The following is a 56,095-nucleotide window of genomic DNA, read 5'->3' on the forward strand; positions in this document are numbered from 1 at the left end:
TCCATTCTCATGTCGATGTTTACAATTTCACTTCTAACACATGGCACATTCTCATTTAGGAATGGCCTCATATGGTAGGTACATTTATGCAGTTTCAGGACAGTATGGACTATAGTGCCGTGCCTCAATCAATCGCAACTTCGTTTTCGACAGAGACTAGAGAGTGGCAGGAGTTGCCTCCTTTACCACTTCCTAGGTATTTATGGTACAGTGCACTTAGTTTATTAGCCATAAACCTGTTCATGGAGTGATGCTTATGTCTTTTCTATGTTTTTTTCTTCTATATATCATTTATTATCATGTACGCGCTTTTTCAAATTTGGTTCTAGTCCATTGGCTTTACCAATTCATTCTCCTATTCAACAAACATGTTAAACACATAATGCCAGCCATCTGCTTGTTATAATTTTGCTTCTAATTTTCATTTTTAATGTCTGAGCAGTTAACTAAGAATCAAATTGTAGTATTTTGTATGGAGAATAATCTTTTAGTATTCAACTTGATCGGCCTAATCCTACAAAATGAGATTAACCTTTTAGGAATACATGGAATTATTGTAATGTAAGGCCCTCTATATACTGCCAATGTTTATTTTCAAAATCTGCTGAAATGGTTCATTGCTTGCATTCTGTATTGCTCTAGTTGTTGCTGGCACATAGCACCCCAAAAAAAAAAAACTTATTTTGTGAAAAAAATTCAGGTATGCACTAGCTACTCAGCTTTGGCGTGGGCGGCTCCATGTGATGGGTGGAGGCAAAGAGGACCGTCATGAACCCGGATTGGAGCATTGGGGCCTTGCTGTCAAGGATGGCAAGGCACTGGAGAACGAGTGGCAAACTGAAGTACCCATACCACGTGGTGGACCTCATAGGTATTCAGAGTGAACTTGTGTCATTTGCATGCAGTCACCATGAGGTCATGCCTGTTTTGAGGGATGAGTTGGTATCTAGTGGTTAGACACTCATACCGTTTATCCTTTGTAGTGGTACAGATGTTCTGTCGGTTGTATACATTTCTAAATGAATAATACTTTGCAATTTCTGACTATCAACTTTTGCAGGGAGAAAATAAACCACGGGTGCACGAATAAGTGTCACCAGGAACCACATACACACCTCATGTCTCCGTATACATTTATTTGGGGAATTCCTTGTGTGCCATTAAAAAAGATCGTAATTTCTCGTGAGCCCCTGAAAAAGTTCAGCGGTCTTCAGCGTCACTGCTCCAACTTTTTTGTGTCCTCCATGCCACTGCCGTCAGTTTGGGCTCTAACGCCATCAAACTGCAGATGTGAAAAGTCGAAAACACTCTTAAGTCTAAATATGTCATTAATTTTTTTTGAGCATCATAATGACTTCAAATGAAAAAAACTCAAAATTAGAAAGTTGTAGATTTCATCAAGATCTATAATTTTCATATAAAAAATATCTTCATTTAATTCCGCAAAAAAATGGTTTGATATGATTAATATATCTTAGAAAAATCATATCTTTTTTTGCGGAATTAAATAAATATAATTTTTATATGAAAATCTCCCCCCTATGATGTTAGCTGTTGGGGAGAGAGGTCACACACTCCGGATGATGGCGACTCATATAGCTCGTAAAATCTCCCCCCTATTTCTCACATGTAAACATTGCCGGCGTTCACATGGGGCTGTCACGTTTAACACCGACTAATCACGTGTGCCTAGCCTCAGCTCATCGTCTTCTTTAATTAAGTAGTGAATCTGAACGAGCTTTCGGCACCAGCGTTTAGTTGTTGAACAGGCGGTGGCGGACGGACGACCAGCCGGCTGGCCGGCGATGAGCCGTCGCTGTTGCGGTCAGGCAAGCTGCACGGTCACCAACTCCCACCGCAAATGCAGTGCACGCCTTTTAGAAAGGTCGCTGTTCTCTGGTGCGACAGCGCCATATAGCTCATTTTCCTTTTAGAAACTACTTTTTCGTGTACATGCGTACGTACGTGCATTTCTTTTTTGTTTGAATACTCTCCGTATCCAGGCTTGATGCCTGGCAAAATTAAACCATAAGCAACATCAATCATGTGTGGTATCGTGCATGCATTGCACACCGGCAAGAGCCTAATAATTAATGAATGTTTCCCTCAACTGCAGGCTACTACATTTAATTTGGTCGCCGTCGATCGGCGGCGACGAGCATGCAACACCGCCCGGCCACACCGTTTGCCGCCCGTGTGCGGTGAGCCGTTTTGGATGAGTAAACGGGTGCATGCTGCCCCATTTTTGTGTTGACAGCATTATTATATTTATCAGAAATGTTGGGTTAGGGCATCTGATCATCCGGCCGCTCCACCCACCCTCTACGCCACCATTGCCGCGCCCGCCCGCCCGGCCTCTGCGCCACTGCTGCCCATGACGCCCCCACCCCGCTCTCTGTGTGCCGCCGCCTAGCTCCGCATTGCCGGCGAACTCCGCCCGTCGCCGAGCTAGCACACCGATGACCTTCACATGCCACCCACCCGCCCTCTGCGCCACCGTCGTCCGTGCCGCCCCTACCCCGCCCTCTGTGCGTCGCCACCCAGCTCCGCGTTGCCGGCGAGCTCCACGCCACCGACGAGCGCACCGGTGATCTCCACGCGCCGACGAGCCTCCATTCGCCGAAGCAGCAAGGAGATGTTTGTATTGAAAGAGCATGTTGCAAACATATGTTTCAAGTGTTTTATATCGATGTTGCAAAAGTAGATCGGGATGTTGCACATGTTGCAATGGCTATACACGTATGTTGCAAGTGTCTTTTCAAAATGTTTCATCTATTTTAGACATACGTTTCAAGTATATGTTCCAAATGTTTCATCTGTCTCAGATGTATGTTGCAAGTGTTTCATATGGATGTTGCAAAAGTAGACCTGGATGTTACATATACATGCGTGTTGCAAGTGTATGCTTCAAGTGTTTCATATCTATGTTGCAAGTGTTTCATCTGGATGTTGAATATGTTTGCAATGGCTTTCAAGTGTTTTCTAGGTGTTTTGCAAGTGTTTCAGGTGTATGTTGCAAGTGTTTATCTAGGTGTTGCAAAAATAGATCTGGTGTTGCACATGTTGCAATGGGACCCACCCGCTGCAGCTGTTGGGTGACGTCCGGGCGACGTGGACCTGTTGCTATACGAGCGGGCATAGACCGGCGCGTGAGAAGTCGAGCGTAGGTGTGAGGGCACATGTGGTGGGGCTCGCGAAAAGACTTCTATTAATTCATCTCTAGCCTATCAGTCCAAATTTTCATAGGCACCTAATTTGTAGGGAGGGTTAGGGTTTAGGAGACTAGGAGAGGGTGCATGTTTCGAATAGTGATAACGAGGGTTCGAGCCCACCTTGCCCGGTGCTCTAGATCCACCTCTGCTTTAAATTTTTCGACAATATATGTATCCCTGTTTATATGTGCAGCGACGATCGATTGAATAATGTTTAGGGAGGGGCCTGAGACATGACAAACAGAATCAAACGTGTGTTGGATGTTCACGTGCTAATTCTGTTCCGTTGTGTGTTTCATCAGCCTTGACTGGGGGGCACCTACACACACACGCAAGAATGAACGATGACTACTCTCCAGACTCCAGCAGAGCACTCCGGGGCTTCTTCGTAATGCTATAGCAGGCACAAAGATTGCGCTTAGGTCTTGTTTACACTGGGGTTAGGAATCAGTATTTGACACTGTAGCACTTTCATTTGTAGTTGACAATTATTGTTTAATCATAGTCTAACTAGGCTCAAAAGATTCGTCTCGTAATTTATAATCAAACTGTGTAATTAATTATTTTTTATCTACATTTAATACTCCATGCATGTGTCCAAAGATTTGATGTGATGGAGAGAGAGTAAAAAAACTTGCAATCTAAACGAGGCCCTATTGTAAGCCACGGTGACAATGACACACGTCCTTGCAAATAACACATAACAAATACCAATAGTACCATTTATAACGCATAACAAATAGCAATAATACCAACTTGTGGCACAACATGTGTTAAAGCCCGTTTGATCTAGCTCTGCTTCAATGGTGAATTAGTTTTACTTTAGCTCCACGAGCAAGCTCCACTCGTGGAGATAAATTAGCCCTGTTCGCTTGAACTTATCAGCCGTACATTTTCAGCAAAATAACAGTGTTTTTCTCTCACAACAAATCAGCATCTGCATCAGCATCAGACGTTTTTCTAGCCAGCCGAATATGGTTTCACTTTCTAGTAAACCGTTTGATAAAATAGCTTTTCACGGTAGATAAAAACTATGAAAGATCTATATAATGTCTTTATCAATCAATGTACGTACATACTAGTTATTGCTATAGAGGTCCCGTTCTGAATTTTGGCTGAAACTGACTGAAAACATTATTCTGGCTGAATTATTATGAGAGAAAAATATTACTTTCTGATTAAAAAAATAACCCGAATAAATCGGTTTCTGGGTAAGCCGAACAGGACAGAGTGTGCATCAATGTAACCATCACTGGATATCCTTTCCCTGGCTTTGTTTTCAAGTGGACCAAACATTGCTTTCACGGCTTTGCACCTGCCCTCGGGCAGCTGCGCACACCTCAGCCAGCCACGCGGGATCCTTCTGGCATCATCCCTCTCCCTCACGCCACGTGTCCTTCCCTCCCCACGCCGTCTCGGGAGAGCCCCCGGAGCCCAAGCAAAGCACAAATCCCTCCCTCGACTCGAACCCACCGGGCACTCCACCGCGGGGCCCACTGGCTCGTGGGACAAGGTCTCCGTGGGCCCCCCGAGCGCGAGCCTTAAAAGGCCGGTCCACTTCCTCCTCGTTCCGACTGGACCAGTCGACCCCTCAACCGCCGGCCTTTTACAGCTCTGACCTGACCCTCCGGCGAGGCCAGTTCCTTTTCCTTCCTTCCCGCCCGCGGTCCGCATGGCCTCCACCGGCGACGGCCTCGCCGGTCCGCCTCGTCCGCCGCCGTCGCCGTCGCGGCCACCGGCCGAGACCCCGACCCCGAACCACGCGGCGATCTCGTCGCCGCTGCTGGAGCCCGCCGCGCCGGGCGCGGACGCGCCGCTCTCGCGGTGGCTGCGCCGCCTTGGGGCGTTCCTGTCGGCGGCGGGGCTGGCGGCGTCGACGCCGCTGGGCGTGGCCGCGGCGGCCTCCGCGCTCGCCGTCGTGGGCCTGGCGCTTCCCGCCGCGGTCGTCACGCTCTCCCCGTGCCGCGGCCGCCGCGGTGGATGCGACGACTTCGAGGTCGAGGTGTTCGAGGTCTGCGTCCTGCTCTCGCAGGCGGCCGCGGCCGCCGTCGCGCTCGCCTGCGTCTCCCGGAAGATGGCCATGTACGGCCTCCGCAAGTTCCTCTTCGTCGACCCGGACCTCGGCATGAGGATCCGATTCCAGAAGGAGTACGTCGCCAAGATCCAGGTGAGCAGATGTCGTGTTGCCCGCGCGATCTCGCCGGGATTATTCCTCGCTATCCATTCCCTGCTTCGGATTTATTTGAATTTGTATTAATACGGGAAGCAGTTAAAATCGAATGCTACAAGTAGTGTCCAAATCCGATAGTGAGAGCAGTTGCTATAAATGGCCACTACTCGTGTCACGTCTGATACTTCTACTTACTGCTGCCTCCACTAGTGGATAATTAGGTGTAAATTTGTCCCATTTTTTTTGCCAAATTTGGTCCAACTTTATGCACCTCAAGGAGGAATTGTTGAATTCAGGTGCCATTTGGGTGTTACTAGGAGACTTGGAGAATATTAAGGCTCTGATTGTCATTTTGTGCTTATAATATTTATTTGGATGCTTGCGTGTTGCATTGCAGTCTCTAGCGGCTTCTACTGAAACCTCATGTCTAGATCGTTGTTTGGCACTTCTGAATTTTCTGTTCCATGGTACATTGACATGTGGAGCCAGGGGGGCACACATGTCTGTTAGATGATAGATGTCTAGTCATGTTACCATAACGAATGGAGCTACAAATCCTAAAATTCCTTGTTTGATCTCTGCCGACTTGGATGCTTCGCTTTGTCCTTACTGAAGGACGAATCGATGTGGCTTATTCTTTCAGTTACGTATGTGATCTACATGTGCCTCCTTTATCTTACCATGTGAGTGGAGCTCTTGTGCGTGTGATACTCAGTTTGTGTCTGCCGACATATCTATTTGTCTTTCTTTACTGTTTAGACACGGAAATGCATGTTAGGGGCGGGTCAAGGATTTGGGATATGGAACAGGAAGTGTAGTATTTCCTTTGCTTTGTTATTACCATTATGATTTTTTTTGTTAAATGAAGTACACATTTCCATTTCCTATTGAAGTGGTCTGACTGAAGAACGGCTCTTGCCCTCCCTAGATTTACCTTGAGAATTCTAGTGGAAATTAATCTAAAATTTTAAATTGGAAAACTTCATGTTTAATATAGCATCTATCATATCATCCATTAATCTTGCATCATGCTAAGACCTTTTGGTGTATCTAATTTTATGTTAACAAGTGTTGCAACCCCTTGACACAGGACTTCTTCCGCACTCTTACATGGTGGATAGTGCCATGCTTTGTTGTGAAGGTCACCCGGGAATTCTTCCGCTTCTCCCACATCTTCCAGGAGTCAATTTGGAGAGCCTGCGTTGTATTTTTCGCTTCCATCATGTCATGGATGTATTTGACAACAATCATATTGTCGTCCTGCATGCTCTTCAACTTGGTCTGCAATCTGCAAGTTATCCACTTCGATGACTATGGCAAGCTTCTGGAGCAAGACGCGGATCCTCTGGTCTATTTGAAAGAGCACCTGCAGCTCCGCCACAATCTCTCCAAAATTAGTCACAGGTTCCGCATGTTCCTCTTGCTGCTCTTCCTTTCTGTTACAGCAAGCCAGTTTGCCATTCTTTTGAAGACGACAGCTTACAGCGGGCCAATCAATTTCACCAATGGAGGTGACATTGCTGTGAGTACCTCATGCTTTTACATTATCTTATCCTTCTGCATAATGTGGTGCGAAATCGAGTCACGAGCACATTTCCTTTTCCTCTTATACTGCAGGTGTCTTCAGTTGTTCAAGTTGTCGGTCTTGTCCTCTGTTTGCACGCTGCTGCTAAGATCTCCCACAGAGCTCAAAACATTGCTTCATTGGCTAGTCGATGGCACGCGTTAGCAACATGCTCTACTGATTCCACTTACGTGAACACCCCAAACAGTTCTGGGAACCTTGTGCCCTTTCCTGCGCATCTGTTTCTGAGAGATTTCTCGGAAAGTGATCTGGAGTCCCTGGACAGTGGGTCGCTTCATGGCAGTTCTCATGGCACAGCTCAGTTGGCTTCGTACATGTCTTCGTACCACAAGAGGGAATCACTTGGTAAGTAATACACAAAACTGGCGTTGATTGTCCAGTGCTTAATCTTCAACCATCCAATGTGATAGTTTGAAGATCATGCTTCACAAGACCACAATATTCACATCGTTTCAGTGCTTATGCTCTGCTTCTCCTCTGCATGATTTTCAGTGTTGTACCTGCTGTCCAACCCAGGCGGCATCACGATATTTGGCTGGATCGTCGACCGAGCATTCCTAAACACCATCCTGATGCTCGAGTTAACTCTTGTGCTCTTCGTGCTTAGCAAGACCGTTGTGATCCCGGCCAAGACACTGGTACACAGCTACATCGGGTTCCCGTGATTACAACAATGTTGCGAATCTGCGTTGTACAGATTGAAGCATTCAGGTTCAGGTTCAGGATCGGTTAGGAGATGGGATTTGATGACAGGTTGCCGGGGTTTGCACGCCAGAGTGAGAGAAACCGGTAGGAATGGTGGCAGATTTGGTCTTGGTCCAGAAAGCGCACAAATCATATGCGCTGCCAATCCAGTCATTCAGACTTTCAAAGAAAATCCAGGCATTCAGCGTGCTGCAGGCTGAAGCCTGGTTGAGGGTTAGGGTCGTGACGTGTACAGTTTTGGGCGGGTAAGTGATCCGGGGCTTCCATTCTTTATGCCGTGTATATAATAATAATATAATACGCAATGTATATGTACTAATATACTATAAACGAATATGATATAAAAAGTATATTTTTCTACCTTCTTTAAGTCATGGAACGGTCATTTAATAAATGTATATATACAACCCTGACGAAATGTGCCATGCGATCATTTGGCACTCTTTACGACACCCTCTCTCTGCACTCACTAAAAAAATGATTGACGAGATGAATTGTTGAAAGTAGGGATACCATATTATTTAATTGAAATAAGGTGCTCTGCTTCTGTTCAAGATCATCCACGACAAATTTCTTTAGTCCACACACAGTATTGTCGAACAGAGTCCTAAATTTAGCCTGACTTCTTATTAATAAGAGTACCCTCTTATGTAAATCTGTCTGAAGAAGCTAATGTAAAAGAATAACCAATATTTTTCCTCTAAACTGTCCAAGGTTATGGCTACAATCAAGCACCTCGAACAGGAACCAAGCTGATGGCTATACACAACAATCGACGCAGAACACAGAACAAACAACTAGTACAGACAGAGCTACAAATCTTGTCATGGTGGCCCGACAATGGTTGGGACGGACCAAAAAAGAATCAAAATTGACTATATTCCATCGAAGAAACCTAAATGAGCTCACCTACTAGAGGATGGGTTGTGAGGAAAATTCAGTACATTCCTTTGAAAACTGGGCTTGTTCTGCAGATGCTGGCTCCATGTTCCTCGTATTCCTCCTTTGTGTGGCAAAACTGCATGAGAAAAGGGAAATCACTTAGATTTCATTTGCACAAAATGAATTCACGAGGAATAATTGTATTCATAACCATGTTCATAACTCAGTTATAACACTGCTTTATAGCGTTATGAACTCACGCATTGCAATTCACCACATTTTAGTGGCATTATAAGTTTATATCAGATAGCAGAAATACAGGCATGATTACTGAAGATTGCCAGTTTATTGTGGCCCCTAGAATGTCAAGTGGCAGGTACCTCAAAGAATTCAGGGTTAGATGCAGCTACTGACCCCCCGAACCAAACTGCGTAACTCTGTATTGGATGAGCAACCACGTTGACTTCAATAGGCTGACAACAGGGAGAAGGTAAAATTAAATGGCAGTACAAAGCACATAACATTATTCACATGTAGCCTATCGACTACAACAGTATATTAAATGGCGACTGCGAATCAATCATCTGTACTTACTTTCACTTCCACACGATGACGGGCATTAGTCGCAGCAACACGCTCATCCACTATCTTCTTTATATCATTTTGGAGTCTCTTGTGGAAGTCTTTAAACATGGTAGATCCACCAGATAATACTATATTCTACAAAAAAAAAAAATTCTGATAAATGTCACAGCATTCACATATATCACTTCCCATCTTAGATATCCATGCAGGGTTTGGAGAAAGCACCTTGTACAGAGCTCTCCTTGTGTCAATTGGTGCAGACTGAACACAGTTATCAATCAACTCAGGTAAAGGAGTGGAGAAATCGGCAGAGTAAATCTCAGGATTGAAGAAGATCTGCATTTGTTGGTAGATGGTTAGAGATGCACACTTAATTCCAACTTTAAAAAATCATGACCAACTGTACAAAGTTAAAAGTTTATTCTAACAAAAAGGTTAAATACCAACAAAATTAAGCTCAAGGCAAAACGCGCTTATAATTTCTAGCACCTAATAACCTTTTCAAGATATATTTGATAACACCCATTTTTAGTGCCAATTTCATACCCATGATGTACGGGAACAATTCTGAACTACTACAAAAGCTTATCGATATCACTTGACAGTGTAAAAATTATGCACATGGTAGTATTCCATTGGAGGTAGAGACCGATGTTTATAGAGTAACTACAAGGAGGTAATGAACCAAGATAGTGCCAAAGGTTAAGACAGTTCCAGAGAATAATAGCAATTGGCAAGTATTTCATTTTGTGGATGAACCAAGGAAACCATGATCTCAGTTCCTAAATAGTAGCAAATCTATATGCCAAAAGATGCTTCTATAAGTATGCAAGACTGTCATCCGCAACTCTACATCTACAAATCCATTCATTGATGTGACCTCATTCTTCAAGTTGGTCATAAATGTTACATTCTAATATGAAGCTTTAGTTCAGTATGACAATGTAAATGACTACAGTTCATAGAAACAAATAGTGCTGCAATCATATGAACGGCAGATTGGCAATCCTTGATCCGTGTTCCCATGAACTCCATTGATATAGCCACAGGACAAGAATAAGTACAGTGTGAAATGGCCATGCAGTGAAGTCTGTACATTCACATTGCTAACCAGTTCCTTTACTACACAATTAACAGAAAGAAATGCTCACAAGAATCCCGGATATCTTGTATGAATCTTATCTCTTAATTTACAGCTACAATGAGTTAAATTTCTTAGCTTTCAATGTATTTACTATATATGAATTATCAGAGTAATGTAAGATCAAAAGCCATAATAAATTCATCACTGCAACACTGTGTAATTGACACTCAAAAGATGATTGTTAGCCATAATATTATACCATTTTGGATGAATAGTTTGGGAACAACAAGACTATTGCAGTTTTGATGACAGACTATTGCAGTTTTGATGACAGAATAGGGAATAAACCTCTGGCCCAAGAAAGCGTTCATATCCAATGTCAATTGTATATGGGACCCCAGTCTTTGGTTTAACAGCTGTCCAATGTTTGATGTACTTATCAGGCTTCTTGTCATGCTTCTTGAACTCCTGAAATTGTAATGGAGATGCATAAGAATCTAAATCTTTCTGTTTGTTTAACATAGATGCCAACTGTATGGCCTCTTGCTAGAAGTACTAGTTATATCAAACTTGCCACATATATATTTGTAAAAGAAAACAATGCATAAAACTAGTCTACATGTTGAGAAGCTGAAGACCAAAAGGTATCTACAGTCATTGTTAAGCAACACAAGCAAATATAAAATAACATTAAACAGATTCTCCAACCAGGTCAAAAGTAGTATTTACACAGGGAACAAGTTTTACAAGCATGTTTAACTTCATTAGGGGGACTTCAACTCCCATTAAACAATTTTACTAGTTCTGAAGAGTTGAAGACCAATGGATAATAAAAAGTCAATACCTTGACAATGTCTGAACAAGTATAGCAATACATTTCTTTCACTTTACGAGATATATCTAAAGAATCCTCAGGTGGCAAAAGCTCACCTCTTTCCTGCAAAACCGCCAGATGACACTAGTCAATAACAGAACTTATAATGTAATACATCATCAGCAGGACAGCATCCATGCACCTGAGAAAATCCATCCAGCTTTTACAGAGGACCACAAGAGAATACCTCAAAAGTAGAAGTAAATATTGAGAGCATAAAGGACTAATACCAATCAGTACAACTCTAATTGCGAATATGGTTCTGCAGTCAGATGCAATTTCTCACCAGGTGGCTAATCATGGTAATATGAGAATTCCCCATTTTCAAGTAAATATTTTTCCCAGTCACACAATAATAGTCAAGGATAGGATAGCATTCAAATACTATATACTCTCTCCGTTCAAATTATAAGTCATTTTGTTTTTTCTAGGTACATAGCCTTTGCTATTATCTAGACATAGCGTTCTAGGTGCATAGCAAAAACTAAATATTTAGAAAAGCCAAAACAACTTATAATTTGGAACAGAGGGAATAGGAATTAATGAATAACGTACCATTCAATTTATTCTAGAAGAATGGCCAAAATAACAAGTATCCGGATTTTATGTGTTACTGATTGAATTTCTAGTGATAATGTATGATCTGCACGCTAACACTTTGGAGGGTCAAAACTTGATTTCCTGAGACAAGGCTGGCCAACATTTTAAGGTATTGTCATTAACAATGTGAATGGATTAATATAACATAACTGAGTACGAGCTATGCTAATTCATCCACACATCATCTCTGTACATAAAACAAGAGTAACACTAGCATTAAGAATAACAAGCAATCCAGCAAAAAAATATCTAGGGCCGACCCAATCTACGTTTCACTTGCAGACTTGCCACATGAGCGGATCCAGGATAGAGAATCATAGATGTCACTACTGTTCAAAAGCATCATTATTGGTCTTGTTTTTTTGGATCAACAACATTTTAGCCTGGGATATCAAAATATCCATTGCTGTCCCCAGTCACAGCACTAAAATAGCCTGGTTTTGCCCCTGTTTCCATGCAGCAGGCAGCATTCCCACTGACATTGACCAACCTGCAGTCTTATCTAATAATCAATCTTGTTGAGCAATCCAGATCAATATTCTCGCATTTTACAATACTTGTTGTTGGCATCCATAAAACTCAAATCATTACATTTTTCCTATGCAAAACATATTGAAACAATATGTAAACATGTCTGCTTGGTGTAAAAAAAACACCAAGTTTATTATAATGCTAAAATAAACCTTTGATTTAAGAGCACAGAACCGGAGATCGATACAGCCCTAATTAGGAACAATACGAGAAATTTTGCATCTGAAAGTAATTACAACAAAAGAAGGGCGGGCCTGGTATAGTGGTGAGAGCTGTCTCACCGAGTCACCAGGTCGCGGGTTCGAAGCAGCCTCTCCGCAGATTTTGCGGGGGGAAGGCTTGCCTCGGGTTTTCCCTTCCCCAGACCCCACTCATGTGGGAGCCTCCGGCACTGGGTCTGCCCTTTTTTTTAAAGTAATTACAACAAAATTTGGAGTGCATGATGTACCTGTAAAAGCTGCGAAACAAACTGGGTTACATCACTTCCGGAAAAAGGAAAAGACTTTATGCTACTCCCAATTACATAGCCATTTACAACTGGCACGACTTGTGGAGCTCCATCCCCAATATCAACTACTACTCCTGTCATATCAGACTGACAAAGTATATTGGCCAAAGTCAATGAGAAGCAATGTGCTCTACCACAGAATTTATAGGTATTAAATGAAAAAGGGTTAAGAGATTGGAACAATAAACAGTGATTGCTAGGAACTAAAAATGCCTGCCCTCAATCATGAGTTCCAGAATTTGACAAGAAACAGATTATATATAAATAGTATGCTGCTGACGTTATTAAGACACATCATGATTCAAAGAAACATATATAATATAAAGGGGTGGCCGATCTTTGTGAGGGCATGAGATCACTACAATAACTTTATTTTTTCCATTTAAAAAAAAGATTCAATAAAAGCAATGAATGCCAATCAAGAAGATGCGGTTTACGCAGTAATAAATACTAGATAAACAAAGCATGAAAGGGGGTATTTTCATAACCTACCACGGTATCTGAATCGTCATCAGAAATACTTTTCAGATAGGCATATCCAGCAGAAAGGCTGAGGACAGACTGAACAGAAATATATAGTCCAGGGACATTGAAGGTCTCGAACATTATTTCTCCTGTACATTCACGACTTTCAGGTGTACTGACAGGACTATCTGTAAGAAGGAAATAGTGCTCTTCAGGATTGCAACGTAGATAATTGAAAATACATTGCTGCCAAAATCTCTCCATTGTATCCCAGTCATGAACCTACAGAACAGGAAAGAGGATAAGGCATATGGGGGTAGAACGCAAACGAAAGGACAACATCACTAAAAGGAAATGTATATACATACCTGACCATGACGGATTGGACTTCTTAGTGTGTACAGCCCACTAGATCTAAACCGTGACAGAGCCTCATCTCCAATAAAAAAATCAAGATCAGCCATGATGCCTGCATTATACTGCGCTATCCAGTTTGCACTACTCAACAGCTCTGTCTGGTCTAGAAAAGATTCGTTCGCAGCTACGACAGTAGGGAGAGTGAAAGACGGCTCTGAGTTCCCAGAAAATCCAAGTTTGCTATACCTGAACATAAGAGTATAAAAATCTTGTAAGAATAAGAAATGATGATAGTCATAAACTCATAGTAGAAAATAGGCGGTAAGTGTTAGTATGTCAAAAGAAGAAGAAGCAAAAGTGACATAGTTTAGCAATTGCGGAGAAATCAAAGCAATACAGAATCAATTATTACTGTTTATATCCTAAGAAGATTCATTTGTGGCTGTTATTACTTTAGGATCTGTTCTCGTGACTTTGTTAGTTGCTCATAAAAAGATATGGAATCTTAATGTGAGAACGATGCATGGGATCATAAACCCAGCATTGAAGACATATCCCTTAGAGCAACTCCAGCAGTAGCCCCCAAATTAGAGCCCCCATTTTATATTTGGATGCCTATCCCTATTTTTATTGGTCCAAATTTGTGCTTCCACTCCAGCAGTAGCCCCAAAACGAAGGCCCCCAAATCCATATTAGTAGACAATGACATAAGGGGCCCACTTGTCATTGGGTCAAATCTATCTTCTTCCCCTGACATCCACCCCACATACCATGACGCGTGCAGAACGAGCGCTCGCCTGTGCCGGCAGGGCTGCGAGGGCCGAGCTCGCGCGGCCAAGCAGAGGGTACCGAGCCCGCACGGCGGAGTAGAGGGAGGCCCGCACGGCGGAGCAGAGGGGAGCAGCGGGCCCGCGCGCACACGGCGGCGGCGGAGGAGAAGGGGCCGACGCCGGGGAGGAAAGGTCGCGGACGCCATGGCAGGGGGCGCGCGCTCGAGCTTGTGCATGCCCGGGTGGAGGAGAAGGGGCGCGGCGCGAAGGGGAGGAGCCGAGCCCTCTGTCCCTGCCTTCCGTGGATCTGGTCGCGCGGAGCTCGTCGGAGGAAGCCACCAGAGGGAGAGGAGCCGCGCCGCCGGTGCTCGATCTCGCTTCCGCGCGAGGGAGGAGAGGGAGCCGCGCCGCCGGTGCTCGCTGCCGCACTGGGACACCGCGACGCTCGTCGGAGGAAGCCACCGGAGGGAGAGTTGCAGCGCCCGCACGGATGGGGGCCGGGTTGTTGGCCCAACCAAAATGGGGTCTGGTGAGAGGATTTGGGTGCCCACACAAATTTAGGGTCCGTAGTAGGAGCCCTGCTGGAGTTGGATTTTTTACCTGAGCCCCCATATTTAGCTATGGGGGCTCAAGTAGGGGCCCTGCTGGAGATGCTCTTATATACAACCTAACTTGCTGGGAGCTGAGAGTACGGAAAAGTCACCGTGGAATATGCACCATAAAGTACCATAAAGTAAAGGCTACCACTCTAAAAGTTCTCTGTCCTGCTTGTGCATACTTGGAGAGAAACTGAGGAGCAGTCCCAACTAAACTAAAGGCTACCACTCTAAAAATTCTCTCCATATTACAAAGCAATCCCCAACTCTTCCCCTCACAACTGCACGGATTTATCCTGACTGCACAACAGCACAACCAACAAGAGCAGAACAGGCAGCTTGGCTTGGGTACTGTCTCCCAATCCCAGCCGACCATCTAGAATTCTAGACGGACTTGTCCTAACCTAACCAGTGCCTCCAAACTGTACAACGAGAATGTCCCACGACAAACCAAAGCCACGGGCCCCATCCCCTGGCACGGGCACCCATTTCAGGAGCCAACCGCGGGATCATGGCTGAAAAAGCTCGGCGAGAACCCCCCGAGCGCACAGGGGAATCGCGCGGCGATAGAGCAGTACTGGCACCAGCGACTACGAGGCCGGGTCGGAGACAGCGAGCTGGTGAGGAAGAGAGGGGTGGAGGGATCGGGGGTTACCCTGTGCCGTTGTCGATGACGATGGCCGGGCGCGCGGTGGCGTCCATGGCTGGCAGCTCCGTCGAGTCCCCGCCGGCTCATGCCTCCGCCGCCTCCGCCGGAGGGGCCGGGAGGCGGGGCATCGGGGTCCGCCGCGAACGAGGCCTCGCTCCCCCGGGGGCGCCCGATCGAGCCGAGCCGAGAAGGGTGGGCGTTGGCCGGCGGCGGGCTAGGGTCGGGCCGATCGATTAGGGATCGGATGGCGCGCGGGCTCGAGAGAGATTCGGGGCGGCGGGCGGGCGGTGCACCGCGCGTGGCGATGGGGAGGAGACCTCACGAGTTGGTTTGGTTGACGAGGGAAGCGGGAAGGAAGGAACCGGCCAGACCAGGCGAAGTCGAAGAGGTGGGTGGCTTTTTTTTTTTTTATGATCGAAGAGGTGGGTGGCTTGTCAGTTGTACTTGTGACTTGTGCCTGCCTGCCTGCCTGCGCGCCGCGTCTGTGGGTGGCCTCTGTCTGGCCCTGTCCGTGTCTGCGAAGTGGGTTGGGGTGGGGGCGCACTCACACTCGCTCCTATCCCGGGCCCACCTGGCAGCAACGGACTTCTGGCCATGTGTCCCCCGTCTTCTCTCTGATGATGCGGAATTGCGGACACTGCCAGTTTGGACTTCTCGGCTCGGATGAAAAAATTGTCGGACAGTACGTCGAATATGTATTGAACTTTTTTTTTTCTATAGTGCTATCTAAAGGATGAATGAGTCTTGTATTTTAGGTGTTATTGTTGGATTGTATCATCACATTAGCAAGTGTTTACAATAGGCATAGCATGAGCATTAGTCCAATAAGAAAAGACACACGCGTCAAATTTCTATATTTTCTTTTAATCAGATGGGTTGCTCCGCCAAATAACACTTTTTTTTTATCAGTGTAAAAACTTCTAATCAGAGTTCTCCTTTTGTTATTTGCTTATTATTCTTCTAATTTTCTATGGATGCCTTTTGGGCCCGTTCGAAGCTGCAGCATAATGTAGCTGAAGCTGCCAGAAGCAGAAGCGAACACAGCCTCATGGACACAGTTTGATTTACCGTTATCGATTCATATTCAATGAGTATATAAATTCAACACTTTGCATGGCTGTGTATCTTTCTTTTAATTAGGCAGCCATAATAGGCTTTGTCATGTATTTATCTCAATCCACGTGTGTTGAAGTGAATTGTAGTAGAATTGAACTAAATTTCATGCCATTCCACTTGCGGATTAAGATGGATACACATACATCCAAACAAAACCTTAGGATGCATGGAACTATTTTTTGGTCAGCAGCAACGCCATGCATTTAGCCGTCTCCAAGCAAATGTAAATTTCCTTTCGCAATCCCAAACAGAAAAACCATGCCACAAGTTTTCTTCTCCCAATATAAAACAGCTACCAAGCCGGCTCATGTCAGCTTCGCCATCTCAAATGAACTTACCATCAGGTGTAGCAACAACAAAAGGCGAGGCTACCACAAACCAAACAACCAGAAAGGATACAGATAAGTCATATAAGTCGTACTATTAAATAACTTGATCCATCATAAAGGTTCTACTTTCTAGCCCGCATAGGGTGCCGTTACAGAACAGCCAACGCCCAACGAGCAGCCATGTGCCACTACCAAGTTCATTCGGCTACTATACAAAGCCATCCAGACAGCCAGGTTGTACTCCCAGACTTATTTGCAGTTCAATGATGTGGCTAAACCATTTCATCCTAACAATTCCTCACATCTCACAAAACTAGGTTCACTGCTCAACTATACAGCATGAGATCAGAAAACGACCATGTGCTCTCGCTCCTCACTTAAAAAAAAGAAAGAAAGAAAAAAAAACTGGCAACAACTCCATGCCCTGTACACCCCTTGTTAATCATCCTGGATAAGATGGGTCATAGGAAGCATTAGACAGACAGCATCGGTACCCAAACACAAGTTCACGTGTGAAAGGAACTTCCAACTAACCTCATCAGAAATCGTAGTCTTTAAGGTCCTTCTTGGAGTCGGCCAATTCCATCTCCACCATGCACTCCTCTTGGCTCAGAGGGGGGAGCCCGTTCTTGTGGCGCGCCTAGGTGTGCTTGTGCCACCCACTCTTGCAGTGCTCTCTGTATAGCTTGTCCCCCACGAGCACATCACACTCTCTGCACCTTCTCTGCTGCTTGCCTCGTGCACTGCCCTGGCTTTCACTAGAAATGCTCTGTTTCTGCATTCTCACTTATCTGAGCAACAGCATCGGGCTCCTTTGCAGGAGTTGCTTGTGGCACTTCAACACTGTCATGTTGCTCCACAGATGGACCACCCTCTGCATGCGCTGAGACAGACAGCACTTCCACCCTCCCTTGCACATCCTTCAGCCGCTCCTCACACGAGTGCAGAATAGATGGCTCAATCTCACATACCTGTAAAAAAGTATCCAAATCCACAGTTAAATGTAGTAAACTACTGATAATAAGGTTCAGCATAGAGAGGCATTTTGGTTTCAGCAAATTGATCCCATCAGCAACGCGAAAAAAGGAAAAAAACACTAAAACCAGCACACTTTGTAGGCGCATAATCTCCACCTATTCTTTCTAATTGGGGATCAGGCGCTAGGCACCTCCCATGGGCCAACTGGAGCGTTGCGATTTTTAAAAAATCAACTATAGGTAACAAGGACCAAGCTTCTAGGCGGCTGTTAATCATGTGAGACAAATAACTACTAGCCGATATCAGAATCACGTGACACACGAATGACCAGAAAACAAAAAAAGAATTAAAAGACTTACAATAGAAGGCTGAGTACCAGATTCATCCTTTGAAATCACAGTAGCATTCCATTCAGCAATCTTTTCCATCAGGCCAGTAAAATTGAGCTTTGGTGCAGTGAACCGCACCCTCAGTGGTGCACGCTTATGGGGAAGTGTTCTATGAGCTTCTTGATAACCTTTAGAGCCTGCAAGACCAAAGAGAACACCGATAAAAAAAAGCATGTAAGAGTGGTCGACAAAGGAATTTCACATGGTCAAGTAGCTCTGTGTCTATCATCATGTCCAGCGAGCAGCTAATATTGACAAGCTTCTAAGTACTATGCTATACAAAATATCGCCCATAATCATTCATTGAAGTATACAAATTCAGAATCAAGGTGTATCTGATACACAGTCAATGGCCATGCAAACTTTAGCTATGCTATCTTTGGTTATGCTATATGCGATGAATTCAGTGTTGTAAAACTTAAACCCAAAACTCAATCATTCGCCCATCCTATTAGCAATATTGCAGCGTTAGCAAATCCATCAGAAATAAGAAGGCACCTACCTTTTTGCATACAGCCAATTGTCAGGCACAAACACTGAACAGAAAATTCTCTATAGAATTCTGATACACAAACTGCTACCGCTGTTATCATGAAACAGCAGTATCTCCAGAAAATAGTGTCACCAGAAACCAGGACATATCAAGGTTAGGTTAATGGTGTTAAGTTGCAATTGCAACTCTACAGGAAGAGAAACGAGAAATTAATTCATGAGTCATCACATCATTGTTCTTGTTTCAATCTAGTATAGAAAAGAAAAAATTGGCCAGCTATTGAAACACACATAGATAAAGAGCAACAGGCTAAGGTATATATGATGATGAATTCAGTGTTGTAAAAATAAAAACCACCCCTACATGATGATAAATTCAGTGTTGTATAACAAAACTCAAACCCAATCGGTAGCCCTACCCCTACCTATTAGCAAAATTGCTGAATTAATAATTCCATCCAACCAGATGATGATATCTAGGTACCTGTTCCTTGGAGGTAAGATTTGGGTCGACAGCAAAATGTATCTCGTGCATGAGGCGCTCAATCATGGTGATGGTGTAGGGGCGGCGGGTCTCCGGGTTGATGGTCTTCTCCATGACGATGGTGGCGATATCACGGAACTGGCTAGAAAGCTGCAGCCTCCCTCTCCTTGCCGGAGACCTGGAGTTCCCATTTCTCCAGAATATGAAGAAGCAGCAAGACGTGGTCACAGGGAGGGAGCCTGGGGGACTGCATTGGATTGTAGAGGGGATTCGAAAGGTACCTAGATGCAGATTTGGGTCTGGTCATCGGTGCCGAAGGCCTTAATGAGGTCCTTGGACTTGGCGAGGACGCCCTTGGAGACGTTGGAGTAGACGGTGTGGGACTGGAGCACCTCGTCGATGTCCTTCTCGACGCGGGAGCGCCAAGGAGAGCACCTTGTTAGGGAAGCACGCGATCTCGAAGCGCTGGCCGTGCTTGCGCAGCTGCACCACCGCCCCGTTGGTGAGGCGCTTCTGCCCCACCGGCTGCACCAGGGTCCGCGACATCTTCAGGGCTGGCCACGAACGAGTCAAAACCCTAACTGAAGTTGGGGATGGCGACGGAGGTGTCATCTACCAACAATGGCGGGCCTAGGATTTTGGCCATGGGTATTGAAAATATGAAACGGTGTCAATTTTTTTTTGGCAACCTAATAAAATCCTAAAGCCTGGCATGTATAACACTGCATAGTTCTCTTGTATAACATATAGCAAATATATAAATTGAGCATGATTTCATAAATTCATTGAATAGTAAATCAATTTGCGGACTGACTCATTCTCCCTCATTACAATTTGATTTGCAAGTGATTCACAAAATTGTTGTGACTCATTCTCCCTCGTTACAATTTGATTTGCAAGTGATTCCCAAATTGTTCTGTAATGTATTGAATGGGAAATTGGGAAGCCAATTGACTGGGTTTGAACTTACAAATTTCAATCCAGAAGAAGAGAAAGGCCCCCTGCCGGGCGACCTGCGGATGGGCGGACCTGCGCTGCTCCCTACTCGCCGGCTGGCCGCTCGGAGCCTCAGACCGTCCTGTGCTGGGAGTCTCCACGACTTCGCGTCTGGCGGCTGCCGCTGTAGCCTGCGGCGCTACGCCCTAACTCCCTCGAGGTCGAGGCAGCGAGCGAGAGCGTGCGGGGTGCGGGAGAGCCGGGGAGGTCGAGAGGAGACGCCGATGTCCTGGTGCGGACGTGCCCTGGGGAAGATTTGGGCCGTGAGCCGGGCCTTCGGCTGAGGGGGGACAGTAGAAACATGCTGGAGGATAGGAAAGCAAGGGTCCATCATTCCTAGGAAAAGAGGGAAGGGTGAAAGGATCCAATGATTAGACGTAATCCAAAAGGAAATTAGTACGGACGGATTTTGACACCGGATATCCAATGAAAACCAGATGTCTAATCTAAGCTGAACCCCTACTCAAACTACAAGATCTACAATCTAAATGAGATACAATTCGTTACCACCACTTGTAGAGTGAATATAGAGTTGTGTTCCAATGATTCCTAGCACTCAAATATACCTAGTATTTCACAATAAATAGCACAAAACAACGAGAACAAGTAGATCACAAGAGACACAATTTAATCTGAGAGGTTCGGCCAAACCACAGGAATGCCTATGTACCCGTTGTTGAGGTGACCACAAAATTCAGAAGTCTATTCCACCTCCTTGCCTCTCTCAAAGTGATCACGAAGTTCACTTGAGAAATCCACTAACAAGAAATGGGTAATACAAACTTATTGAGGCGGATCCACAAGTTGGGAGCTCTCGGACAACTCCTTGCCATCTAGGATTTAAGAACCCAAGAGTAATAAACTCAAAGCAGGCCTTGTAGAAGTCTCAAATGTTCGAGAGAATCTATGTGAAGTTTACGGGCTCAAATCTCAACTGTGAAGCAAGTCTCCTCTCAAATCCACACTTAGAACAAGCTCTCAAGTCAAAGCAAGGTGTGTGTGTGTGTGAGAGAGAGAGAGAGAGAGAGGGGGGAATGGAGAGTAATGGCGCACGGGCGTTTTGGCTCAAGGTAGGTGAAGAGGTATGGCCGAAGAGAGAGAGGGAATTTAAATACGACCCCTCTCAGCCGTTGGAGTGTTGAAATGCCAAAAATCGGACCTCCGTTGGGAACTGGAGCTCCAAAAATGAATCTAGAGCAAGTTAGTCTACTCAGAACCAGAGCTCCGGTTTGGAGAACTAGACCTCTAGTGGAGGTGCTCAGGTTCAGAATAAATAATTTTAGAGTAAATCCCGGAGCTCCGGTTTGCAGAACTGGAGCTCTGGTAGGAGCTTTAAGCTAGGGCCAATTAAAAAATAGTTTTTGCTTAAACCTTTTTCGCAGGGATGTTTGGGTAAATAAAGGGGTTAGTTGGCCACTTTTTGAGCTTTGAGACACCTGCAAGATCAATACTTTGAATCTCTCTTTATAGTGCGGCATTTTCCTATACTCAAATGCGAAAGATAAAGAATATAAAACACTTTGATGCTCCATATGCCACAACTCATCTTTGAATAAACTGGAGGGTCGTTATTCCTTAAATGCGCCATTTTGACTTAGATTAAACCTGCTCAAACACTTGATAACAAATTAAATCTTTGATTGCTTGTCATTAATCCACCAAAACCCACAACGAGGGCTAATGCACTTTAAATCTCTCTCTTTTTGGTGACTGATGACAACCAAATCGAAGCTTACAAAAAATATTATAATTGAAACACATTTCAATTCATAATCATAGAATTTGCTCCCCCTAAATCTGTGCATATAGAATTGAATTGTTTCAAGGCCACGAAACACCACATTTGCACAAAATTAGGAAATGTGTGGGCTCCCCCTATGCATATGAATTTGTGGGGGATGCAACAATGTGTGAGGCAATAAAACTATGATGCATATATGACAAATATATATCACCCAATAAACAAAAAGAAACAATACATCATCACAAAGATATAAGCCGACACAAGCTAGCAACAATATGGTCTTGCATAAATGAAGTTCTACAACTAGCTTACTATCATTGTTCATCACAAAGTCTTACATAGCCCATACATAAATGTCTTGCCACGAGATTAAGGTCCAAACGTAGCACCACATAGATAAAGTCCATCACCAACATCACATGAGAGATAAAGAGGTCCACAAATGATACAGCATAATAGATAAAGATAGATAATAAATCGACATGAATGCACTAAGATCTTCTCCCCCTTGTCGTCAAGCACCAAAAAGGGAAGAAACAAGACAAATCTCAATTCATATCGAAGTCACGAAGATCAGTGAAGATGGTGGAGAAACCAACTGAAGAAGACGGGACATTGCCTGAAGGACGAGCGGGCTAGGGAGTCTGAAAGCCTTTGTGCTACCATTGCCACTGTTGCCCACTAGACTACTGCTGTTGCTGTGTGCAGGGCTGCTCTGTGTACTGCTGCTGGTCTCACTGAGTCTAAGAAGCGGACGGAGGAGAGGCAAGTTGTTGTAGTGGCTGACTGTATTGTGGGGCTGGCTCCCACTGATCCCAAGGCTGAGCTCGCTGGTCCGCATTGCTCCCTCATATGCATCCTCCTCAGGAAACTGAGAGTAGTCAAAGTGGCAAGTGGAGGGATCCAGGAGGCACCACAAACGCATCCTCACGAAGTGGAGAAACTGGAATATGTGCTTGGTCACAAAGCTGCCGAGTCCGACTGTCAATCCTCCTTATGTGTTCAGTCATGTGCAACTCAAACTGATATTGTCGTTCTGCGAAGTTTGCACACGCACCAAGCAGTGACTTCAACATCCTCACAATCAAGCTGCGCCGCTCACGGGGCTAAGAAAAGGTAGTCTGGAGATGGAGAAGCAGTAGGAGGAGCATGAGGTGAACCATGGATCCCCTGAGAAGTGCCACGAGAATGACTGCGCTTTGACTTAGCTTCTAAATCAATCTTGACTGGGAAAATACGGACCATGTACCACATCGGTGACATACTCAGTCTTAGTGACATGCTCAATCATCTTCATAATATATGGTGCAAGAGCGATGCTCTTTTGATGATTGCAGCTGCATTGCAATATTCCAATCCAAAATCAAATCAAATACACAAAGTTGCGAACCAAAAGATTGAGATACTGAAAAAATGGCTTCATGTTGTTAGCCTTGCCAATGTTGTCAAGTTCTGCATCAGCGACATACATGTGAGCTGTGTCCTCATTGGTAGGCACTTTGTATGTAGAAAGGACCATTTTCTCATTATTGTCATAGTCAGCACAAGTGAACCCAAGAATTGTGGCAAACGTAGCATATGAGCATGGATAATCCACACCCTCAATAGAAAAGTTAATTGCTTGGCCTAGATGGGTGTTGTTTGCATCACCACAAATCCAAAGGGTGGCATAAAATTGTGCTATAACTTCATCCGACCAATTATATCTAAGGCACATGATGTGCTTATTACAACCCTTGGCAGCTAACAAATTTAAGGCTTGAGACTTGAGAGAGAGGTTCATCATTTATAGACAAGCAACGATCCCAATCAATGAATCTGTGCCTAAAAAGCTTGTTGCTTTTGCCGAATTTTTTACAATTTGGCCCTTTTTTTAAAGTTTCACACAAATAGACCCCTGGCAGAAAGAATTCAGGAAATGGACCCTTAGCTCGGCGCCATTTATGCTGGCGCCGAGCTTGGCGCCACCGTCTCTGGCGCCGAGCTCCTGGGCACGATCGATGCCCTGCCAGGGGGCTCGGCGCCAGAGTGACTGGCGCCGAGCTCGGTGTCGTAGATCTTGGCGCCGAGCTCGGCGCCAGTCACTCTGGCGCCGAGCTCGGAAATATCTACCGAGCCTGCCCCGGTCCTCTCTCTTCTTCCTCTCGTGCCCTAGCCCTGCTGACACCGCCGCCCTTGCCCGCGCCACCGCCGCCTCCGCGCCCGTGCCACCTCGGCCACCACCGCGCCGCGCCCGCGCCGACGCCACTGCTCGGCATCGCGCCCGCGCCGCGCGCCGAGCCCGCGCCCCAGCGCCGACCGCGCGCCGCCGCGCCTGCTTCCGCGCCCGCTCCCACGCCGCGCCGCTCCAAGCCCGCACCACGGGCTGCCTCCGCAGCCCGTGCCGCGCCCCTCGCCGCGCCGACCCCGCCCCGCCCCGCCGCCCCGCACCGCGCCCGTCGCCGCGTCGAGGCCCCCCCACCCCGCGCCGTGCCCCTCGCCGCTCCGAGGCCGCGCCTGCTCCCGCGCCCGCGCCCGAGGCCGTGCCCGCGCCCCCCGCCCCGTGCCGCACCGAGGCTGCCCCGCGCCCCGCGCCGCGCCCCTCGCCGCGCTGTCTCCCGTGGTTGGCCGCCGCACCGCGCCTTGCCCTCCACCGTCGGCCCTAGGCCGCGCCCGTCGAGCCGGACTCGTCGCGCGTAGCCCCGGGCATCCCGCGGTCGCCGCACGCCACCGCTGTCGTCTGTCGCGCCACCGTAGTCGTCTATCTTCGGCCTGACCCACGCCCATCGTCCGCCGGCCCAGACAGGTAAAAATTATGAATATGCAATGTACCTACTTAGTTGGTATTTGTAATTTATTAGTTAATGTGATGACTCAGGTAGTTGACTTAGTTAGTGATCTAGTGAGATATATATGTAGATAGATAGAAACATAGACACATAGGCACATAGATATAGTTAGATAGCTACTTAGATATGTAACATTTTTAGTTATCTACCTATGATCTAGCTATTTAGTGAGTACATTGTAAATATATTCGTAGTTATTATCTTGATTACTTTGTTTGTAGTTAGAAAGTACTTGTTAGGTACTATCTATCGTCTAATTTGGACTAAAGGAAATGTGTTTCGTTACTTGTTTGAAATAGATGGATAACCTAGTGACCATATATCATGGAGGCACCGTTGAAAGTGATCGCTATGGATATGTTGAGTTTCTTGACATGCAAAGCGTGCCTGTGCTATTCAATGATAGACCTTCATTTAGTGACATGGTTGCAAGGGCTCGGGAGGAGCTGCATTGCCTTGGAGATGATGGCATTGTAGTTGATGGTGTACTACACCTAGGTTGTCCTCCGAACATCTTTAGGCGAATGATCTCAATTGGTTGTGCGGATCAGTGGAAGAACTATGTAAGATCGGCTATGAAGAGCCAGCTGCAATGTTTGGATGTGGTTGTGCATCGGGTGTTAGTTGATCCCATCCCTCATGGGTTTACCCCAACAATGGATCATTAGGCATACATTGACCCTCCCGTTCTGGAACCTTACCTGCATGTGCAGATTGCACCTATGGTTCCCGATGCTCAATCTGCCCCTAATATGGTATTTGGAGATGGTTGTTAGACTCATTTTTCTGTGGCAGATCCTCCTTATGAGATCCCTTTGACACAGAATCAACCGAGTAAGTGTCTTAACCGCATGGGCTTACCCCATTCCTTACATCTATTTCTTTCATTCTTTCCTCATTTCTGTAATGATGTTGCAGGAGACATTCCTGAGAATGTGGATGTGCCTCCTGTTGCTGCGCAAGTGCAGTTTGGAGATGGATTCCGTGGGTCAAATAGTGTTGAAATTATGTATGATTCGGAGCCATATGAGATGGCTAGGGCTCTTGATTCTGATGATGATCGCCCTGTTGGAGAGCTGACGGAGAGTGACGTTGAGATGATGAGGCGTATCTTTCCCGACCGCCGTGATCCTAGAGTTCACGAGTTTAGCGATCTTGCTCATTCCGATCAGGCGTTTGTAGAAGGACGTGATGATGAGCTCCTAGAAGCTCCTAAGGCCGGTCCTAACATGGTAATTGAGAATGGGAGGGTGTTCAATGACCTCCCTGCTTTGAAGAGGTGGTTGCAGGCTTTTGTAGTGATACGAAAGAGGCCTTACAGGGTATTGCATTCATATGTGGAGCGCCATTACACAGTTGTGTGTGAGAAGGAATGCTGCCCATGGAGGGTTTGTGCAAGGAAGCAACAGGTAACCGAAAAATGGAAGATCACAAAAGTTGTCGGGCCACACAATTGTGCTGACCATGAGCTGACACTGAGGCATCGGCAGTTGACATCTACCCTCATTGCCAAGCGGTTGATGGGAATTTTGCAGGGAGAACCCAACATGAAGGTGAGGACAATTATCAGGACCGTTGAAGCGTTGTATGGAGGATATGTGATAACTTATGGTAAAGCATGGAGGGCTAAGCAGCGAGCGTGGAAGATGATATATGGGGACTAGGAGGATGGGTATGGGGACTAGAAGGATGATGTCAAGGGTAACTTTGATCTGTTCTAGGAGGCTGCTCGACAGCTTGAGGACAAGTACTTTAAGGAAAAGTTGGAGCAGGTCAGAACCGCATCAAATGCAGAAGGTAGACAATGGCTCACTGGTTTGATGAGGGATTTGGAGAAATGGACGAGAGCTCATGATGCCGGTGGCTGGAGGTACGAGTTTCAGTGCAGCAACATGGCAGAGTCATTTAATAAGTTGCTATTGGGGATACGTGGTATGCCTGTGAATGCAATCGTTCAATTCACCTTCTATAAGCTTGTTGCCTGGTTCAACGATAGACACGCCCATGCATTGCAGTTGCGGAGTGATGGAGAGATATGGGCTCCGAAACTAAAGGCACATCTAGAGAAGGCAAGAGAAAGGGCTGGCACACATGAGGTTGCATGCTTTGACCACGCCATAGGGACTTATCAGGTCGAGCATAGGGGCAGTACAATGTCCGACGGCGAGGTCCGAGAGTCGAGGATACATGTGGTTGTCCTCTAAGATTTCAAGTGCACTTGTGGTAAACCTAGGCAATACCACTTTGTATGTTCTCATTTGGTGGCAGCAGCTAGGCATCACAACTATAATATCGAGAGGAGGATACCTCACGAGTTCAGTGTCAACACGCTTGTGAACACATGGAGCCCCCGCTTCATGCCTTTCCAGGACCCTAGAAAGTGGCCTCCATATGATGGGCCAAAGTACATTGTGGATCCAGCTTACTGTTGGAACAAGCGTGGATCAAGGTAGAGGACGAGGCACAGGATGGTTATGGATCAGATACCCGGAAGAACTAGGCGTGGGAGAGGAACTCCATTTGTTATTGATCCCGAGCAGTACGAGTGTGGCAAGTGCGGTAGACTTGGCCATAACTCACGAAGTTGCCGTTGGCAGATTAGTGAGGTAGGACTATTGGTTTATAGTATTATTTTATATTTGTCTTATTCATATATTTAATTATGCATGTCTCAATTTATGCTTGTATTTGTGTCAATTACTTATACATTTATAAGTTCATGTTTCATTGTATATTGGAATTCTAATTCATTCACTTTTTGTAGGATGGAGCAATTCCACCTGCTCGACCCGACGTACGAGGCAACCCACCGAGGACGTCTCGTTGCGTTGGGGCAGGTAATAATCTATAAGTTTTATTCGTACATGTGTTCGTGAAGTAACATGTGACTATGTTTTATTCGATGTAGGACCTTCCGCACCTTCGTTCTAGGACCCACAGTGGGTTCTTGGACATTCGGTACGATGATAGGTACACTCCTTTCCTGCAAAGAGCTAGCCTGGATGTCATCTCCTTTTAGGTTCATCATGGGTTGCCCAAGTTCAACTCAGCGGCGATAACCGCGTTGGAAGACAGGTATTAAAGTGAATCATTGCCTCCATTCATGGCCATTTGTTCATGCGATTGACTTTTTGACAAGTAATCTTGCTTTGTCTTAAATATAGGTGGCGGCCGGAGACTCATAGCTTCCACCTACCTTTTAGGGAGATGACAGTCTCACTCCAGGACTGTCAGAAGATGCTAGGCCTAAGGATTCATGGCAACCCAGTCACCGGGCAGTGTAGGTTAGAGGGCTAGAGAGCACGAGTGGAGGTCTTCCTTGGGTGTGAGCTTGGCGAGCAAGGGGCTCGCACTTCTAGAGTTCCCATCTCCTAGCTATGTGCAGAGTTCGCACAGTGCCCCGAGGAGACAGATGAGGAGACGGTTGGGTACTACTACCGGGCGTGGATCCTACACCTTTTTGCCTATGTTCTCTTTCCCGACGCCATGGGTGATAGTGCGTCCTAGATGTGGATCCACTGCCTCAGTGACTGGGACCAGGCGGGTCAGTACAGCTGGGGCTCTGCAGTCTTGTGTTTTCTATACCGACCGCTGTGCGAGGGGTGTCGTCGGTCTACATCCAACCCGTCACTTGGTGGATGCGTGTACCTGTTATAGCTGTGGATGTGGGCTCATCTTCTAGTTGGTCATCCAGAGGTTCTGGCTCATCGTGAGTGGTTCCAAGGTCAGCCTCCATGTCGCTAGCCGATGTGGGCATACCTTTGGAACCAGGTCAGGGTTCCGCACACGAGGATAGACCGGGCGTATATTGAGTACACGAATGAGCTAGATACGCTGATGGCGTCTAGTGTAAGTAAATTTTATTTTCCATGCTGCTTTGAAAAGGATTAGTATACCATCTAACATCTTTTTTGGACATGTTGCAGGTGGAGTGGGAGTCGTATGGTGGAGAGGATGCACTTCCTTTTCAGCTGAGCAACGTCTGTGGGGCCGATGACTACTTCTATAGGATGAGGTGCCCTCTAATCTGCTTCTATGCTATCAAGTACCACCTGCCAGATAGGGTTGCACGCCAATTTGGAGTGAGACAGCTTTGGCCTATGGCTCTGTTCTCGACTGGCATTGACTTACACAAGTAAGTGTTTTGATATTTCAAATGTCTCATGATGATGGTCCATTTCTATTAATATGGTGACACTTACGTGGATTCATATAACGATGACATACGTGCAGGTTGGATCGTCAGAGGAACAAGAAGATTTTTGACTAGGAGAGGCACCACCAGTCCTACATTGAGGAATGGGAGGAGATGCATGACAACGTGGACGACAACAATGAGCCGCACATGAACCATGAGTTCAGGCGGTACCAAGCTTGGTACCAGCGTACGACACGGTGCAGGCTGAGGCTACAGTGGACCGAAGCTGACTACGCCGACATCGAGTCCTCCGACGATGAAGACACGGCGTACGACCAGTCGACTCGTGCAGGAAGGCAGGTGGAGGCAAGACCGATCTTGGACAGAGTGGTAAGCCAATCGCCTTATTTTTTTACGTTGAGTTACATAACAATACATTCGGCGTTCTTGGACCAACATTAGGAGTTATCTATTGTAGTTAGTGCAACCTTCGAGCCGTATAACCCTTATAATAAGTTAGATTCTTGTACAAAAGAAAACAAAACTAAATGCTATCTGTTCAGAAGTATTATTATTGAGAACTTTGTTGTAGGGCAATACACTGAAATGCTTAGTTGAAGAGATCGAGCGCGTTCGGCCGAGAGTCAATGATGACTACATACTTGGCTTCCTAGACGTAACATTTAAAATATTCTTTCAAACATATCATTAATACGTTATATTCTTTCAATTAACATAGTTTTATACAACAGAGGCTGTCACGTCGTCTACGCCGTGCGGCTAGTCGTTGTGGTTGCATGACAGACACGACGCAAGACATGTACGTTCCTTCCGTAGGAAGAGGAGGCTTGGGTTCCTCTAGTCAAGCAGCTACAAGGGACGGGGATGAGGACGAGGAAGATGACGACGACGATGATGTGGACAAGAGGCACGATGAGCTTGGCCCCTCTTAGCTCCATGACACTCCCTCGACTCATCCTACACTGCCTCTAGGCACTAGGTGACGCCATCCGCATGACCCTTACACTCCAGGCACCAACGCTCTGGGTCACAAGGGTAAGGGCAAGAGTAGGAGGCAGTGAGGGATGTGGTAGGTGTTAGTATGAACTATTATGGATTTTGAATTTACTTTTCTGTAACTATTCAGGACTGTATGGACATTGTGGACTATTTGGACTTTGCATGACATATTATGTTGGTTGTGATATTCGTTGTGGTTGCATTATACTCCTTGGATGATTAAATGTTTGGAATATATATTGATGTCTCTGTTTGTAACTGTGGATGCTCCTAATACAAGACCGTATCTTGTGAATTTTTTCCGTGAACCTTTAATCATACTACACTTATACAAAGGCACAAATGTAGTACACAGATTAACTATAAATTTATTAGAACGTGTATAATCCAGGAAATATTGTACATACGCTTTGTAGATGAATCTAGGATTACCAAGCAACAGTGAACAAATCTATGCTTTTCAGACAACAAACATAGACTTTTCAGATACACGAACAGCATCGAATTATCACATCACTGATATAGTACTGGCATGCAAGGAAGCACAACTCCACTCTATCTCCACCATCCATCTTATGACTGTTTGATCCAAGGGCTGAGGTGAAGAGGCACACAGATCGCTGACATGGCACATTGAGAGGCCTCCATTCCTCCTCTCAACCTATAAATAACCACTCACTCCCTCTCATTCACACAAACAATAAGGAAGAAGAACACTCCTCAGCATTTGCTTTCGTTGCAGTACTAATGTCTGGAGGGTCGTCCAGAGGGAGAGGAAAGGGGAAGGAAACTACCTAGGGGTGGGAGGGTCCTCTTGGTCCTGATTTCTTTGAGGAAGCTCTTTATGAGAGATTCCCAGTTGAGAGCAAAAGTGATTTCACCAAAGAGACACCACTGAGAGGATACGATGAAAGGAAAGAAGAGTGGCCAAAATGCATGCATGGTGAGGACTACCTAGTGCAGATGTTCACCGAGGGAATAGATGGAGGTCATCGTTTCTTCAAATGCCCACGAGCACGGGTAATTGCTATTACTATTTGTTTCTTCAATATGTTTGTCTTGTATATCACTTACACGACATACTTATTATAGTCTTCCTTGGCCGAAGAAAACTGTGGGTTCAGTAGGTGGGTCGATCCTCAACCTATTTATCCACATGCGGAGTACATCTACTACCTACAGGACCGTATCTTCGATCTAGAAAGGGAAGTTAGCAGCGGTTACAAGGACGACAAACAGGACGACAACAATAATGGTGCCAATTCACAGGAGGCACTCTACAATGATCCATATTGCACCTGCCCTAACCACAAGAACAAGGGGCCTCCCCCATCACCCCCGCCACCACCACCACCAACAACGGGAGGATACTATAGAGAAGGTGCAACACAATTTGCTATGTGGCCACACTACTAGGATGACTTTATCTTTTTCACATGTACCCAGGTTTAATTACCTAAGGCATGTTAGGTTTAATTACCTAAGGCATGGTTTAATTACCTAAGGCATGTTAGGTTTAGTCAAAGAAAACTCTGTACCCAGGTTTGGTACATATAGTCACATGCCATTTAATGTGTTTCGTGTGTTGATTTATATAATGTCATACGTTGTTAAGTTTTTTTGCAGCACGTGTTCAAATTTAAATACGCCCGTATCATTAACGCCCGTATCATTAAGCAGAATATTAAGACCATAGATAATAAAAACAACCACATAATGAAAAGTTCGATACTATGCCACATTACACAATATATTAATACTACAACTACGTGCCGACAGTAGACATAGGGGCAAATGCACTTCTAAATCCTCAGTCTGAAACGTACTGAGTAAGCAACTCATCATTCTCAGGGTTTATCATAGCTCGATCTCCACAATCGCATAGAGGAGGTTCCTCGAGTCGTCTAACTGCGGCTAGGTGCTTCTCCTTAGCCGTCATTGCCGGAGGGTTAGGGGGGGTGGAACCCACCGCTTGAAGTGCTCACGTGGATGTCTCCCTCTAAACCAATCATCGAAAAAGAGGTACCTAGGATCAAACTTGTCTACACCATTGATCCACTAAAAGAAAAAGCACCTCTCCTGGTCCTACACAACAAGATTCTAACAAAATATTAGTACCATACTTACATAAATAAAAAAAAATGATAGTGCAAACAATTTCTTACATTAAACCGACTACATGTGTAGAAGCAACACGCGGCTGTGTCCGGATGTTTCGACTGAAAAATATGGGCCAGGAAACCACAGTCACAGTTAGGGACAGGAAGGTCAGGAGGGATGGGGGCATCTTTGCTAGACGCGTCGGGGTATAATTCTCGAGGACGACCCCGTTTTCGCCAAAACTCCTCCTGAAACATTTCTTGCATCTAACAAAATGGATGTAATTTAACAAACATAAATCAAAACATCACAAATAAATATCAATGAGAACCATAACTACAATACAACCAATTTCGTTCTAAGAACCGAAAGCAGTTACCATTATACCCTAAACCTAGGGTTTCTCATTTGATCCACAACAATGAACCCATAACATAACTACATGCGCCTAGGTTTGCTAGCTTTTTCAATGCCTTGGAATCAACCTACGGTTGTATAATACATATATTGAGGGATACAATGAAACCCTAAGTGATGATGATTCTTAGGTTCAAAAATCCGACTAATATATACCAAATCGATGCGAAAAAAACAAGGAGGTGAGCGAGGATGTCTTGCTCTCGAAGATCTACGGATCAAATCAAGGTTTTCAAGGTCCAATATGTTGATTCATGAGGTAGGGTGAAGTGGGGAGAGAAAACCCGAGAGGGAGGAGAAAGAAGAGGAAGAACGCTCGGGCAACAAGGTTGGGCTGGGGTTAAATGCAGGGACCTCGGCGCCACTCAGTATGGCACCGAGCTTGGCGCCAGTCACTCTGGTGCTGAGCCCCCTGGCAGGGCATCGACCGTGCTTAGGAGCTCGGCGCCAGAGACGGTGGCGCCGAGCTCAGTGCCAGCATAAATGGCGCTGAGCTAAGGGTCCATTTCCTGAATTCTTTCTGCCAGGGGTCTATTTGTGAGAAACTTTCAAAAAAGGGCCAAATTGTAAAAAAACGGTTGCTTTTGTCAACAAACATAGAGTTGTAATACTCAAGTTGAAATTGAGTGTGAAAGCGGTGATCATCAACTATTTCATCCTTGGCATATCAATTCACGATCATTGTTGGAATGATATTTACTATTTGATGGTATGATCACGTGCAAGCTTCATTCTTCCTATCGAGGACTATCCTACGTATAATGTGCAAAACTTTAAAGCTAAGTCAAAGATTGATTCTATAAAAAAAGTCAAAGGTTTATAAAAAATGGGGGTAAGTATGAAATTAGCTAGCAATATAAGATTATGAGAGTTAATGCATGAATCCCATGTGACATCCATATCTAGGTCCTAGAAGAGCTCGATCACTTTCAGATCTACAAAAAATAGCCTCACTCTACAAATTTTTTGGTAAACAACATAGCCCCATGAAATCTGGATTGAGGATTCACCTAGATCCCTCGTGGATCTGATATTCACCAAAGCATTTGTACAGCTCCACCTCCCAATCTATCTCACCGCCACTAGGGCTCCATGCGTCAGAGCTCTCCATCTCTTTCTTCTCCCTACTGTGCAGCACAGCGGGGCAGAGGAGATGGAGCTCGCTACTAGTATCCTCGCGCGGGCGGGCATAGTTTGCTCATGGCCGACATACTCGGAGGTGGGCGGGCGCAGCCATAGTAGCCCCGGCCCTAGCCAGCGGGCGCACCATGGAAACTCAGCCCCGACCAGTGGAGCATGGTATCAACCAGCGGGCGCGGCCCTGTCTAGTAGCTTCAACCTTGGCCAGTGTGGCCCCGACTGGCGGGCGCAACCTTGGCCAAGGCAGGCACGCCCCTAGTCGGTGGGCTCGTGAGCGTGGCGAAGTGACCTTTCCAGGGACGTCGACAGCTAGCATGGGCAGGATGGCTGGCCGGCGGGGTGCGCTGTGGCCCACATGGATGCTCGGTGGGTTCTTCGTGACAGAGCTCGGGAGGAAGAAGCGACCGGAAGAAAAATAATCGAACTGTTTTTCTATGTAATGAGTGGTATGGTGAGTAATTTTGTCCAACTCTACCAAACTTGGATTTGGTGGAGCACCCCTGAGCTATTCCCACCAATTTGGTGAATCTAGGGGCAGATTCACAATTTTGATGGAGTAGATCCATGGTGGAGCTGCTAGATCCAAAAGCGTTTGGCTACAAAAGTTGGATCCTAATGTAGTTTTAGTGAATTTGGAGCTGGTGGAGCTCTACCAAATAGCCCCTTAGTAGCTAGATTCGTAGATTTCATGGAGCTCCTCAAGAGGTGTTCCAAAAACACTTGCATTATTTTGTATCTCCTTGTGCGGTTGGTGGAAATTACCTACCATAGCCACTGATGACATGTAATTTCAGTTCTTTTTCTCCATTTGCCTCCCCCCTTTCCCTGCCATTGTACCCAATGCTGCCAATGCCTCTACACCTCCGGTGCCCACCTACGACCGCTTCTCGTCTCCTGGACAAGGCACCCCTCACCCTAGCCACCGCGTGTTGGATATATGGGCCCGGGGTACGTTCACCGCTTGTGTACCCGAGCCATGCTTGTCTACGAGGCTGAAGACAACGAGGGATGAGGCCTCTAAACGTGAGGCAAATCCACCCGCTTGGAGATCAAGTCATTCTAAGGATATCTGATGCCATTATATCTAGGCGATCATCCCCTTGACCCACTTCCAAAGAAGGTCGGTAGGGTTCACTATGAAGCATTTTAAAGTTTACCAAACAAGTTAGTAGCCGCTAGATTTTCGTGGCAAGGGGATATAGAGCCCCTTTCATATGGCACATTTCGTGCAGGCTATACACTTAAGAATAGAGGCTACACTATACCCAACTTGTCAAGCCCCTCTTGCGCCTTTCATGTAAACACTAACAAGCTAGAAAAGGTCCTCATACTTAACTAATTAAAACCAGAGCCATGTAGCACTCATAGTTGTACTGTAAGTCTCAAATGGTCACTTACAGATAAGTCCTTAGGGAGGACAAGAGCAGCATGTATAAAGCCAAATGCTCTCACCCTTTATTCATGTTTCTCGAAAAGCATCTTTTATTTCTCGTTGCATATTCCATTAATCAAGTTACAGTTCATGATCATAATTAATTGAGCACTAGCATATGCTGCCCATATGCAAACAATTCCCGAGGTGACAAGGAACCAGGATATCAAATAAGATAATTCCCTACGGGTATCAAGGTAGACACATGCATATGATTAAGAGATATTTACCTGTATAGCCTTGAAAAAATGGCTCTTCCTTGTATAGCCCGATTTTTTTTGAACTTACCTGTATGGTCCCAAAATGAAATTATCTTCCTTCTATGGCCTTCCGTTCATTTTTAGCACTTGACAGTGTTAAGTCAAGGGTAAAATGACCATTTTACCCCTGGCGAAAAAATAAAATACAGAGTTTTGTTTGCCTATTGTATATTTGGAGTAATATTACGCAATTAAGTTTAATATGAACTTATTTGCGTAATATTATAATAGGCAAAGAGGGAAAGAGGGTGAAGGAAAAGAATTCCTTTTTTCATTTTTCCAAATTTAATTTTCCAAATCCATTTTAATATGGATTTTCAATTCAGTTTGAGTTTGGATCAAACCAGATAGTAAAAAAACAAATGCACCAGCATAAATGCAACAACATGTGTCTAGCCTTAGGATTGATTTTAACTCAACAAAAATTATTATTTCCTATGTTTGAATGCTCACACAATTACATAATTTAATCAATTCATGCTATTTCAAAAGAGTGCAATTTTAGGGTGTTACACTCAAGCAACAATGGGAAACCATGACTGTGCTGCTATCTTTGTTGTTTGCTAATTATTTCTTGTTGTACACAGGGGTGACGCCTGATTGAGGTATTTCAACTACACAATCGATCAAATCAATCTACTACCTCTCATTTGCCTTTGTAGCCCTATGTTGCTGTTCATCGCTTGATCCGACGAACAAGGATGGTGCCCTAGGCTTGCCGCCGACCTAGGGCAAGCCGGCTACATCCTTGCCCCGACGGGGGTGGGGGGGGGGGGGGGTCCCTCTCGGACGAGAGCTTCGACACTTCCTTTGCTATTTTGCTTAGAAAGTAGCCGTTCTTTGTCACGCAATCACCTTGGTGGTCCATTCTTCACCACGAAAGTGTGACATCCTCGCTGCATTCTTCGGTCCGTGATGGCTCGGGCGATCTAGCCCTAGCTGGTGTGTGCTCCGCGATCAATCCGGTGTCAACATCTTTAATAGAATTACTTTATCTACATCTTCGTCTACATTCATATTGCAATACACCTTCCATTTGTGTCTGATGTTTGTTTAATTGGTGTCTCATGTATTGAAATCATTAGAGAAGACTCTTATACACATTTTCTTATCATTATTAGCTTGTTATAGAGTTACCAATTACTTTGTATATTTTTTCGTGCCTATTCGTATTCTTTACCTTTGCATTGTAACTTGGTAGGCATATGTTTTATCAAACCTTAACTATGTATAAAGGTTGGAAATCGACATGCTAATCACTTCGTGTACATAGATATACATATATGCATAGTGCGCTAAACGCTATGCATGCATAGCCTGAGTCAGTTTTTCTGTATATTAACAATAACATGAGTGACTCACTTGGAATCATTATAAAAGTACCTTTGAAAACTTTTTTAAAATTGTAGATGTAGATAGTTTGGATTTAAGGACATTTTATATTTTTGTTAATAATATAGTGTGGGTGGGTAGTTCAGATAAAAATTTATGGGTTACATTATGTTATTTTTCAAAATAGCTTATGTGGTAATTTCGAAGAATATTATGGGTCTACTTGAGGTTCCTTTTACATAATAATGGTATTGGTGAATGGTTTTGATGATTTAGAGGATGATTTAGACTACTTTTACAATTACAGATGTGGGTACTGCCGATGATATATTTTATTAATATATTAATAATTAAGTGGCCTCACATGATATTTTATTAATAAACCAACTAAGTGTCGCTAGGGCTAATAATATTTTATTAACCAACGTTACCGTCCATTGATTTTGTCCGCACAACAGAAGTTGTTATCGAAGTTTTTTTTTCTCTCAAACAGTTAGATTTAATAAATGCCATTTTTAATGTGTATAATGGTAGATGTGGGTAATTTTGTAGAAAACAAAATAGATCTAACGGTCACTATGTAACAAACTGTAATATCCACATAGCTGGATCTTTAAGTCTCATATTCATAGAGATTGGCCCTCTCTGGCCATGCTCAATCTTCATCCTTTGGAGTCTGGAGCGAGATTGAGCATATTGTTGGCATATAAAAGTTGTGTCAGCAATAATCCGTTGCTTTGAATAATCAAGCGGCATATTCCATTTGAACAGCAACCTTGGCACTTTCATTATTCTGCATGGATTTGATTTTGTTATTTATACAGAAGTAGTTCATAGAGAGAATATGATCTGATCAAGGCCGCTTTGAGTATTGTAAGTCAACTAATGCATGAGCTGCCCATGCTATGTGAATTCATAAACTATTGTGTGCAAAATCTCCCCTCATGGCCTCATCCATCGGAAGACTTAACCCTCAAATTTAATTGGGTTGGTAGTATTGTCTATAATAATGTTCTTATTTTCCACACGGTTGATATCCTACATCTCAAATGGATCAAAATTTAAAGGATCTTCTTTTATTATTTTTTAGATAACTTTTATGGTTGAGATCAGTAAACAAATTAGAAGCAATGTATAATGCAATTTCAACTATTATCTCAAATAGTGTGCATAAGCCAGATCATTTCTACATCGTTCATCACGCATAACTTTGTTAGTATATTTTCATTTTTACTTTAGTCTTGTTTACTTGTTTTCTTCTAACCACACTGGTCATTACCTTGTGGTCAACTTCTCAAGGATCACAAGGCATACATCCACTACCGGACAGAGCATCTTTGCCGAGGGAAAATGCTCGGGCACTCGGCAAAGAGTCTTTGCCGAGGGCCCAGCCCTCGGCAAAGACTCTTTGCCGAGTGCCAGACCCTCGGCAAAGACAAGCACACGGCAACAATAATTATTTGCCGAGGGCTAAGCCCTCGGCAAAGGGCCGGCCCTCGGCAACACCGCCTGACACGACATCCATCCCCTGCCGTCAATCTTTGCTGAGGGCATCACCGTTAGGCCCTCGGCAAAGACTTTTTAACCGTTTTTGAAAATTTTCTTTTAAAAAAGTTGTTGCCGAGTGCCCCTGGACCAGCACTCGGCAAAGACAGTCTTTGCCGAGTGCCAAGCTGGCACTCGGCAAATTTTTAATTTTTTTTGTTTTTTTGACCCCAAATTTTTTGTTGGGCCCGCCTACATTGTTTACAACTTCATGTTCAAATTTGGTGCTTTTCTAGTTTTTTTGTTATATTTAGTTGATTAATTTGATTATGTTGAATTTTTATATATAATTCAAATTTGAACTGCAAGTGCATGGAATATTGTAATCTAGTGCTTCGAAAAATGTTATTAATGGTATTTGGTGTATGTTGAGTCTCTATCCACGAACTCGCATCAAATTTCGTGCATCTTCTTTACGTAACATGACGAGCCACTTGCCGGAAAAGTGTTTTAAAATTATATAAAGTCCATACGAAGTCCGAAAATCACGAAACTTGTCGAGGTGTCATGTTATCGCATGTGTAGGCTGTGGTAAAAAATTGAGAATGTTTCGAGCAAGCTGCGATGTCAGATGCATAAAACCCAGACATCTCCACATGTGAAACATTAAAGTTTGTATTGCAGGCCAAGCTGCAGGCCCAGAAGCTCGTGGTCGAGGCTCAGAGCGCGCAGCTGCAGGCCCAGAGGGAAGCGTTCGCGGCCCAGGAGGGGAGGATGCAAGAAATGGAGGCCTTCATGCGGAGTGTCCAGCAAGGGGGTGTACCTTTGCTGTTGGCAGCTCCTCCACCGCCTACTCCTACAGCCACTCCTGTAAGTATGAAAGTTCACTCTTACTAGATGCTTCCTTGACATACAACCGTGGTTGACATAGAAACTTACTAGATGCTTGACATAGAAACTTACTACATGCTTGCACTAGCTATGACATACAACCATGCTTGACATTCTCAATTTACTAGACACTTGACATAGAAACTTACTAGATGCTTGCACTAGCTATGACATACACCAATACTTCACATAGAAACTTACTAGATGAATCTCACACATGCAACCTCTTATCTTTTTTGCAGCTTCCGTCGGCGGGTTCGAATAACCCCGCTCATGCGTCACCGAATGATGGAGCCTTTGCTTCACTATCGTGTCATAGGCCGTTTTTTTGAGAAGTTGTGCTTCGTCATGTGCTTGGACTTGAGCTTCACTTGTGGTTGTGACTTATGCTTGGACTTGATGGACTGTGGTTGTGAATTTGTGACTTGTGGTTGCGATATGTTGTTATTTGAGTTGTGGTTGTGATATAATGTGTGAAAATGGTTTCGTTGTGATATATATGTGATTATTGTGATATATATGTGACATGTGATATATATTTGAACTGTTTGTGTCAGTGGAATGCAAAAAACAAAAAAAAATTGCAATTTCAGTTGATTTGCCGAGTGCAATGGTCATGGCACTCGGCAAAGCTGAGAAACTTTGCCGAGTGCCAGGACATTGCACTCGGCAAAGATTTTTTTTTTAAAAAAGCAAAACATCTTTGCCGAGTGCCAAGCTGGGGAGGCACTCGGCAAAGAGCTTTTTAAAAAAATTAAAAAATGTCTTTGCCGAGTGCCCTACCGCCGCGGCACTCGGCAAAGAGTTTTTGAAAAAAAATAAAAAATGTCTTTGCCGAGTGACCTAACTATCGGCACTCGGCAAAGGCGCCATCAACGGAGCAGCGCCGTTGACGGCTGCTTTTCTTTGCCGAGTGTCGCCGTTGGCCCTCGGAAAAGGCTTTGCCGAGTGCCCGACAAATGGCCCTCGTCAAAGAGCCTCTTTGCCGTTAATTTTTTTTTCCGAGGGCTCTTTGCCGAGGGCGGCGCTCGGCAAAGCCTTTGCCGAGTGCCCTAGGCCCTCGGCAAAGAGGCCGCCTCCAGTAGTGATCATGGCAGTGGTGGCGGTGGATTTGACTAAATCGGGTCTGATTCACAGGTTATCAGTTTTGTCAAACTTTAAAGATACATCTATATGGCTATATGGGTGGCGACTCCACAAAAGATTTGCGTAGAACACTAGAATATATTTATACGTGGGTTTCGGCTAAGGCAAGTTTTTTTTATCATTTTCATGATTTATTCTTAGTTCACAAATAACTCTAGGTAAATAAAAAATCATATTCAAACTATAAAAAATTCCCAAAATGTGGAAAAACACTAGAGTTGGATTAGGCCCTAATGAATCCAGCTGTAATATTTGAAGCTCATCACAAAAAATATGTTAAGTTACAATCAAAGGATTTTGCTAAGACGAAGATGAAAAAATGTCATAGAAAAAAATCTGAAAAATCCTAGAAAACCACCAATCGACACCTAAACATGCTTTAAATGATTCCATGATTCCAACACATTATGCAAATGTTATGAATGGAAGATTTCAAACATAAGCCTATGTCAAATTAAAATAAATTTTAGAAAATCATTTTTGTTTCCAAATTGTTTTCTTACATACTAAACTTAAAATTTTTTAGAAAATATAAATAGCATACTTTAATGATATCATGTGTACGCAAGCGAGAAATGTCATCTTTTCTCTTCTCATATCAAGTGAAATTATTATGTTCTGGTCCAAACAGGTCTTTCTAGAGCTGTGTGATATAGGCCACGAGAGGTTCTCTCTCAGATTATCTTCATCAATCACTTAGAATTGAGATTGTGCATATTGTTGGCATACAAAAATAGGGTCAGGAATCATCCATGTTTGAAGAATGAGGTGGTGGCGGACTCCATTTCAACAGCTAGCATCCCTGGCAGGTAATTATTCTTCAAGAGTTGATTGTGTAATTTATATAAATGTAGTCCATTATGGAGAGAACATGATCACATAGAGGCCACTTTGAGATAGTTGTATATTGATGCCAACTATTTGAACGTGTATATTATGTCCACGGTCCTAGTGAAATATTCAATCGTAGGACATGCATCTGTTGCGAACGATTTGATAATAAATTCATCAATTATGGTGTGCATGTGTCCTCTCATCCATCAAGGACGTGTTCAGTTGATGTGCTCCCAGCCGTGTAAAACTGAGCGATCAACGTATTTAGTTTGCAGCATGTCTGCATGAACAGATGCAATTGCATGAGTATACTGAATACAGGTTGGCAAGAGACGTCCAATTTGAGCTTCACTTGCAAGCCAAGCCCGGTAGATGCAAGGATGATGTGCCGGGTACACGCGTTAGTCTCACCAGTCACGAAGATTGCATCGGCTTATGCATGCAACCAAACATCATCTTAGTTTTTCTTTTTCTTCATCCTCTCAACAAGCAGCTTTACCAAACACTATCTTCGCTGAAATATGGTTCCAATCATCATCCTTCGTCTCCTTATCTTAGTGCAGCTAGCGCCCAAACGTCCGGACGTCCTCCTACTCCCTGCCTGCTACCACCTCGGAGACCACCCTGGCCACCGGCAACCACACCGATGACCTCACCCCCAGCCGCCCACCCCCACCGCTCCTTCCCTGCCCTTCCCTAATCCCAATCCACTAGTGACAACTTACCTCCTCCTCCCTTCCCACCTCCACCTCGGACGCCACCCTAGCCGCCGACCTCACCGTTGGCGAACCACCCCCGCCGCTCCTTCCCCACCCTTCCCTAATCCCAATCCGCCAACAACCTAAGCTGGGGATGCGCTTGAGGAGGACTCCCAACGCGCTCTACCAATAAAGCTGTCCATCCATGACCTAGTAGCTCTTTGCTTGTCGAACTAAGCACTAAGCTTCGGTGGTAGTCAAGGAAAGGGGCAACCTAGTCGTGCTCACCAGGCGTCTCCCCATCCAGACGGTCGAGCGAACCACCAAGTGGGTAGGGCATTTCGTCCTTAGGCTCACCCTGTGCAAGGTCAGTTGATGTGCTTGAGAGACCGGTCGAGCTGCACGCGTGGTCAGACGCGCCTTCCTTAGGTATAGCCGCCACTTGGTTGGTCGTCCTATCTATGGGTACGGTTGGCGCTTGGCTCGACCCATCTCAGCCCTGAGTTGGGTTGGGGGGGGGTGCCGGGCATGCTTGTCAAAGATGAAGTAGCACAATGGCTTCTGGTGGTGATCATTAGTACCTCACCTTCTCGGGCCGGTTGCCTGGCCATTATATCAGCGGTAGCTTTTAAGGGCTCGCCTTGGCCAGCCGGTGTGCTCATGGTGGTGTCCGGACAATGGCTTGGTCTGGCCTCCCCCTTGAGTCGGATCGAGGGAGCGTTGAGGCTATCCATGAACACACTAGGCGAGGGCCAGCCCTGGGTGGAGGCTAGCTTCACGAGAGCATCCGCTTCCTCTCGTTGTCGCACCAGAGGATGTGATGGAATTCGATTCCATCAAATCTTTCCTCCAGCTTATGGACTTCTTCATAGTAGGCCTCCATCTTTTCAGCCCGACAGGTTGACTCCTTCATCACCTAGTTGATTACCAGCTCGTAGTTTGCTTGGAGGTAGAGGTGGCGTGCCCTGAGGTTGACCACCGCACGAATCTTATGGAGGAACGCTTCATACTCAACAACATTATAAGTAGCACGAAAGTGGAGCTAAAGTGCATACCTTAGCTTATCATCGCTCGGGGATAAGAAAATACATAGTCTGCTCCTCCATCTATTTTGCCATGAAGTCGGTGAGGACCGAGGACTTGATGGCAGTGCAAGGGGCGTAAGAGATTGTCGAAAGAATTAGCTCCAGCAATACCTAGCAGCTATTCATGTCAGATGAATCAGATGGATAGCACATAGGACACAAGAATTATACTGATTCAGGCATGTGGTGCCCTATGTCCAGTTTGAAGTAGCTTCTCTATGTATTTGTATGCTCGGTTACAGTGGCTGCTACATGTAGCTATGCCCTAGAATGTAGTAGATGGGATCCTAATCAGGAGGCCCCTACCCTCCTTATATTGGGGAAGGGTTATATTAGGTTCGATCGGCTCAAAGGTGGGTTTGCTAGTTTGTTACATGGAATGCGCAACAGAATGATTCTATCCTATCGCCTAGATATGACGGCATCGAATATCCTTGGAATGACTTGATGTCCAAGCTAGTGGATTTGCCTGGCCATCATGGGCCTCATCCCACGTCATCCGAGTAGGCATGGATCAAGCATATGGGTAGCAAAGTTACCCCGGGCCATATATCCGACAGAGATGTTGAGGTCCATGAGCTCCAATCCCCACTTGGCGATGCACCCGGAGGACTCACGGTTGTTTATGATGTCAACCAAGGCACTGGGGGACACAATAATGATGGGGTGGCTATCAATGTAGTGACAGAGCTTGTGCTTGGTGATGAGCACGGCGTAGAGCAGCTTCTTGTCTTGCGAGTAGCGGGCTTTGGAGTCGGAGAGGAACTCGCTGATGAAGTAGATAGGTCTCTAGACCTTGAGGACATGGCCCTCCTCCTTATGCTCGACCACCAAGGCTACGCTTACTGTGCGCATGGTGGCAACAACATAATGGAGTAGGTTCTCCCCAGTAACCAGGGAGACTAGCACTAGGGGCGTGGTGAGGAAACTCTCCTAAGCATGAGATGAAGCTACTGAGCAAAGCCACTTGTGATATTCTAGGCTCCTTAGAGGTTCTTGAATGGCTCAATGTTGATGATGGCAGAGATTTTCTTGGGGTTGGCTTCGATGCCATGCTTGGACATAATGAATCCGAGTAGCTTCCTAGATGGGACCCCGAAGACACACTTCTCATGGTTAAACTTGATCTGGTTGGTTTATAGGATCAAGAAAGTTTCTTCAAGGTCAGCCACCAAGCCCGATCTTTTGAGTATTCACCACAAGGTCATCGACATACACCTCATGGTTCTGACTGACCTCCTTCTGGAAACACTTCTGCATGCACCGCTAGAAGGTTGCCTCAGCGGTCCTTAGGCCAAAGGGCATCAACAATAGTAGAAGGAGTCGAAGTGGGTGATGAAGGAAGTTGTGAGCTAGTCGGATGGCTTCATTGCGATCTGGTGGTACCCAGAGTACGCATCCAAAAAACACAAGGCATCGCACCCCACAGTCAAGTCGACCACTTGGTCGATGTGGGGTAGAGGGAATGGATCTTTGGGGCATGCCTTATTAGGGCTTGTGTAGTCAACACACATCCTATACTTCTCGTTCTTCTTCTTGATCAAGATAGGCTTGGCTAGTCACTCGGGGTGTTTCACTTCTTTAATGAAGCCCATGGCCAAAACACTAGCAATTTCGTCTCCTATCGCCTTCCACATCTCTTCATCAAAGCAGTAGAGGCACTGTTGGACGAGCTTGGCCTCTGACTTGATTTTGAGGCAACGCTCGGTGACCTCATGAGGTATTCCAGGCATGTCAGAGGGTTTCCATGTGAAAACATCGGCATTCTCACGTAGACTCTCTGAGGGCCGCCTCCATTTCTAGTGGCAATCTGACTCGAATGCGAACAACATTGCTAGGGTCTTTGGTGTCAACCCTGATTGCCTTGGTGTCGTCTGTTGGCCTAAAAGTACTTGTTGGGAGGCCTCTCTTGCTGTGTGGGGCCTCTTCCCTTAGCTGGCGCTAGATCTGAGCGAAATCAGCGGCGAGCACTGCCATGGTCGTGTGCGTTGCACCTTCATGCTCATAGAGGTAGGCCTTAGGGGTAGGGGAATCCACAATGATGAGCCCCTATGGTCTGGGCATCTTGAGCTTCATGCAAGCATTATGAGGAACATCCATGAACTTCGCATAGCATGTCCGCCCAAGCGCATGGTAGGTGCCCAAGAAGTCTACCACATTGAAGGTAAGGACCTCCATTAAGAAATTGGTTGGTTCCCCTAATGTGATGGGGAGTTGGATGCTCTCGAGAGGCATGGCCTGCATCCCGCGGATGATCTTGTAAAAGGGTGCTTCACTCGGGCAAAGGCCCCCTTGAAATCCCCATGCGGTCCACGGTGTCGGCGCAGACGATGTTGATCCTGCTTCCGCTCGGCACATGGTTGGGTAGTCATGGCGGTAAAAAATGATCAGCACCTCTGACCACCGCAGGCGCTGGGACTGCGCAGGCGCGACCACGTGCCCTCCAGCCGAGACACTTTTTGCTACCGCTAGGACTTAGGGATCTCTTCTCCCCTAAATATGATGGGACAAATTTGGCTTTCGGTGGGATGATGATCGCATAGGACCCCGGCAATGGTGGCGGGGGGGGGGGGGGGGGGGGGCTGGCCATGCCGCATGATTGGGTCAGGAAGGCGGCTCGGTGCGGGCCGATGTTCTGTTCTGTCGTCTGGAGTGGTGGCATGCCCGAGACCCTTCCAGAGTGCCGGTCTGGTGGTGTTCCGCGCCTGCACGGGGGGTGCCCACCGGTGTATGATAAGAACTTGAAAGCAATGTCCAAACAATGTGTCCAATCTTTCAAGGTAAAAAATTTCAGCAACAAAATATTTATCAAGCAGCCTTTTCAGACAATAAATAATGTGCAGCAACTAAAATCCTCCGACTAACGTGAGCCGCAGCAAGGCAAATCAGCATCAAACTAATAGAGTATCGAAAGAAATCAATGTTCACCTCCTTCAGCTATGACACCAGGCTATTGGTTTAGATTAATTTAATGGTCAACACCAAATAGTACAACACCAGTAGCACAAGAGGATCACACAGTTCATTGTCATGTAACAAGAAATAGAGACAATGAACTCGTGCTATACGACAAGAAACAATTTGTCGAAACCGAATTTCCTTAGATAAAGATAATGCATTCACCAAATCTGAACTAATAACATTAGCAAAACTCCACCATCCATAATCAATTTGCATATCTTATCTTGAATTTTGCACTTCGGCTGAAATATATTGGACCGTTGTCCCTTCACACTAGAAGCGCTACAATCAGTATGTATTTCCTTTGCCATCATAGATAACCCATCTGATGCATCATCTGTATCATCAAGTTTAAGCTCAGACTGTGTATCACAAGAGGAAGCACTAGGATGCAGCCTAGATGCTAAAGAATCAGCACTCCCATGTATAACTGTCCATTCGGGCACTTCAGCCGTCAACAACAACTGAGAGTCTTATTTCTTCATTTTCTTAGAACTATCAACTAGCTTGGTGGTAAGAGAGTTTGGGCCACGAGTAGTAGCTACCTTTTCACTTGACAAGTGGAGAACAAATTGGCGTCGTAGCACAAGCTTCATATCCCTCCATGTCCAACTAGGGAAATTTTTGTCCCAAACAAGCCACCAAATCAAAACATCTCTAGCAAATGTCTCTTCTGCATAATACATTTGTAGAGCCGATTTGAGTCCACGACCCCCCAGAAGGAATCCTCCCTATAATCTTCTCAATCATAGTACTCCTTGGGACTTGTTGCTAGAGATATAGCTTTGGCAAAAATTTAACCTCCTTCAGTATTTTCAAATCAGCCATCATATCGAGGAAGCGAAAAGATAGCAAAAAGTATCGTGAGCAACCCAGTAGCCGATACCAAATCAAAAGAACTCAAAAGCGATGTCCGAATAATTTGCCCATTGTTTCACTCTACAAAAGCTCAACAATACAATATTTATCAAGCAGCCTTTTCAGACAATAAATAATGTCCAGCAACTAAAATCCTCCTACTAACGTGAGCAGCAGTAAGGCAAATCAGCATAAGCTAATAGAATATCCAAAGAAATCAATGTTGACCTCCTTTAGGTATGACAACAGGATATTGGTTGAGCTTAATTTAATGGCCAGCACGAAATAGTACAGCAGCAGCAGCAGCACAGGACGATCGCACAGTTCAATGTCACGTAGGGGAGGTGTCTGCAGGGCCTGGCCGATTTTCTTTTTGTTTCCGTCATGAGAGGGCAATGATATATATATACATCTTGTTGATGCAAGCTAACACTTGGGTTTTAGTCTCTGCTAGCTTGGTAATCCACCGTACCCAGAGGCCACAACACAATACAATGGCACTCAGCAGCGAGGACACTAGGGAGTTGCTCCAAGCCCACGTCGAGCTATGGAACCAGACCTACGGCTTTATGAAGTCGGTGGCGCTCGCCGTTGCTTTGGACCTCCGCATCGCCGATGCCATCCACCGCCGCGGTGGCGCCGCCACCCTCTCCCAGATACTCGGAGAGATTGATGTCCGCCCATGTAAGCTTCCCGGCCTCCGTCGCCTAATGCGCGTTCTCACCGTCTCAGGAACCTTCACCACATCGTCCAGCCATCAGCGGAAACCATGTCATCGGAGTCGGACGGGCATGAGCCTGTCTATAAGCTGACAACAGCGTCCAGCCTCCTCGTCAGCAGCAACGGTGGCGGCGAGAGTTCGGCGACGGCGAGCTTGTCTCCTATGCTAAACCACGTTCTTAGCCCCTTCCGTGACTCGCCGCTCAGCATGGGGCTCACTGCGTGGTTCCAGCATGATGAAGATGAACAGGCGCCTGGCCCGTGCCCGTTCACCCTGATGTACGGCACAACCTTGTGGGAGGTGTGCAGCCGCGACGACGCAATCAACGCGTTGTTCAACAACGTACGCCATGGCCGCAGACAGCCACTTCCTGATGCAGATTGTCTTGAGGGAGTTCGGCGAGGTCTTCCATGGGATAGACTCGCTGGTCGACGTCGCCGGCGGGGTTGGGGGAGCCGCCATGGCCATTGCGGCGGCGTTTCCGTGTTTGAAGTGTACCGTACTGGACCTCCCTCACGTTGTCGCTAAGGCTCCTTCCAGCAACGTGCAGTTTGTTGGGGGTGACATGTTTGAGAGCATTCCACCAGCAAATGTTGTCTTCCTCAAGGTATGTCGTCATGTAGTTATATATGTTTCTTTTCTACTATCTTGTATGCCTATACTGCTAAAATTCAATTTGCGAGTTCAAATACTCATTCAACGAACTGCCTATTGAATTGGTTTTGAGTTTTGGCCGGCCCTGGTAACAGTTAATACAACATATTTAAGTATATATTTCTAGACTTAAGGTGTCATAAATCTTTCGAAACCTAGAGACAGTTGAGACTTGAGAGTGGAAGTTGGCAACAAAAGATCAAATGATTCATAGGATAGATGAAATGGAGCTTCTAAATCGTGTTAGAACAGTAGGCACACACTTAGCTTCTAAATACGTCAAAGGGGCCTACTGTTTGAATTGAAAGAACAACAAATCGGAAGGACAAATGTTTAATTTGTTCCTGTGAAACTATCCAGACATAATGCTCAACAATTGGCTTATTATTGCTTTTTTCAGTGGATTTTGCATGACTGGAGCGATGACGAGTGTATCAAGATATTAAAGAATTGCAAGCAAGCTATCCCTTCTAGAGATGCAGGAGGAAAGATAACAATCATTGATATTGTGGTTGGGTCTGAGTCATCAGACACCAAGCTTCTGGAGACGCAAGTAATCTATGATCTCCATCTCATGAAAATTGGTGGGGTTGAACGAGATGAGCAAGAGTGGAAGAAAATATTCCTCGAAGCTGGATTTAAGGACTACAAAATTATGCCGGTTTTAGGCCTCCGATCGATCATTGAGCTATATCCATGAATGCTCAGCAAACAAGTCTGCTAGAGAAATAAAAGCATATGGCATGTTGAGTGTTCTAGTGAATTCAATTTATGTTGTTGGGAATGGTGAAATTTCAGTTTGACCCTCTCTGAATGTTACTGTTTGAATTCAATAAATTTCCTTTTTATGTTTTAGCCTGATAGTCATATCACACCGTGGCACCCTTCTAAAGAGCATGACCAATTGTTCATTTATATACCATGAATTCGTTGCTTTGGAATCTCTCTATTTGTTTTGAGGGCTACGTGATGGGTCCGTCCCATTTTTCATGGTGTTTGATTCAGAGTCACGAGGATCGAGAGAGATTATCATGAAAAGTATTGTCGCAATAGTACTTCATTTGAATATATATTATAAATATATTATAAAAGCTATTAGTAACCTAACTTTATTTCAAACTACTTTGAATGAACCGTCATGCCAAAGATGCGCCCAAGAGGCTCTGGTAGTGGGCGGCCGCACACCAGGGATGCGGTCGTACCCCAACTGGGTCCAAATGAGCCCAACTTTGGTGGGTGGCCTTCTTTGGGCTTCTACAAGGGGCTTGTAGAGTTTGGCCCCAATTGGAGATGATTTGATATATGTTTTGGCCTTTTTTCTCTCCATATGACTAGGCCCTTATTCACCTAGTTAGTGGGCCTTCTCCTCTTGAGCTCATGTCGGATGATGTTATGCCTTATCCTATTGCGCGTTTTGGGTGTGTTTTTCTTTGTCAAACTTCAAAGATACATCTATATGGCTATATATATATGGGTGGTGGCTCCACAAAAGATTTGTGTATCTACAACAAGAAGGCTAAGGAGAGCATTAGTTTTTCTTTCATTTTCATGATTTATTCTTAGTTCACAAATAATTCTAGGTAAATGAAAAAATCATCTTCAAACTATAAAAAATTTCCAAAATGTGGAAAAACACTAGAGTTGGATTAGGCCCTAATGAATCCAGCTCTAATATTTGAAGCTCGTCACAAAAAATATGTTAAGTTACAATCAAAGGATTTTGCTAAGACGAAAATGAAGAAATGTCATAGAAAAAAAACTGGAAAATCCTAGAAAACCACCAATTGACACCTAAGCATGCTTTAAATGTTTCCATGATTCAAACACATTATGCAAAGGTTATGAATGGAAGATTTCAAACATAAGCCTATGTCAAATTAAAATAAATTTTAGAAAATCATTTTTGTTTCCAAATTGTTTTCTTACATACTAAACTGAGAAAAAATTAGAAAATATAAATAGCATTAATGATATTATATGTTTGCAAGCGGGAAATGTCGTCTTTTCTCGACTCATATCAATTGAAATTATTCTGTTCTGGTCCAAACAGGTCTTTCTAGAGCTGTGTGATATAGGCCACGAGGTTTTCTCTCAGAGTATCTTTATCAATCACTTAGAATCGAGATTGTGCATATTGTTGGCATACAAAAATAGGGTCAGGAATCATCCATGTTTGAAGAATGAGGTGGTGGCGGACTCCATTTCAACAGCTAGCATCCCTGGCAGTTAATTATTCTTCAAGAGTTGATTGTGTAATTTATATAAATGCAGTCCATTATGGAGAGAACATGATCACATAGAGGCCACTTTGAGATAGTTGTATATTGATGCCAACTATTTGGCCCTAGTGAAATATTCAATCGTAGGACATGCATGCGTTGCGCAAGATTTGATAATAAATTCATTAACTATGGTGTGCAGTGTGTCCTCTCATCCATCAAGGACGTGTTCAGTTGATGTGCTCCCCTAGTCCTGCACGGGCAGAGCCGTATAATACTGAGCGACCAACGTATTTAGTTTACTGCATGCCTGCATGAACAGATGCAATTGCATGAGTATACTGAATACATGTTGGCAAGAGACGTCCAATTTGAGCTTCACTTGCAAGCCAAGCCTGGTAGATGCAAGGATGAGGTGCCGGGTACACGCGTTAGACTCACAAGTCATGCAGATTGCATCGGCTTATGCATGCAACCAAACATCATCTTAGTTTTTCTTTTTCGTCGTCCTCTCAACAAGCAGCTCTACCAAACACTATCTTCGCTAAAATATGGTTCCAATCATCATCCTTCGTCTCCTTATCTCAGTGCAGCTAGCGCCCGAACGTCCGGACATCCTCCTGCTCCCTGCCTGCTACCACCTTGGAGCCCACTCTGGCCGCCGGCAACCTCGCTGATGATCTCACCGCCGGCCACCCACCCCCTGTAGGGTCGAGATGTCGGAATAGAGACACTAGTGGAGAAACGGGCTGTACTCCCGGTTCTCAACCGCCTTCAGTCCTAGTTTTGAAACCGGGAGTACGAAATCGGGACTAAAGGTCCCCTCCTTTAGTCCCGGTTTCGCGCCCGGGACTAAAGGCGGTTGGTAAGACCAACTGGGACTAAAGGGCCTCCTGGCCTGGCCACGTGGGGCAGGCCTTTAGTCCCGGTTGGTATTACTAATCGGGACTAAAGGTTTTTTTTCTTTTTTTTGTTTCTATTTTTAATTGATGATTCGTTTTGGTTTTCGAATAGGTTTTCGAATACGCATTCTACGCTACTAATAATATACGTATTCTGCATGTTTATAATGTTCGAACATTTTGTACAAACTAAAGTATGAAACTAACGTATATATTACATGCATATACATATATTGTACATTATTATATGTACATATAATATGTATGTATGTGTGTGTGTATATATATATATATCATATCCTTAGGATAACAAAATCACTCTATCTAGTTTGGCTTCCATGTTTCGTTGATGTTATTGTAGAACTCGCCGGCGGGGTTGAAGACCTGGTCATTAAGAAATCATGCTATGGTCTCTTGAATTGCTTTTAGTTGGTCACGTGACTTTTTCCTTCAACCATAGAGTCTTCAAAAAAAGTTAAAAGAAAAGTATTAATATATATATATATGTGTGTGTTGGTCACTTGATTACTTATATATATGAGCAACAAAAGAAATTGTGAATATATGAATATATTTATATAACATGCTTTGAGGATCTCTTCAGGAGTTCTTTTTGTGTACACCCCGATAAACTCGCAAACATAGTATCCGCAGTAGTTGTTCCCCTGTTCTTGCCTCAGAACCCACTTTTACGAGAAAAAAGATCTGGTGAATTGAAAGCATGCATGGTGTTAATTGAATTATATATATATAAATGTAGATAGTACTTACTTTGTGTGCGATTACATCCAGTGGCGCTTTGCAATGTTTCATGTGGTGATTTTCAATGAAACTTTTCCAAACACTGCGCCCAATAAAATAAAATATTAATTTGGTCTTTAATAATTATTGCAGTTAAGAGATCGGGGTATATATAGTTGCTAGAGAGACCATATTACCCTTGGATAATATCTATCATGTCTTGGTACTCTGTTTGCTCTTTTCTTAACGAGTCTAAGATTCTCAACCGACTATTGACTATATCGATGACCATCAATATCCAGTAATTGCTGCATATGTTTTTATACACAAATATGATCGACATTAACTAGAGTCAACATATATGTATATATATGGGAGATAGCTTAGCTAGTAAGCAAATAATTGAACAAATGTCCATATGATCGACATTAATTATTTAACACTCACTTGAAGTTGTAGGGAAAGAGTGTGTCCTTGTTTTGTTGGTTCACTAAGAACCTCATGAGATTTTTCTCGAGTTTAGCTTTCCATTGAGGCGGGGGATTAGGGTGTTTGAATACGACATTTGGATCAACGAAACCAACATCATTATCCTTTCTCTTTCTGAGTTCTGTCATCGCATATCTGCATATATAAAAATATAGTGTGAGGATATATAATGTATATATACATGTAGCTTTATATATACACACTTTAATAGTAGAAAATAATCACACTTACAGACAATAGCAGCTAATGAGACTTTTGTCGAGAGAGCCTAGTTGGCATAGTTGGTGTAATTCTTCAAACTCGACATATATAACGTCATCGCCACGGAAGTAATGTTGGTTTCTAACTCTGACAGTAACAAAGGCCTCTCCTCATTCACACGCCGCCATGTACCACTTGTTTAGCAGGTACATTTGCGTACCCAGATCACCTAATGCCTCAGGGTTGTATAGACTCTTTCCACGTTCAAATATCTTCCAAGGATCCACTTTCGGAGCAGATGGTCCTTCAGCGAGCACTTGGGCAAGGTCCAAACCAGTTTCCTCGTAAAACCAAGCCAGCTCCTCAAAATCGACGTCTAAGTCTAAGTTCGAACCATATTGATTACGAACGACAAGAGGGGGGGACTGATTGTTGCGATTGTTGTCCGAGTTGTGCAACACCTTTCCCTGGTCTAGTCTTTTTCTGCGCCGCCTGAAATGACTTGGTGAGAGAGCGGTCGTAGTCCGATTTTGGCCGGGTCTTTTGAGATTCCCGCTTTTTCTGGTCCACCTTCTTTCTTAGAAGATCTGGAGGTAGGTAGAAGTATGATTTCTCCAAGTTCTCCCTCTCTTCTCGTTGCTTTTTTACTTTTTTGAAGAAACTGTCCACATCTTTTTTTTACTGCAGCTTTTAATTCCTTTTCACTTTTCTCGAAAGACAGTTTTTGGGGAATAACTGGATTAGATGAGGCTTTCTTCTTTGCCGGCTGGTGGGACAATGACTTTGTTTGTGGGGCGGACCTCTTAGGAGCTGGCTTCCTCTTAGTCATCAAGGGAGGCGGGGTAGCCGTTGGAGGTGTTGGAGACCTCCTTGGAGATGGCGGCGGTGGCGGCGTTGCCACCTGATTGCCCGGAGCACTATGATGATCTGGAGATTGAATAATTAGACTTAGGTTGGCGGAGGCCCTGCTGTGTGATTACAAAAAAGAATAATTAGGTATAAGAAATTGTTATTGTTAATCATGCATGACAATAGAAAGTTTGTGAAAAAATTGTTTCGTTCACTTTTGTCCACACCTATTGTCTGGCAGTTGAGGAAGCGGCTGTGGACTAGAGACCTCGGGAATAATGATGTAGCGCTTGCGCCATAGTATGAATGTTTTCTCTGCTTCTCCTAGAGTCTTCTCCCCATCACCTCCTGGAATGTCAAGAGGCAGGTCACTAAAACCTTTGTTAACTCTATCAACTGAGACGTTAACATATCCAGGTGGTATTATTGCCCCATGGATTCTTGGTGTCTTGGTAGAATCTGGAGGAGAAAAAACACCGAGAGCCACCATGATTGTGGCATTCTCTTTTGGAATATGTAGCTCACATGATGTAAATGGTGCAGTGATGTCATCTTGATTTGGCAACTCTGTGGAAGCGCAGCTGCTTTTCAACTGATCAGGGGGGCTAATATTAATATTCATTCCTGGATCTAATGCCTGCCTCTGGGCACTCATTGCTATTTGCACTTGCTTTATGATTTTGTCCTGCATTCTAGCTTGCATGTCTTTTTTGCGCTCCTGTACTTGAAGCAACGCCTCCCGTGACTCACGAACCAATTCCTCCAACCTGCTGATCCGTACTGCATCCTCATCCTTCCTTTTCTACCGGCTTCTATAGGTATCTCTGTCATCAGGGAAACCATGCTCCCAAGAAATATTCCATCCTAAACCTCTCGTTCGGCCATTGTGTTTAGCGGTCCCGAGGGCATACGTCAGTTCATCCTTCTCTCTATTGGGCCTGAACGCACCAATAGTTTTAGCTTGTAGAGCATAAGATAATCTTTGTGTTGCTCTTTCGAGTTTTGAGCCATGAACCAGCTTCCCGGTCTCTAGGTCCAGTCTTCCCCCATGAGCGAAAAACTAATTCTTCGCGCGTTTGGGCCAATTGAGTGATTCTGGTGTGATACCCTTGGCAAGAATGTCCACTTCTATTTTTTCCCACTTGGGAATGGCCGTTGCGTAGCCACCAGATCCCATGCCATAGTGGTATACCTTTTGTCGAGCATTCTCTTGGTTCCTTCTCACTCGTTCCTCACCCTCTTCCGATGTCTTGTACTGTACAAAATCATTCTAGTAGGGCCTCAACTTCGCGAGCGGGCCACTAGTATTGAAATTGGGCGTTATGTTCTTCTTGACGTATTTCATGTATAGGGATTTCTTCCAAGTCTAAAATTATGTGGCCATCTTCTTCATAGCCCAATTTCAAAATAGTTCCTTCAATTCATCATCGTTGATAGCATCATAATCATCCGCTTGCAACGTGAAATGTTGAAGAATATCATCCCAAATTAAATTCTTATCAAGATCAGAGACAAGACTAACATGAGGCTTGTTGATCTTTTGCTTCCATTCACAGGCACTGATCGGAAGTCTGTCCCTTACAAGGCACCCACAGTGTTGCATGAATTTCCTTGCGTGTGGACCAAGTGGTTCGCCTGTCTCGATATTGAATTCCGATATTATGTAGCGCCCCTCCAATGGCTTTTTCGGGCCTCGAATTTTTTTGCTTTTCGCCGTTGTTGTCGTCGATCCAGAGGGCTACATATAATAGATGATAGATATTCAAATATATATATATATAATATTCAAATATATATATATAAATATATATACCTCGCATGTATTTTCTTGCACAATATTTTCTTGGTTATCTTCAAGAGCCAGGTATTGACTCCCGTCATCTACATCCTGCTGGTCACCATCGGCAAATTGAGTGTCAGTGTTGATAATATTCATCATTTCTTCATCCATGTTGTCTCTCGGGGCAGCCATCTAGCTTTTACACCACCAGATATATCTATAAAAAATAAAAACTATATCTATAAAATGAACTCCTGCAAGACGTGCCACCTCAAGGATAGTAACATTTGTAAAAATCATTTCTATATCTGTACTAGTGATAGAATCTAGCATAAGCCTTATTTAAGTGCCTAGCTTGTTTGAAGGGGAAATCTTAATTGATAAAGTTTAAAGGTTTCCAGAGCGTTTAACACTACTCTGCTTGCTGAGAAAGTTGCTAGTGTTGTGTCGTTGGCATTTTTCATGGCCGTGGCCATGGTTATTGTGTTCTCGTCTTTTACTGCGGCAGGTAAGTAATTCACATGATATTTCCGCAAATTAACAGAAGAATAGGAGTGTACACACATAACAATCGATTATCGTTTATATTTATATATATACTACATTTGGGTAGGGTGATTGACAGACTACTGCGACGATATCGGGACGTGTGAATAAATAACCATCCGTACTAGTTGACCATGCTTACATGATCATCTCGGTAAGCATTTCTCCACCGAACGGCACCGTACTTGGCCACGGAAGAGCTCCGATTCTACGAGGAAGGGAACACGGTCTTCCACGACCGTTGCCGCTCTCCCTCATAGAATCAAA

General features: G+C 44.7%; 3 protein-coding genes and 3 pseudogenes across 4 annotated transcripts; 4 read left to right on the forward strand and 2 right to left on the reverse strand.

Annotated features, from left to right (window-relative positions):
• Positions 1-2,130, forward strand: part of LOC136499434 (kelch repeat-containing protein At3g27220-like) — a 3,048-nt pseudogene extending 918 nt beyond the window's left edge.
• A 2,295-nt stretch (positions 2,131-4,425) lies between these two features.
• Positions 4,426-8,046, forward strand: LOC136498978 (uncharacterized). The gene is made up of 4 exons (XM_066494674.1): positions 4,426-5,379; positions 6,473-6,904; positions 7,000-7,312; positions 7,460-8,046. The coding sequence occupies exons 1-4, from the start codon at positions 4,885-4,887 to the stop codon at positions 7,630-7,632; spliced, it is 1,413 nt and encodes a 470-aa protein (XP_066350771.1). The 5' UTR covers positions 4,426-4,884; the 3' UTR covers positions 7,633-8,046.
• A 231-nt stretch (positions 8,047-8,277) lies between these two features.
• On the reverse strand, positions 8,278-15,932 carry LOC136498979 (actin-related protein 3-like). 2 transcript variants are annotated; one of them, XM_066494675.1, is made up of 10 exons: positions 15,580-15,928; positions 13,570-13,804; positions 13,229-13,483; positions 12,677-12,823; positions 11,068-11,160; positions 10,572-10,691; positions 9,365-9,475; positions 9,149-9,274; positions 8,935-9,027; positions 8,278-8,690 (listed from the first exon to the last, which is right to left on the reverse strand). In XM_066494675.1, exons 1-10 carry the CDS (start codon positions 15,624-15,626, stop codon positions 8,610-8,612), a joined length of 1,308 nt encoding a protein of 435 aa, XP_066350772.1. In that variant the 5' UTR covers positions 15,627-15,928; the 3' UTR covers positions 8,278-8,609. The 2 variants fall into 2 exon arrangements, 1 of the variants encoding a protein (XP_066350772.1); XR_010769855.1 differs by lacking the exon at positions 8,278-8,690 and having other exon boundaries at positions 9,149-9,267; positions 15,580-15,932.
• A 1,624-nt stretch (positions 15,933-17,556) lies between these two features.
• Positions 17,557-20,856, reverse strand: LOC136501009 (uncharacterized; annotated as a pseudogene).
• A 3,245-nt stretch (positions 20,857-24,101) lies between these two features.
• Positions 24,102-24,746, forward strand: LOC136499435 (uncharacterized). The gene has a single exon (XM_066495091.1). It carries the CDS (start codon positions 24,102-24,104, stop codon positions 24,744-24,746), a length of 645 nt encoding a protein of 214 aa, XP_066351188.1.
• Positions 24,747-47,220: 22,474 nt separating this feature from the next.
• LOC136501734 (5-pentadecatrienyl resorcinol O-methyltransferase-like) lies at positions 47,221-48,801 on the forward strand (annotated as a pseudogene).
• Positions 48,802-56,095: the final 7,294 nt, after the last annotated feature.

This window comes from Miscanthus floridulus, chromosome 13 (assembly GCF_019320115.1).
Source record: "Miscanthus floridulus cultivar M001 chromosome 13, ASM1932011v1, whole genome shotgun sequence".
Classification (NCBI taxonomy): domain Eukaryota; kingdom Viridiplantae; phylum Streptophyta; class Magnoliopsida; order Poales; family Poaceae; genus Miscanthus; species Miscanthus floridulus.

Bases quoted from the DNA above. Each gene is read 5' to 3' on its own strand.
- LOC136498979 (XM_066494675.1), bottom strand. From the start codon at position 15,626: ATGGACGCCACCGCGCGCCCGGCCATCGTCATCGACAACGGCACAGG. The intron at 13,484-13,569 runs GTATGTATATAC...CCTGTTCTGTAG, and splicing joins GTCCAATCCGTCATGGTCAG to GTTCATGACTGGGATACAAT. The intron at 10,692-11,067 runs GTATTGACTTTT...TTACAATTTCAG, and splicing joins CTTGTTCAGACATTGTCAAG to GAGTTCAAGAAGCATGACAA.
- LOC136498978 (XM_066494674.1), top strand. From the start codon at position 4,885: ATGGCCTCCACCGGCGACGGCCTCGCCGGTCCGCCTCGTCCGCCGCCG. The intron at 5,380-6,472 runs GTGAGCAGATGT...CCCTTGACACAG, and splicing joins AGTACGTCGCCAAGATCCAG to GACTTCTTCCGCACTCTTAC. The intron at 7,313-7,459 runs GTAAGTAATACA...CATGATTTTCAG, and splicing joins CCACAAGAGGGAATCACTTG to TGTTGTACCTGCTGTCCAAC.
- LOC136499435 (XM_066495091.1), top strand. From the start codon at position 24,102: ATGCCCTGCCAGGGGGCTCGGCGCCAGAGTGACTGGCGCCGAGCTCGG.